At 34.9% G+C, this 72,089-nt stretch overlaps 3 protein-coding genes across 3 annotated transcripts; 1 reads left to right on the forward strand and 2 right to left on the reverse strand.

Annotated features, from left to right (window-relative positions):
• Nucleotides 1-1,622: 1,622 nt before the first annotated feature.
• On the reverse strand, nt 1,623-4,349 carry LOC150098413 (uncharacterized). The gene is made up of 2 exons (XM_090405662.1): nt 3,766-4,349; nt 1,623-2,012 (listed from the first exon to the last, which is right to left on the reverse strand). Exons 1-2 carry the CDS (start codon nt 4,000-4,002, stop codon nt 1,680-1,682), a joined length of 570 nt encoding a protein of 189 aa, XP_090261788.1. The 5' UTR covers nt 4,003-4,349; the 3' UTR covers nt 1,623-1,679.
• A 12,153-nt stretch (nt 4,350-16,502) lies between these two features.
• Nucleotides 16,503-24,092, reverse strand: LOC150098414 (uncharacterized). The gene is made up of 2 exons (XM_090405203.1): nt 23,412-24,092; nt 16,503-17,786 (listed from the first exon to the last, which is right to left on the reverse strand). Exons 1-2 carry the CDS (start codon nt 24,090-24,092, stop codon nt 17,382-17,384), a joined length of 1,086 nt encoding a protein of 361 aa, XP_090261329.1. The 3' UTR covers nt 16,503-17,381.
• A 169-nt stretch (nt 24,093-24,261) lies between these two features.
• Nucleotides 24,262-55,252, forward strand: LOC150098415 (lysozyme C-1/C-2-like). The gene is made up of 5 exons (XM_090405204.1): nt 24,262-24,322; nt 52,021-52,112; nt 52,439-52,508; nt 54,535-54,610; nt 55,021-55,252. The coding sequence occupies exons 1-5, from the start codon at nt 24,262-24,264 to the stop codon at nt 55,250-55,252; spliced, it is 531 nt and encodes a 176-aa protein (XP_090261330.1).
• The last annotated feature ends 16,837 nt before the right edge of the window (nt 55,253-72,089 follow it).

The raw sequence follows: 72,089 nt of genomic DNA on the forward strand, positions 1-72,089 counted from the left end.
CGCACAATAAAACTGTTTATAAGCTCTTCTAAATTTAAAGTATAAGCTATTCACCTCTATCAATATAGTTGCTAGACCGACCAATCTTCTTTGGGTCATTGCTGTTCGCAAATAATTTTTAATCAGTTTAAGTTTGGAAAAACTTCTTTGCGCATTTACGCCTACCGCAATATGGCTGAACGAGCGCCCTTATTAAGCAGCACCGTGAGGCAGGCTGCCCCTATGCTACACCCAGTCGACGGTACTGTGTGTGCCTGTGAATGAATTTCTCATCTTATGGCAGCAGTGAAAATCAGACCTATCAAACATCAGCCTACGTCCATCACAGCTATCAAATCAATAAACAATAACTAACGGGTGTCATCCTCAGATAAACTTAATAAAAAGCTTTGAGGATGGAAACGGAGACATTACATTTCAAAACTGTAAATATAAAAATATATATAATTTATTGTTATCGTATAAATAATGTAAAAAATGTAATCTTATTCAGCCCCAACTATAAATTACCAACTCCAGTAGTTATTATATAGAAATTTTTCATTATAAATTTCACTTGAAAAAAAAAAAAAAGAAAAAAAAAAACAGAACAATATGTTTTGTGAATACGTAATATATAATCATAATTTCAATAAAAAATTATTGAGTTTTTTTATATAAAAAATCGAACGCGTAAAATTAGCAGCACTTAGTTGCTCTACTTTGTAAAATAACATGTTAGAATATCACTTAAGACGATTATTGTATATATGTAAATATTTCTGAGATCAATAAAAAAATATTATTATTTGCTCTATACCAGCGATTTTCAACCAGTGTGCCGCGAGATTTGTGAAAACAAATTAATTAAAAGAAATAATATCGTAATTTTGCTCATTTATTGATTAGCGTCTGGTCTTCCATCCGCACCTGAAGCTCCATTATTTATATTTTACGAAACTTACGGTTGGTGAATCCGTTTAAAATTTGCGTTAATTAACTTTAATCTTTTGATAAGTGTGTTCACAAATAAATTCATTTAATTTTCTTATTTTTAAGGTAAGAATTATTTTATTTATTTATTTTTTTTTAAATAATTTTCAGTATTGCTTTTCTTACTCAAAATGTCAAAAATAAAGTTTAAAATTTTTTGAAGCAAAAAGGATAAGTAATTACTATTATTAATAATTCGTGTTTGAAAATCAATCAAAATTATGCCTATTTTTTTTTTCCAGATCGTCAAGAAAATTAAAATAATATAGTTTTAATGTGCCGTAGAATATTAATAATTAGTCTAGGTGTGCCATATTATGAAAAAGGTTGAAAATCACTGCTCTATACTGAAAGCTATACTGCAAAATAATAATCGTAACACTAAAAAGACTTTTCTTCAATATCTTATGTCTTCTCGACTTTCTAGGTGGCGCTAGAGTTGTGAAATGAACAGAAAACTCGAAAATGCTAATTAGTTTGCGACTGAAAACACTGTACTTGTATAATTCCTACATGTCAAAAACGCAGATAGAATATATTCATGCTTCACAGTGTATGAGTCATAGTTACATTTTAGTTTTGCCAATTAGCGTAATTTTATTGCAACGGTCTCTTGCGCACAGTAAAAAAACTAAACTTATACTTAAATGTTTGTTTAAGATTCTATTTATTTGATTGATACAAATTATACAGAGCTAGTCAGAGTTTCAAGAATTTATTTCTGGATCAGACCAGATGATCGGAAATGGTGGATGAATTTTTTTCCGCTCGATTTCCCGAACCTTCCACCAGATGGCAACAGTTACAGTGGATTGCACAACAGGTTTATTTTGATACCCGAAACTTCGAATAACTTCGTCAAAAGCTTCACAATCTTGTATGGAATTTGGTACGACTATCCCGGTTTCGTGCTGAGCGGGACCATATATGGGTAGCAGCTTAAACTTCAGGGCTTGTGTGTTGATGGTATGGAAAGCACAACCTCCTGCACTGTCACAGAAGAACACAAAAGTACCTGGTCTTATGATGTCGAATACTTGCTGGAAAAAAATCGTAAACTTTGCTTTAAATCAGGAATGAATTAAAATTGAAAATTATTAATTAATTAGGTAAATGTTATTTAAGTAGTAATTTATTATTATTATTATTATTATTGTTATTATTATTATTATTATTATTATTATTATTATTATTATTATTATTATTATTATTACGTAACGCCTCCAAGGATTCCAAATGTCTTTGGACTCCATGGAGGTGTTTTATTTATTTATTTTATTTATAAATAAATAAATTAATACTAATTTATTTATTTATAAATGTTATAATCTGTATTATTTTTTTCCCAAGTGTAGTGATTTCTCTTTATAAATGACGTCTGCATCCATAGTGCTAGACTGCCTGAAGAAAATCCATTTTAAGTTCGGTTCTAGTTGCCGACTAGAACAACCTTTTCTAAGCCTTTCTTCTACCTGTTTCGAATTAGCTGATCGCTGGTACCATAAAATGGAGTTTTTTTTTTTTTTACCTTAAAACTCAGATTTTAAATCACAAACTTCGAGAAAATCGACTGGAGAATTCGCTATTTCAGATAATAATATATAGTGTTAAGGTCAGGAACCAGTAGTAAGTAGAAGTTGTCTACTGTACTTTCTTCCATAGTGTCAATTGAACTTATTTATAGTCTTGAGCCAGCTATTGGTGCTTGGTTGAGGGTAAAACCTGTCCCCTGTTTGCAAAAGACAAAGTTTTATCCATTCCTTTGGGGTTTAAAAGATGTTAGCGTTTTTTTTTTTTTTTTTTTGTCCTGTTCTATTCTGAACATCCTTCGCTTCACTTCTCCTCCACAAGAACAACCACAAATTACACGAGTGTTTCTAAATAAAAATAAATAAATAAATAAATAAAAGGAAAATTCTGTTCAGCAGAAATATTAACTCACATTCGAATCTTTTTTTTTGTCATTTTTTTCGATTATAATCAAAAATGAGATCGGTTCGTAAATTTTAACATATTTCCTAAATTCCAAATATCATTTCATCCATCAATCCAAGACGATCCGAAATTAACAATGTAATACTCTCTGTTTATTTCAGAATTATTATTATTATTATTATTATTATTATTACTTGTTATTACCAAGGACTCATCAAGAATGTTTTAGTGCATTTTGCACTTGCAAATGGTCCAAGCGAAACAAAATGTGAATAGGCCAAGATAGTTGTTTAAGAATTTCACAATCTGATTTTCCATAAAATTATCAGGGTCCCCCCCCCCCCTCCTGGGAACTTGTGTTTTTCATCCAACATATAAGCAAATCTGCCCGAGTACGGATGAAAATACTATTTTTGATATGATATCAGTAGAAATGTGATTAAACTTGAGAGCGAGAGAGAGGGGGGGGGAAAGAAGCAATGGACCATTTGGGGTCTTTCTCTCTCTCCTTCCCAATTCATTCATTCCCAATTTTAATCTGAAAGAAAAAGCATCAATCGTCTGCTAATTGTAGTAGTTGTGAATTAGTTAGTCTCAGGCCTAGACGACATTATTTTCCTCCCATGAACACCACAAAACACAACTAGAACACAGCCATTATACACTGACCTTACTTGCTTTGGTTGTAATTCCAAACCTCTCAAGGAGTCTACGGGTTGCTTATGCAGTATTTTTCGTTCCACAAAGTGATAAAGATTAAAGTTAAAACTCAATATAAAAAAAAATAATAAAATGTTAAAAATTCATCAATAATAATGATAATGATAAAAGCAAATGGATTGAAAAGGTTATTGGTACCTGTAAAAGTCTGTTGACGAAGTTCTCTTGGCCTTCGAGAATAGACAGAAACTTGATTATGGAAACGACATCAGCTCTTCTTAGGGTGTGGATAACTTCCGATCCTAATGGTTTTAGGAGATCAGCTTCCACGTACCATCCACTGAATCGGTTGTCATGCCAACAGAACTGATTCATTGTATACAAAACGTTTAGGAAAGTGGTGTTCCACTCTCTGCAAATATCTACCACTGTCATCTCGACAAAACTGTTATGAGAAAGGCTCGGCCAGCAACAAAAAGCAAAGAGATCGACTCCTGGACCTCCACCTAGAGAACAGATTTGTAGTTGGTCATCGGTGACTGGTGTGTACTTCAGAATGCATTCCTTTGCACGGTTGATGTGGAACAACGTCTGAGCCACATGGCATATGCTGTATCTGTAAAGGTAGGCACATCTGTAAGCGGGTTTCGAAAAATCTACGATTGAATTCCCAGCTTTCAATGCTGCAGAGGAATATCGTTGTTTGAGATAGGCAATTGCATCTATAATGTCTTGATGGTTCAACTGATACCATTGCTGCTCTAGCTCGCAGAGTTCGCACAGCCACTTTACCAAATCCATGTAGAATAAAATCAAAGAAATCTATACAGCATATTATACAGCGATAGAAGATGATAAAGATGAGATAAATATTTTATGAGTCATCGGTTAACAGGAAATGTTACTCTACTCTAGGAGTGAGAGTAGAATATTACCTTTGGAAAGTGATTATTATTATCTCATTCTTATCTTTTCATGGTCATGTAGATTAGTCGCTTTTTTGGATAATATTCATGTCGGAATACGTAACGATTTCCGCACTTTTTTTAATGAAATTCAGATAAAGATAAAATATTTGCAACAAATGTAAACAAGGTTGTTTTTCATGTTATATAAATTATTGATAACTGTACTGAAAGTATATGCAGTTTGTTCTTCCTTTGCTCTGAAATCCCGATATATACGTGGGCTGTTCAATAAGTAATAAGACAAATTTTACTGTCGCGAAACCACTCATCACAATATTAATTTCTTTGGAATAAAGAAATGTTGCTGTCTGTATTAACAAAAGAGGTTGATAGATGGCGTATACGGGCTGATGTGCCAGAGTGTCACGTGACTAAAGCAAGCTTGTTTCGGCGACCAGATTAAGGTTCCTACGTCATGGATGAGAATCAAACCCAGGTCTTTCCAACGAATGGGCTTCGTCTATACTGACAACATTCTAAATTTTTAATGGCGCAAATCAGGAAATGAACTCCCACTCAGGGGAATAATAATAATAATATTTTTATTATTTTTTTATTGATTTCTGAAATATTTACGCAATTACAATAATCGTCTTTAGTGACATTCCAGCTTGTCATTTTTACAAAATTCAGCACTAAGTGCTGCATATGTGATTCATTTTCCACATTGCATTTCGATTAAAATTTTGAAAATAATAATTTTTTGCATCAATATTAACAATAAAGATTACATGGAATTTTTCAATAATGGATAATAATAATTATAATAATAATAATATGATAATATTATTATGATAATATGATGATAATATTATGATAATATGATAATCATTGAAAATGTCAACTGTGTTGTGAATGGAGAACCTGTGGAACAAGTAAAACATTTCAGCTATTTAGGCACGATTTTTACTGAAGATGGTAAATTAAATATAGAAATAGACAACAGAATAAGCAAAGCTGGTATGGTGGGAAGTCAATTGAATAAATTTATATGGAATAAGAGAGAAATTAGTCGGAACACTAAATTAGCTGTGTACAAGACAGTGTTCAAACCAGTTTTAACTTATGGATCTGAGAGCTGGGTCAGAAGTAAAACACTTGACCAAAGACTAGAGACCACAGATATGAGTCCTGAGAAAGATTAGAGGCGTAAACAGATGGCATCAATGGCAATATCATATTAAAAACGAGGATATTAGGAAAGAACTTGACATTGTCAGCATCCAGGAATGTGTTAGCAGAGCTAATCTCAGGTGGTATGGTCACTTAAACAGAATGGGCGAGGAAAGATTAGCAAAACAAGTGTTCTCTGCCAGGTTGGCAGCAAAACGACCCAGAGGAAGACCAAGATATAGGTGGATTGATACGGTACAAAGTGCCTTAGACGATAGAAATATAAGATCTGATAATGTTGGAGTCTTGACAAGTAACAGACTGATTTGGAGGAAAATTATAGATAGGAAGTTAGTAATGATGTAATTTTTTCATGTAGTACTGTCATATCCTGTACACCCCTTGAGGGTACATGGCAGGAATTTGATGATGATGATGATGATAATATGATAATATCTCAGATAAATTACATACATATGATTATTACAGACGTTTTTTGCATGCTTACACATTATATATAAGATAACAATTTTTCTATTGTTATCTTATATATCTTATCGTACAGAGTATTTACATATTTACAATTAATGCATATTACACTTGATGCTCTGTACATTATACTGTATGCAGTTTAAAGCACATTATTTCTTTTCAATGTTTTTTTCTTTGGATACAAATTCATATCTTTTTTTTTTAATATCTGTATCTTCATTATTACTATAATGAAGATACAAATATTAGAAAGAAGATGCCATACTGACAGTTTTATTACATAATCTGCTTCTTTGGTTATAAGGATTACGTGTGGTTGAGTGAGGCGAGTTAATCCCACCTACTTCGAAGTTTGGGTTAGCTTTTGTGAAGAGAGTGGGATTTAGGCTTCATTATTTATGTTGTTGCTACTGTTTATGTATGGGATGTTGGCATTGGATGCTGGTGATTTGTGATGTGTATATTAGTGTTAATGGTATCTTAACTTTGTTGGTATATTTTCCAGAGTTCGTGTTTTAATGTTCTGTAATTATCTATGTGTTTTAAATTTCTTGGTAGGTTGTTGAGTTCCGTGGGTATCTGACGTGATCTCACAAAAGAACCGTATGAGTTGTTGAAGGGTGTGGGGGATGTAGAGAGTTGTCGTAGGTCGTGTTATACGATATGTGTCTCTGTTGTTTCGATAGGTGATGTTGAAGTAATTCCTTGTTAATGTCATGTAGTGTTTCAGGTTTTTAACGCTCAGAATTCTGTGTATCGCCATGTGTTGGTCGGATATTGACTGTTGTGTATAAGGTGTCTAAATCACTGTTGACACAATTTTCCTATGTAGTGTTTCTAATTTTGTTAGGTGGCTGTTTGATGTGTTTGCATAGACTGTCATACCATATCTGAGTAAGGATTCGTAGATACCACGATATAGGAGTTTTTTTTTTTTATGTTAGATGGAATAATGTCTTTTATTTGGAAGAGTTTCGCTGCGATGATGCGGACTTTGGTATGTAGGTATTCTATATGTTCTGCCCATTTAATGTGAAAATCTATGTAAAGACCAAGGTATTTTGAATGTGTTACAGGTTTTATTTCTAGACATTGGCAGGTATTTTTGTTGTCAATGCAGCGGTATATGTGATAGTGTATCGACAGTGGTGCGGGGCGTATGATTCTTGGGTTGTGTATTATCAACATCTGTGTTTTGGTGCCGTTGATTACAATTGCGTTTTAGTAGAAGTATGTTCAGATTTCATTTAGGTCTTGTTGTGCTTTGGAAAGAGCCATGTTGATGTCTGTGTGGATTGCTAGTAGTGCGGTGTCATCTGCGTACTGAAATATTTGACTTTTTATTGCCATGTTATGAACATCGTTAATGTATATGTTGAATAGAGTGGGTGATAATACGATACCTTGAGGAACACCGTGTTTTATTTGTATACCCCGGCTGTGACTTGTACCTATTTTAGTTACTTGTGTTCTGTTTGAGAGATAGTTTCTGAACCAGATCTATAATAATAATAATAATAATAATAATAATAATAATAATAATAATAATAATAATAATAATAATAATACCGGGAGTTCACTCTCTACCAATAACCAGTCAGAGATAGCTGGTCCAAGATAATTACTAATTATAAACGACATCCGATGAATAGAAGCAGACGAGTGGTCCCTAACCCTAACACCCTGAATTATTTGTCTGAAATGATGTAGGTACGGTCGATTGACTTGAGTTTACTGGACAATAAACCTGTTTCCAAGAGAAAAAAAAACGCTTGCTAACTGGAAACCAATCGAAAAAAGAGTTAGAAGATTCCTCCAGTGGACCATTAGATTCGAAACCTTATTCTATAAATACATAAATAAATTTGCTTACGCCTTTTATTCCACGGATTGAGTAGTCGGGACCGTTTTAGCTCTAACTTTTGGAGATTGATTAGCAGTCAAACTTCATTCTTAGTCAATCAGAGATAGCTGACCCAAAGTATCAATGATTTTTAAATGGCAGCTTTTAACGCCTTCCATTCTCCAAAGGAAGCAGCAGAACTATTGAAGCCTAAACTAACTCTTGGAAATCGATCAACAGTCCATCTTCCCACTTGTTTGTCACGTATTTTAGTTCACAGCTACCTGTGATTTTGCGGTATATGTTTTCGGAGTTGGGTTGAGTGGCTGAAAATTCCAGTCTACAGGAGGGGGGAAACCTTCGTGCCTGTGCTAAAGATCGACTCAATTTATAATCCGATGAAAAATGCCTAGAAAGGTTCCTCTAATCAGTAACTAGAGGAAGATTTGAAGCTATAACAGTCTTTTTTCTGGTAGTCTAGCATTGTGTAATCAGAAACATTAACTTTCTCAGATGTTACCCAGGCATCTCTCAGTCGCATTTATTTATTTTACTAAAATCTCTCTCTCTCTCTCTCTCTCTCTCTCTCTGGACAGTCAAATGAAAGTGACTAATGATTAATTTTATCATCAACAATCCTATACAATTCTCTTATTTTGTATAAAAAAATAATAAAAATCTATCTTGTAGCACTTAGGAGAGCGGAGGACACTAGCAGCTCTGTGTTTACCACAGTGTCATATTGCAACGCGCGCAAGCAAATTCACGTCATAGTGAGATGCGAGCTATTAGCGTAATGGGGCACTGTCCGTCGCGCAGTTCCACTGTTGTTTATATGCAGTGTTGCGCCAGTAGTAGATGTGTTCGTAGTGCTTATCGTGTTTACTCCGTCTCTTTAAATATTTGGACATTACAATGAAAGACATATCATTTGTTATAGTTTTTATTTTAGAACATTATTGGGGTTATGATAATGGATTTTATTTTTAAGTAACTTTGAATTATACCAAACTGTATAATTTTATCGATAGTAAACACTATTTTTCATGTTTAATTTTTTTTTAATTTTTACCATAATTTTCATATTTTATCCAAACACGTATCCCCACGATTTCAAGCCACGAGCCGCCACTGTTCATAGGTTATTGAAATTCCATCTATTTTAATAATTCCACTCTGTATAAAATAGTTGTAATGATATAGGGCAGTGTTTCTCAAACTTTTTTCGACGACGGAACACTTCACAAATCCTGAATTTTTCACGGAACACCTTGGTTATTTTGTAATGTATAAATTAATAATTAATTGGTAATTTAGTTGATGTTTTATTATTAACCAATAATTGATAATTAATTATTAATTATTAATTAAACATCAATTAAACCATCATTAAATTAATTTGTGCTGACAAATTAATTTAAAAATGACAAATTCCAGAACTTCTCGTGGAACACCTCACCTTCCGCAGAACAGCAGCGTTCCAGGGAACACTAGTTAAGAACCACTGATATAGGGTATGAAGGTCAGGAATAAAAATTATCAAGTTAATTCGATTTTGGTTATCAGCTCATTTATTGACATGTTTATGCTAATCAAATACAGTCATCAGTACACAAACCAAAAACTGAAAAACTATTTTGGATTTGACTGTGATATGAATGGTGTCGCTGTCACGACGAAGTTATGCTACTGAAAGTGTTTGAATACACATAAAAAGACCAACATATTATCTTTTAATAAAGTGTAAGCATTAAGCACAACAATAAGTCTACGTGGCTTGAAAGAAATAGCTTGAAATTTTTAAGCTACTTCTCATAAGTTTCACAGGAAATTATTTTACCTCTTCAGCAGAAATGTATTGAGATTTGGGAGTGATGTGGGGTCAAGTGACGGTTAAATATATTGTCATTTCTTCCCTGAATGGAAAAGCCATCTGAGAATTCCCGATCTAAATTCGACTGAAGTCATACCAAAGCGTAGAATACTTTCTGCGTGACATGGGCATTGTCTTGCTGGAACAAGGATGGACTTTCACCATAAAATTCCATGAGTGCAGTCTTATCCAGGAGTATAGGCAAACTTCTCTAAAAACTATTGGACTTATCTGGATCTGCTCGTAATCTTCTTTAAGCTTATCTAAACCTTCCTGAAGGAGGCTAATCTTGGTTAAAATTCTCCGATCCGAAAAACAGACTATAATTAGATTCATAAAGTCCCACATCGTCGATGTACATGTTGGAAGTTTATTTGCAATACATGTGGCGTTTCCTAACGTCTTCGTTACATGAAAATTTCTAGAATGTCATCTACAACTATTGGTATTGCCATTATTTAAATTCTTTACATTAAGTGTACTTTTGTTGGAATGGTCCAAGAGTTTACGACAGCATGTACAAAAATGTTATTAGGAAAGGAACTATTATTATTATTATTATTATTATTATTATTATTATTATTATTATTATCTCCTAATTTCATTCTTTTTTAATTTCATATATCTAACTAATTATTTAATTTCAAAATTAACTATTTAATTTCAAAATTAAGTAATTAAATTAAAATTAACTAATTAAATTAACTAAATAACTAACTAATTAATTAATTAAAAGCAACTACTTAAGTTAAAAGTAACTAATTTTATTAAAATTAATTACTTAATTAATTAAATTAAAATTTACTAATTAAATTAACTTATTTAATTTCATATATCTAACTAAGAACGCGTGTTTTTTTTTTGTTTTTTTTACTGTTCATTGATTTTTTTTACAATCTAGGCAAAGAGAGAGATAAGTTTTACATTTATTTCGAAACGAATGTATGGTTTCAGTTTTGATTTCACTGTTTTGATAATTTTCCCCTTGCAAATGTGACTTTTTCCCCTCCTATCGTTTCTCTGTTTGTTTATCGCATTACGATTTCGCACAGGCTTGCCATTTAACGGTAGCATATCTTCCTATTTCATCATGTTTTTCGAAATGATAAAGCCATTTGAAATTATTCAAACAAATATCTAATGCACAAGACAATTGTTTTAATCTACAAGCTTTTTTTTTATTTTTTATTTTTAATTGTGACCTATGTTATTAGAGCAGAGATTAAATCTAGAAAAGCAATAATAAATAGCTTAAAGGAAGATTTTGAATTAATTAAATGAAAACGCTTTGCTTCATTGTAAATACAAATGAATTAATAAAGAATAAACATGTCTTCTAACGCCTTTAATTTTCTAAAAGGAGTGGACCGAATCTTTTAATACCAGCTTTTGAAAATTGTTGTAAATTTCATTTCTGTCCACTTCACGTAGACGTCTGCGTGAAGTAAGAGGAAGTTACTGCCATCTCGTGTTCATAACCATAATGTTATTATCGTGTAAAACATCGAATTTTCTGCATTTTAGTGTTAGTAATCGGACTATGTAGAAGTTAGAAATCGAACTTGGAAATTACTACGAGGCTATATATTAGAAATGTTTAATATGATATATTAGAAATGAACAGATATAGTAGAAATATTACGCTATTAAGTATAAATATGCTTCGTTGATTAAGATTCAAGGTTTAAAATATTTTGATTTTTAGTAGTTGTTTTGATGGCTTTGTGAATAGTTTTCGAAAGGTTCGGTTGGCAATTGCACCACAGTTTACATCATGCAGTTGATTTTTTTCCTGTTTGGTTGTTTAAATGGTCAAGTTTTCGTTTTTGTTTCCTAATTTAGTTGAAAGAAAAATATAGGAAAGGAAAGCTATTTTTACTTATACATATACATTTCTAAGTTTAATATTATTGATTTTACCATTTATATTTGAGAGATGGATTCAAAAAAAAAAAAAAAAAAGAGCCAAATCTCATGCGAAGTCCAATCAGTTTTAAAAATGTGGGAAACCGCTTATCACAGAGTGATCATTGCATTTATGCCAAATTCAAATTTGGAAGCATTTTAGTCCGGTTATCCCAATTTTTTTATCATATATGTCTTTAATTTAACATTTAATTTAATATTTATTGTTTTTTTTTTTTTTCGATCTCCTGTTATGGTTGTTATCAGACAATATAGCACGGGTAGCAAATATGAAATAAGAATGCATACATTTCTTCATTCAACTACATGCTATTCTTACTGTTTTAAGGGTATTTAGAGTTTAAAAAAAGTGTGTTCTCTATGATAGCTGTCCGTAGTTCAATAATCGTACTTACATGTGCCCATCAAGATTAGCACCAAGTAAAATCGACATTTCATACGTGATGTGAGTAGTGATATACAAAGACACCAGATGTCAGTGCAAATAAGATGTCGTCAGATGACACAATGTTAGATTAAATGACGTAATGTGCTATTTTCATATGTACCTCACGAACAGTTTATCCCTCTAAAAACAAATTTACTGCTGTAACCTTTATTATTATTATTATTATTATTATTATTATTATTATTATTATTATTATTATTATTATAGTTTTAAAGTGGTTCCAACTCCTGTTTTAAGTTGAAAGTGTTCCCAAGTAACCCTACTTATCACGCCGAAGACAGTGATATAAAATTCAACGAGATCGGCTAAGAAGAAACCAAATTTTGAAGTGCTGAAAAGTAAACAGAGAGGACCGTGGTCAAGCGCCTCCCTAGCGCAATTGGAAGAACGATGGTACATTGAGCCTTTCGATTGGAATAGGCCTAAGTTCGATTCTCGTCGCGACGGGAGAAATCTTTATCTGGACGATTTCAATCGAAGGTGAGTTAGCCGATCTCATACGGAGGTAGCAGGGTTTTTTCTTCCAGAAACTCGGGTTTTTCATCCCGCATACAGACAAATCGGCCCTTCAGAACACACGCAATTTACAGGCAAAAAATACTAGTTTTGGTAGTGGTGGAGGTGGGCGGTTGATGGAGATGATTCGTAGTAGAGGTTCGGTGTAGTAGTTGAGACAGTTGTAGGTGTCCTCCAGTGATGAGTCTTCGGACTCCTTGGAGGTGTCAGGAATAATAATAATAATAACAACGAGTGAAGAACAAAGGATGTCGCCATCTTTACAATTTTTACAATTCACGCCATGCCCTCACCATTTCTGCCCAAGGGAAGAAAGGTGAGTCATGAAGTATATCAAATGCCTGGAGGATTTATCGTCCGACGGAAATAATATAACTTGTACGAAATGCAGTAGGATTCTACACGTAAAATGTGCTGGCTTTTCAGAAACAACCGGGCGACATAAATATAAATCCGATGTAGCATGCGAGGAATGGAAATGCGTACTCCGTAGGAAAAATAAATAAACGCACCTAAAGCAGCCACCTACGACGCAGCCGATTATACCGGAGGCAAAATCAGACGACGAACTGAACAGACAAAAAAATGCAGGTGAGTCCTAACATTTCAACTCTTTAAATATACTAATAGGAAACGGTCTAGAGACCATAAACGCCGACTTAATAGACCTTGTGCAAGAACTCTTTAATAAACAGAACGGACAAATAACAAAAAAATCTAGCGAATATGAAGATTTGGTAAAACATAATAATTTAGCAGTTATAGAAGGGTTGCAAATGATAAAAGACATTAAAATGAGCATTAACGCACTAAATGACAGGCAACACAATTTGATGAAAGAGACATCCAAACTCCGTTAAGAACTTCATTCTCTAAAACTACAATACGAACGTTTAAATCAGCAACAACATAAAGAAGATGTTGTCATAAACGGTCTTCCTGAAACTGCACCTACAGAAAACCTCAGAGACATGGTTTTAAAATTAGGCCATGCAATTGATATCCCTCCCTACAGCTTAACGACATTCAGACCGTAAATCGGATTACTAGGAAGAGCAAAAACCAAGGCTTGCCACGACCTGCACCAGTCATAATTCGTCATACGAGCAAGTCCACAAGAAACAATCTCATAAAAGCCAGCAGGCAGAAAAAACCAGTTACCAAGGACTTGAACACACAGCAAGACAATACACCAATCTTTCTATCCGAATATTTAACACCATTCAACCAGAATCTGTTGTACCGATCAAGAAAAGCAAAAATGGAAAACAAATTACCAATTTTTGTGGACCAGAGATGCCAAGATATTCATAAGGAAGTCACAAACATCAAAGCCGATACAAATTAAAAGCTCAGAAGACATAGACAGGCTGCCACTATGAAAAAAAAAGCCTTCGAATTAGCTCAAAACAGAAGCCCACAATAAAAAAAAGGAATATGAACCATCAAGACAGATGCAATAACACAGGATATATCGGCAATTTCACTTTGATCAGACCTTTTATATCGTTCATTTGACCTCCCAAACACCTGCCTACATCCAACACAGCAACCAAATCAATAAAATATATATAAATATATAACCAGTGTCATCCTCAGATAAGCTAATTACAAAGCTTCGAGGATGCAGTTGAGTTACATCCCAGTAGTAGTATTTATCTAACATTATTTACTTGTAGGTAGGTGAGTGTATCCCTTCAACTATTGGTCTGAGCGGGACGTTTGCCTTGTGTATCTTGGGGAGATCATATAATCGAGGGATTAAAGGATGAAGTGATCTAAGTGAAAGACAGATGTTTCTTGGTAACTCCAAGGTGGTTTTTAATAAATTATTGGTCTTATTGTGTAACTCATTTGTAGGATCACTGTTAAGTTCAGAGTAGGTATCACTGTTTAAAAGTTCCGAAATTTTATTATGGCAATCAGACTTGTCTAAGATGAGTCACATTCCCTTTGTCAGCAGGTAGAATCACGATGTCATTATTATTTTTAAAGACTTAATTACTGCTCTTTCAGAGTAAGAAATGTTGTCTGGAGGTGGTCTAGCATGATTTATGGTGAAAATGGCTTCTATATGAAGGAGGTTAGCTTCTTTGGTTTGATTAAAATGCAGTGACAAAATTAAGACCTTTAGCAAGAATACTTTCTTCTGCCGAAGACAGTTGGTAGGAAGAATTATTGATAACAACTTTTTTCAAAATGAGAAGTTTGGCGGTCTTGCATATTGCCTCTCTCTTCACAAATGGTGCCCTCTCAAGCCATGTCCTGTTTTCGATTAACAATAATGAAGGCCGCCAACATGAGATAAACTGGACAACAACTTCAAACCTGCACATCTGCCACGACGAGGTAGAACGCCGCATAATCGAGTCTAAAGAGATTGTCATGGACCCTCTTCATATAAACAGTAACCTCAGCTATAATTTCCCTGACTCTTTTAGCTCTGCTGTCAGATATTGGCGCACTCGTGAAATCACACGAGCACAGGTTTCTAGCAATAGAACTTTAACACGGACTGTAGCTCCAGTTCAAAATAACTGTAGTTTATAGTCGATTTTATAATTTATGGTTTTATAGTTTTATTTTTATTTTTTTATTTTTTTTTGTCTTTCTATGTTCTATCATGCCTGAAGAAGTCGGCCACGCCGATGAAACATGTTGCGTATTTTAATAAATTTCATTATTTATTCTAATTCTCGGATCTCAGTCAGTATATAAGAAGCATGAATATATATAATAAAAATAAAGAATTTTAAATAAATTTAGGAAATTTAACCTTAGCTACTTAGGCGGCGCTTTGTGAACATAACAGTTATTGTTTAATTAGCCTTTGTACCTATATTGATGATGGCTGTGATATTCAGGAGAAAATTCTACGAATAAAGAATATTTTACGTGATTTAATTCCGTTATTATAATAGTAAGTATTATTATTATTATTATTATTATTATTATTATTATTATTATTATTATTATTATTATTATTATTATAGGAATGAAAACCCTAGTTTTTGAAGGTTTTTGAATGAAGTTCTTCACGTCCTAGACGGGATTTAAAGACTGGTTTTAAAGACGTTGCCTAATGGTCAACCATTAGGCATCGTCAAAACCGACTGAGCTATGGAGACTGCAATTCTTGGATACACGTTGTTAATTCACAGTAGGATTGATGTAGCAGCTGAGTTTTATTCTATTCTTTTGTGGTGTATTTCTTTATGTCCTTTACTTATTATATGAAAATGCTTGTGGTACAGGATTCAGTCTGGTATTGACATTATTTCTGACTTGGAATGGTCTCAGGAAGGCGATATTGAGCATATAGCCAATGGACGCCATGTATGTCACATTATGGTTTTCTAGACCTAACCAAAAACTTTCCTAAAATTGGCAGTTTTGAATAGCTGTTCATATTTCACCATTTAAATATAAAATAGCCCAGTGAGCATAATAAAGTGTAGTGAATAACATATCAATCTCTTTTGTTAAATCTACGCTGTTTTAATTTTTATGCAAATGAGTCAGTTATATATATATAGTAAGAAAAATTATAACTTCTAGTCAATATAAATATTATTTTCAAAGAAAAACTGTACAATGGTTTATCCAATTTATTTTCAATAATACAAAGAATTGGATACATATTGGAAACACACATTGACTGGTATTTAAATTATATGTATATCAACAGATTTAGTCTATGCATTACTAATATGCAACACAGGAATCCTGGTGTCACAAATATTAAGCAAAAAAAAAAAAATTAAACTTAATTGAATAAATAAATGATAAATAATTAAAAATCACTTTGAAAAAAATTAAACTTAAATAAATAAATGATAAATAATGTATAAGATTTAATAAGTGAAAATTAAAACACGGAAGTGAGCTATATTTCACTGATAAATAAATGTAAGCAGTGACTTCTTAATATTTTTATGATTTTTTGTTATAGTTTTCTTTCTTTTGATTCTCTGTTATATTAATTATATATTAAAATGTGTTATCAATATATGTTTCACTTCATAAAACAGCTCTATTTGTTTCTGTTTTACTTTTAAAAAATGTTTTCAGCTGAACTATTTTGAAATATTTGCCACCAGGGTGCTCAGGGTGCTAGAATTGAGTAAATAACGTAAAGTACCGTTTTTTATTTCTAAGCAAACGACATTTAATGTGCGTTATGCAGATATGCAGATAAATAAATAAGGAAAAACGTGATCTTAAAAATATTCTTAGAAGTTATAAATGAAATATTCTTTAAAATTTCGATATTATAATGCTGAATTCAAATTTCCAAATAAGTTTTGAAAGAAAAAGATTATTGATCTTTGAAAATTTTAACACAAAATTAGCCTCATCAATGCTGTCCGTGAAATTTTTCATAGCTTTGAAGTTTGACTTTCACCGCTTCAGGCGCTAGTGATAACCAAATATATCTCATCAGCTTCTAGTGATTGGTGTATAGCAGAAATAAAATTAATTAAAAAAAAAAAATTTTTCTTTTCTCGTCATCGTCTCAATTTTTTTGAAAATCTGTAATGCCATTTTTTTAAATTTTCTAACGAAATTAAAAAAAATAATAATTTTGTTTAACATCAAACATGTTATTATTTCGAACAACTTGAATCGGATAAATTATGGAATGAATAATATGCTATTCGGAGGCAAAAACATGCCTGCAATATCATACAGGTATCTGTCAAAAGCACAATTTTGTTGCCTTGGAAGTCCCAAAGAACGCAACCAAATTCCATTTGTTAAGCTGATATTTATCTCATGTCTTGGTTTAATCCAGATAGCTACAAATACTTTACTGGTAAATATAGGTACATTACGAACACACAGAATTTGTGTAATTCGATTTAATGTCTCAGAAACATTGAGAGAATTTGGAATTAAGTACGTGGATGTTTGCTCAGGACGATATATGAGCACCATTCCATATCTTCTGGCTTCTTCTTCAATGCAAGGGAATGAGGAACCAGCTGCACTATCGCAGAAGAAGACGAAAGTTCCTGGTCTTATAATATGGAATACATTCTGAAAAAAAAAAAAAAATCTTGTAAAGTTTTGTTTGCAAAAAGTGACATAAATCATAATGTACAGTTCTTTATTACTTCGGTGATTGCTATATCTTCATAACTAACTTTGTTGTTGTTCTTAATTAATTAATAAAAATAAATTATTATTATTAATAATACAGTATTTATGCATATTTATATAATATTATTAAATGAATAGCAGTGACTTCATGGATGGTTGTTTTACTTTTAAAATATGTTTCAGTTGAACGATTTTGAAATATTTGCCACCAGGGTGCTAGAATATAGTTGAGTGAATAACGTAAAGTACCGCATTTTTTATCTAAGCAAACGACATTTAATGTGTATTTCATTATGCAGATAAATAAATAAGGAAAAAAGTAATCTCAAAAATATTCTTAGAAGTTATAAATTAAATATTCTTTCAAATTTCGATATAATAATATTTTTTTATATATAACAATCATAATAATAATTTACAATTATATTGTTCAGAGTTACATGAGTTGTATAATAGTAAACTACAATATTACATGTTGTAGTTTACTATTTTTTTTTTATTTTCAAATTTGAAAAGGTGTGATTATACAACAGTATTTACACATATGCAATCTAAATATTATATTTCCTTATTCTCACAAACATACAATGTAAACTCATGATTTACATTTAAAATATTTTTTTTTTTTTTTTTTTTTTTTTGATGAATGAGATTTTCTGTGGAGTAGCCTATGTAGCTCAGTGGATGTGGCGTTTGCACACCACGGCGCTAGGCCGCAAGAAGGAAGACTTGGTTTCGAGTCTAGTCGGCGACTAGAGGAAATTTTTCTAAGCCTTTTTTCGACCGGTTCCCGAGTTAGTCGATCTTTGGCACAGGCAAGCGGGTTTTTCCTCCCGGAAACTCGGGTTTTTCGTCCCGTAAACTCAAGAAAATCGACTGTAGAACCCACATTATTTCAGACATTAAATATATTGTTTTATGGTTAGGGACCACGAGATGGCGGCACATTTTAGCCGTCTCTCTTCACTGTGTACCACTTAATTAGTGATAGCCTTGGGCCATCAATCTCTGATTGGTACCAGTGGAAATTGAACTGCCCACTCAGTCTCCAAAAGTTAGATAGGGCTAAATGGCCTCGCCTACTCCCGTATACGGGAATAAAAAGGCGTTAGCTAATTTTTTTAGATTTTCTGTGGATTCAGTTTCTGGAAGACCGTTTATGACAAGGTCTTCTTTATGTTGTTGTTGGTTTAAAACTTCGTATTGTAGTTTCAGGGAATTAAATTCTTGACGGAGTTCCGATGTGTCTTTTATCAATTTGTGCTGCCTGTCAGTTAGTGTGTTAATGCTGGTTTTAATGTCTTTTACCGACTTTTGAATTATTAAATTTAACAGACTCTTCATATTCGCTAATTTTTTTTTATTTGTTATTTCTTTATTCTGTTTATTAAATAGTTCTTGGACAAGATCTACCAAGCTGGCTTTTATATTTTCTAAACCTTTTTCTAGTAATAAATTTACAGACTTCCATTCTTCTCGTTTGGCATTGGATTTGCGTTGCCAGGTTGTTTCTGAAAGTCCGGAACATGTAAAGTGAAGATTCCTATGGCATTTCCTGCAGATTATATAACATCCGTCGGACGATAATTCCTTCTGGCACTTGTTGCACTTCATGACTCACCTTTCTTCCTTTGGACAGCAGCAAAGATGGCGACGTCCTTTGTTCTATACCCGTTAGCAACCGCGGTGTACGCTTCAATTTTTAACACACTCAGATTTTGGATTCCAGTTGGCCGATTTGGATGAATTATATGTCACTGTCTTCACCGTGACAAGTAGAGTTACTTTATGACACTTTTAAATTAAAAACAGGAGTTAGAACCACATTAAAACTATAAAAATGGGACCAGCGATACAACCATGCGACCGTTCGTATGCCTACACAGCGCCCTCTCAACAATAATAATAATAATAATAATAATAATAATAATAATAAAATAATTAACATGATAAAATGACCTTATTAATAAAACGATTCTCAGAAACTCAAAAAGACGAAAAACTAATTTAAACATGCATGGATAGACTACAAGAAAGCATTCGATTCCCTCCCACACTCCTGGATCCTAAAATCACTACAAATATTTGGAATTAACAAAAACATATGTTCATGTCTGGCTACTGCTATGAAATCATGAACGATTTGGAGATATCAGCATTAAACGTGGAATTTTCCAAGGTGATTCCTTGTCACCATTGCTCTTCAACATTTCTTTGATACCTTTGTCTATGGTTCTGAAGAAAACAAAACTTGGATATGAAATTCCTAAATGTAATATTAAAATTTCCCATCTGTTGTATATGGATGACTTGAAGCTATATGGAAAATCGGCCCAGCAAATAGATTCTTTATTGAACACATTTCGTATTTTCAGTCAGGACATCAAAATGGAATTTGGTTTAGATAAATGCGCAATTTTATCTATTAAAGGAGGAAAAATTAATGGCAATTAAAGCAATTTTAATTTTGATCAAGAGAAATATATAAAAGCAATTTCAGCTGACGAACACTATAAATACTTAGGAATATTAGAAGCCAATGTTATTCTCCACTCGAAAGTTAAACAATAGGCAGCATCAGAATACATCAAAAGAGTTAGAAATATTCTGAAAACAAAACTAAATGGATTAAACACAACTAGAACAATGAAATCTTGGGCTATACCAGTGATTCGATACATAACTGGCATAATAAATTGGACAAAAGAAGACCTGGACAAACTAGACCGCAAAACTAGAAAAACTAATAACTATGCATCATGCATTACATCCACGAAGTGATGTTCACCGGTTGTACCTACCGAGGAGAATAGGTAGACGGGGTCTGCTGCAAGTGAGACAGACTGTGGAGGAAGAAGAAATTGGTTTAAGAAATTACATCGACAATAGCTCTGAGCCAATGCTTCAAGCAATTACACAAGAGGGCCTTCTAAAAGCAACAGGAAACAAATCCGATTACAAAAAAGAACAACAAAATATCCGATATGTGCGCTGGAAAAATAAACCCTTGCATCGCCAATTTCTTCGAAATACTGAGGACAAAATTGACGTGAACAAAACGTGGCAATGGCTTCAACACGGATACATTAAAAAAGAAAAACAGAAGGATTTATTCTAGCAGCTCAAGAACAGGCGTTACAAATTACTGCAATCAAAACAAAAATTTTTAACATCAATAATAACAGCAAATGCAGATTATGCGATCAGAAAGATGAGACTGTAGAACATCCAATCAGCGCCTACAGCAAAATAGCTCAAACTGACTATAAATACCGCCATGATCAAGTGGCCAAAATAATTCATTGGCATGTATGCAAAAAATATGGCTTTCCTACTTCTGATAACTGGTGGCAGAATAAAATAGAGACTGTATTGGAAAGCGAAACAGCAAAAATTCTCTGGGACTTTAGAATACAAACTGATCAGCATTTTGAACACCATTGACCTGACATCACAATTATCGAACATCGACAAGTTTGGATTATCGGTATCGCAGCACCCAGTGATAACAACGTTAACAACAAAGAACTGGAAAAAAATTGCTAAATATCGAGATCTGGCAATCGAAGTTGGCCGACTGTTGCTTAAACACACCAAAATCATTCCAATAGTTATCGGTGCACTTGGTGCAACTTCAAAGAAGCTGTCCAACTATTTACAGCAATTAAAAATCAATGAAGTGACCTCATATGACCTACAAAAAACAGCATTACTTGGAACAGTCCATATTTTACGACGCTACCTGACGGATTATTCTTAGATTCTTGGGTAGAATCTGAATTGTTCTGTATCACCAGTGATATTATTATTTATATGATATCTTGTTTTGACTGTGTATCAATTATGTGAATATAATAATAATAATAATAATTATTATTATTATTATTATTTATTTATTTATTTAATATTGTGTACTGAATATTTGTAGTGAACAAAAATGCGATGGTAATACTCCAGTTGTATATTTGTAAATATCATGAATATGTAAGGAGGATAATAAGCTTTGTCACTGTCAAAAAATTATCACGAACCCATCGTTAAACTTCGTTAAAACTGCAGAGCATTAATAATGGAGTTAAATCAAGTTAGATAATCCAATTACTTCAAGTTACTTCTGCCTCCTATAACTAAGAAGTAATGGTCTCAACACCGAGAGAGAAAAATCATCTTCTGTGTAAAGGTTATCAGAAATATCCATGTGTTACTTCTTCAAGTAGACCCGTGTAGCTCTTTGGAAGTGACCTTTGCATCCTCGCGTCAGGATAAACTTTGTCTATTTGAGATAGACTTAAGTTCAGTTCTACTCGTCAACTAGAGGAACTTTTTATAAGCCTTTCTTCTACTGTTTCCAGAGTTAGATCTCTGGCACGGGCAAGCGAGATTTTTCTCCTGTTGGTATAAATAATCCAGATATATTTTTGCGCATTTATTTCTGTTAAAGACTACCTTAAATCCTTTCCTGGATTCACGTGATTCCTAAAATTAGCACCATATACTATTGCTTCGTTAACAGAACACTTTTTGACCCGTAAATATTGCACCACATTCGCGTTAATAGCTAGGGTGTGCGTTGACAAGTACGGGCACCTTTGAGCCCTTTGAACAGACGCACAGATGACGTCGCGGATCAAATTATTAGCGTTCCAGTGGTTTTAAACCACCCATAAGGCGAGGCAAGGTGTGCGCTGAGACAATATCAACCAGAAATCAGTGACTGTGATTGGTTATTGTGTCAATTAATCCAACTGGATGTTGTCATGCCAACATGTCATTTCTCTTGCTGTTTTTGCTTTCTGAGTTTCATCTGTTTTGCGATGGGTGATGTGTGAACTGACATGTTTAGGACACCGATACAGACAAGATTTTAATGTATAATTTTCCATAAATAATAAGGAAACACGTAAAAAACCACAGTGATATTTTTAATTAGTAAAAGGACAAATATTTCGTACTAAAATTAATGGTACCTCTTCAGTGTCTGTTACAGTAATAGGAATGGAATACAAGCAAAACGTTTGTTGAATCACCTATTAAAATACAAAAAAAAAAAAAATTAAAAATATCACTGCGGTTTTTTACGTGTTTCCATATTATTTATTCTACTATGCCACAGGTTCCTCTAAAAATTATAAATAATTTATAACTTTTTGCCCATATTTTCAATGGGAAACAGTGTTGACGATCAGCTGAATGTGCGTGCGTGCGTGCGTGCGTGTGTGTGTGTGTGTGCGCGCGCGCGCGTGCGTGCGTGCGCGTGTGTGTGTAGTACACACACACGCACGCACGCACACGAGAAGGGGGGGGGGGTCTCTAAAGTTCTGATAAATACCTAGAACATAAATGATATTAATGCAATTAATATATAACCACAAGAAAGAACATTCTAGGATATAAGAACATGAATTAGTAACATCAACACGCGTTACCACCATAAGCCACGTCTTTGGGAGGGAATATTGCATCAGATATTCGAATGTTATATTGCCTATTATCATAATTATTTTTATTCATTAGTGTAAAGTTTCTTAATCATGAAAAAGAATTGACTAAATGCACCAGTACCTGTAACAAATTACTAACGGATTCTTGTTTTCCTTCAAGGACTGACAGAAATTTGACAATAGAGACAATATCTGCACTTCTTAGGAAACTCCTCACTTGCATTGTCAAAGGTTGTAGAAGATCAGCTCCTACGTAAGATCCGTCGCAGGTTTGATACACGTCGCACTGGTTCAATGTACGCAATACATTTTGAAACGTAACGTTCCATTCTCTGCAGATATCCACCATCATCAATTCTATCGAAGTCACACGACAGTGGCTGGGCCACTTTTTAAAGGCAAAGAGATCGACACCTGGACCTCCACCAAGAGAACAAATGTTTAGCTGATATTTGTCTATTGGTGTGTTGTTCAAGATGCATGGTATGGCACGCTGGATATGGACCGATAGATGGGAAACATGACACTGGCTATATCTGTATAGGTAGGCACATCTGTTAGCTGGTTGGGAGAAATCCACTAATGAATTACCTGCGTTTATGGCATTTCTGGAATACTGTTGTTTGAGATGCACAATCGCATTGGCGATATCATGAGGGTTCAGTTGATAGTATCGTTGTTCTGATTCGCTTAATTCACACAGCCAAGTAAACAAATCCATGTATAAAAAAGGAAGGACGGACAGGCTTGCACAGCTTTTATATAGCGTCAGAAGATAAATGCGAGATAAAGTCACCTCCATCATTGCCTGATTCACAACGTTCTGACGTCATATTATGTTCTTTTTTCTGCGAAACCCGCTAAATCAAAAATCACACCAGCTCTCTCTCAATTATTGTGATTATCATTGTTTACTTAACTTTTATCTAATCACTTTTATGTAAACTTTTCTGTTTACAATGTCATAAGCAATGGCGGCTCGTGACTTGAAATCGTGTGGGTACTGCAACTTTCGAATTATACATGCACAGTGTAAGTACAGTGTATACTTGTTTGGATAAAATATCAAAATTATGGTAAAAATTAAAAATAAATAAATAAACATGAAAAAAAATATTGTTTATTATCGATAAAATTATACAGTTTGGTATAATTCAAAATGACTGAAAAATAAAATCCATTCTTTAATTGTAATTAAAGGAATGGATTTACAATTTTTGAACACTACAATTAAATCCTTTAATTTTAATGTCCAAATATTTAAAGAGACGGAGTAAACACGACCAGCAATACGAACACTCTACTACTGACGCAAACTGCATATAAACAACAGTGGAAATGCGCAACGGACAGTGCCGCATTACGCTAATAGCTCGCATCTCACTATGACGTGCATATGGTTGCGCGCTTAGCAAATACTAGCAATATGGCACTGTGGTAAACACAGTGCTGCTAGCGTCCTTCGCCCTCCTAAGTGCTACACGATGGATTTTTATTATTTTTTATACAAAATTAGAGAATTGTATGGGATTGTTGATGATAAAATTAAATATTACAAGCAAATATAAATAAATTAATAAATATATTTATATATCGAGAAAAATTAGGGGTGCTGCAGTTCCGTAGTGCCTATGCATGAGCCACCCTGGTCATAAGACGTTTTCTAAATGCGTTTCATAAAATCTATGCCCATGATGAACTTCAGAGTTCTGTTTGTAGGCCTATCAGCCTACAGTTCACTCTGCCAGGATATACTTTGATAAAATTTATAATATATTATTTAAATTAAGGGGATATTAAATCCCACACTGTTTTAAAACCGAAACTCGAAGATCGGAATCAAAGAGTTTCATGCCGAATATAATAACTATAAAAGTATTGGCGACTACTAGAGTAAGCTAGGGCACGTACTACAAACTAGGGCAACTCGTAGCAAAGGTGGAAAAAGTTCTGATCGCTATTCTTAGTATTTTCCATAATGTAAAGCCCATCTCCTAGGAGATGTATCATGTTATAGATTATGGTGGGAGGTCACTACCCAGCTCGGTTTCGATCTTTATTGAGATCTCATCAGTGAGTAGCTAGACTCACTGATGAATAAGACTCACAGACCGAATAAGAAACTCGTCTTATTCGGTTTTAAAACAATGTGGGATTTAATATCCCTTTAATTTAAATAATGTCTTACATCGCCGAAACGAAGCCTATTGGCTCTTTATTTTAAATAATTTATAATATTGATTAAAAAAAAATTTCATCTGTTTCCATTTTGGTTTACATCAGCCCACTTGCAAACAGAATGCAGGGTGAGTGAAATAAACACAACAGCGTTTGAAGCAAAAATGTCAGAAAAACCAGAGGTTTTTATTATTTTTTATGCTTGTTCTCATAGCCCATTTATTATACTGAAATGTGTGGTGTTGCTTTTTTGTCAAAGTTGTGACCTTTAGTTCTATATACTCCCTAGTGAGATGCATCGATGTCCCAGACACAATTTGGCACAGTAGCAGCATCCGTACTTATAACGTAAATAAATAAATCACATAAAAGAGTAAATGTACAGCACATTGGGCGTTTTTTTTTCTTTCTAGATCACGCGTCAACACTCATTTACTCATATACTTTTGTATTACTTAATACGTAATCAAAGAAATTGATTGCAGTTAGACGCAAATAAAATAAATGGCAAGGCTTGTACATATACCCGAAAAGAGAAAACAGACCAGTGCAAATTCCATTATACAAATAAATAAATAAATAAAATAATCATATTAATAATTAAATAAAAAAAATAATAATAAAATTCACTTCATTTAGTTCAGTGTTATATTTTTTTTAATATAAATTCATTTCCTTATACATACTATTGTATATAATATTAATATCATCCTTAATATTAATATCCCGAGATGAATCGTTATGTGGGTTTTTTCATAGGAAGTTTGCAGGGTTTTTATATCGCGTACAAACAAATTGACCTTCAGAAGAAAGACACGCAATTTACAGATAAAAAAATATTGTTGATGGTAGTGATGGGCAGTAGATGGCGTTGATGTAGTAGGATAATTAAATAGTATGAGAGACAAATGCGTGTGTAGTGGAGTGAAGTAGAGTGTCCTCTTGCGGTGAGTCCTTAGTGGTGACACGTAATAAAAAAAAAAATAATAATATACAATCGCGCTAAAAGTTTCATTAATAGCCATATAGGCAAAAATTAACGTCTGCATTTTGGTACAAAAATTATATAAACTAAAATCATTCTTTGTAATACTTGAACTGCAGCTTATTTCTCTGAACTTTTTTTTTCAAAAAATAAATAAATAAAATAATAATAATTAACGTTTAGTAACTCCCTGATCGTAAACTTGAAACCAGCAATAAAGATGAATTTGAAACCGCTGTATACACACACACACACACATACATATATATATATATATATTATTTACAATTAATTATTATTTGACACCTCCAGGGAGTCCAAAGACTCATCGAGGGAGAGTGTGCCAACAGCATCGAACGATTGGGCCCTATCCAACTACTAACCGCGCTCAAACTTACTTAACTGAGCCATTAGTAGCAGAGGCTCTACCAATCGACCAACCTTTGCCAGGAAGCTTGGAATTTACAAACTTTTAGGAAAAAGAAAAAAAATAAGTTGTCATAAATGCTACATGAGAGGCCTTAACTTTTTCTATTCGGTGGCTTCCAAGGGTTCGAACCTCGATAGGGCGGATCCGAAGAAACAGATGTAAAAATTCACTACTTATACCTATAGTAAAATAATATTTTTTAAATTAATTTTCATAGTGACAAAGACTTTTATTATGACAATTGTTAGGTGTTGGCCATTCGGTTTACATGCTCAATCCATTTTTGTTTATAATTGTTTAGTTTTTCTTCTATTGATTTTGTTTTTAGTTCTTTCAAAATGTCTTCGTTCCTTTTTTGATCTAATAATATGTATTTTGCAGTTCTTCTCATCAATCTCATTTCACTTGTTTTTATTCTTTGTTTATCTTGTTTGTTTATTGCTCAAATTTCACTGCCATATAATAATGTGGGCACTGCTAAAGTATTGTATATTTTCAACCGTGTTTCTTTTTGTACTATATTTGGGTTGAGTGTTCTATTTATCAGGCCTATAATATGTAAAAATTTTGAAGTTTTTAATTTTATATCTTTTTCTCCTTCATATGATATTTCACACCCAAGATAACTGAAAGTATTTATCTGTTCTATTATTTTATTATTAATAACTATTTTGCTTCTAACTGGAGTTTGTCCACAAAATGCCATTGTTTTAGTTTCATCTATTGAAATTTTCATTCCAAACTGTTCGACTATAATGTTTAAATTATATATTGCTCTTTGTAAATTATCTTTCTTATCTGATATTATTACCTGATCATCTGCAAATAATAGTGTATTTATTTTGTTATTTCGGGAGATTTCTATACCTTGATTTTTAACTTTAGAAATCTTAAACGATAATGAACAAACGAGTATGGAAATGCTCGATAGAAAAAAACAGGTATTAGAAATCTTAGCTTCTTCTTAGCTTCTTCACACAGAAATCTATCTCTGAAAGAACGGTGTTCTTTCAGAGACGAAGAGGGATGCATTTAGCAGTTTGGCCGTAGTATGGCTTTCCACAATCACATAAAATATTGTCGACTCCTGGAAACTGAATGGGAAAATGTTTCTCTTTAGGTTTACTAAGTATGGAGCGAAGTTTTGGGAGCTTAGTGAAGCAGGTTCTGAAGTTAAATTTCTCGAGAATTGAGTTAGTTTTGGTGAAAGAGAGCTGATGTAAAGCAAAGAAGTAAACGCTCTGGGGGGAAGAGGGATCTTCAGAAGCAGTTGAGTGACGGAGGGAAAGAAATTTTCAATCTTATTAGGAGAGAAACCATTATTGATAAAAGTCTTTTCAAGAAAATGGAGTTCATTTTCAATTTCTGTTTCTTCTATTAGTAAAGATTTGGCCCGGTGTGCTAAGGAGGAAATAATACCACTTTTTTGCGGAGGGTAATGATGGGACGAAGCATGAAAATAAATAATAAGTTTATTTATTTAATTATAAAACATCTTCCTCCTCTGAATGAATCTATTCTCTCCAATTATGTGTCTGGGACAATTCTTCACACAGAAATCTATCTCTGAACTTAATTTAGGATCCACTTGTTTCCATGACAACCAGTGACGTAATCTCTATCTCTCCTGACACACTCTACCATCACTGCTGTGAAATAATATACTCAAAACCTGTTTGGAAAAAAAGCTGTTATTCCTTGCAGGCTGCCGGTGCTCAGAAACCCAGACAAACTGGGGAAGGGAAGTGACCCCGAACCACAGGTAACGTCTCCACGGGTATTCTCTCCCCCCCCCCTCCCTTCTCCTTACTCGCCTCACCACATTATGGTATAAGAAACCCACAACTTCTTCCATTACACCAATTGCATTACCATTGAGCTGACGGAAGCGATTGGTTTTTATAGCAGTTTATAGCAATGTGGTTTAGCCCAAGGCGTTCGTCTAGGTTAAGGTCAGCTCCCTTATCTCGAATATAAGCCACAGTTGAACGGAAGACAACTCACATGCCTCATGTAAACGCGAGTGGATTGCACCAAAGAAAACGTGCTTCCGCTAGGGTAATTGGACTCGTTGGTCAGACACCCATTTGAAGTAAGTGAATTCGAATTTGAAAAACTGTCTGTTTTTTTTTTTTAAATTATTGATAAATGTTAAAAGGGGTGATCTTATTGTAGGCACGTTGTAATTTAGTAGCTTAAAAGGCATTTTAAAAAAAGTGTGGGGAAATTGATATTTATCGAAGTTATTACCCCCAAAGTTTTTCTATCTTTCAGGAAATAAATCTGTCATTCATTTTTTCCTATTGATATCTTCAGCAATTTTATATTATCCTTATATATTCCATAATGCAACGAATATTATTTATTCCTTATGTTATCTAGTTGATCTATTATCATTATATCGATTTCAATTGCTATATTTAATTATAGAATTAATTGGCTTTAATAATTTTAATATTAATTTCATCGCAGCGTGATTTTGTATTTAAACATTTCGAAATCTGCGTACATTTTTGTTTGTACGGTATTTATTTTTGATTTTACATCTGTTCATAAATCATAAACGAAGGTTGGTCCCTACAATTATCAATTTTTGTTTTTGTTTAGAATTAAAAGAACTAACATACTGCATGTCAGAGTACGAACTTATGCATCAAAAACACGTGCAGGAACTACAAAAAATAAAAAATAAAATAAAAAATAAAGGAATCAATGAGATGAAAACATGAAGAAAAATTGAAGGTGTAACGTTAGAAGCTCACAAATCAGAAAAAAAAAAAAAATGTAAAATACAGCCAGTGAATCACTGGATTGAAAAACGAAAAGAAGAATGAAAAAATGATATGGAAAGAATGCAGGATAAAGTTGCTCGTGGTAGTGTTATCTGGTTTTTGAGGTGAAAAACCATGCCACCTCCGTACGAGACCGGCCAATGAGTATTTCCTGACAACACAGAAAACAATGTCTGGATTATTATAATTTAAATGGATTTCTTAGTGTGAAAATTTAGTTCAAGAGGAACAACGGAAAGAAAGAGTTTAATTGCATAAAAATTTCAAGAAATCTTAAACGATAATGAACAAACGAGTATGGAAATGCTCGATAGAAAAAAACAGGTATGGAAATTGACAATGGAAACAAACAAGTATGAAAAAGATGAGATTGGCAACAACATCCTTGTATAGTGATGTCATTTGTTATTGCAACAATGGAATCTGGATCCGTTGTCTATACATTATAGACAATTTATTAATTCTTTGACATTTCAAATTTGTCGCGACAACTTCTGGTAATGGAAATTTGCCGAAAATATCACGCAACTGTTGCGTAGAATCCTCTCCTGTGAATAGTACTCTGTTATTGTTTTGTTGTTGTTTATCAGAATAATAATAATAATCTGTTTATTTACTCTGTGGTTTATCCGTGGAAATTTCTGCAACTGGAGCGTGGAATTCTCCCCCTACCCCCCGAAACACAGATCATGCGAGCTTTGCCCAGGAGTATGGCATTCAACATGAAAACTGCCATCTTCGAATTACTCGTATGTGTTCAACATTCACCACAATACTTTAAGTCCCTATTATTGTTTACTACAGTATCAGACGGCATAGGCGTTTTCCTAATTTTGTACAGGATACTCCAATAACAGTTGATCCCATCTTCATCGAAACATTGTACAGCATATCAATATAATCGAACAAAAAAGTTAACATCTCAGATCAGATGAAAGTCTCATAGTAAATTGAATAATTAGCGAAATAATCAATCTACATCTACAAATCCATGTTAGCATTAGTATGTTTATTATTTCTCAAATTTCCTGCATATCTATCGTATCATATTTATATACACTAAATTAAATCGGTATCATTGATACACATTACAACGCACAAATTAATTTAGAATCATTCGTAAGAGCACTTATTTTGTACACGTTGCAGTTTGAAGATTAGTGTTGGGAGTATGGCTCCAGGCTGGAGATGGGTAAGTGACTATGGAACGAATCGTCAGCTGGTATAAAAGCAGTTTGATTCTGATGTTTAGGTTGCTGTTCCTATTGATTAGGGGTTAGATCTGGGCAATGGCTTTAGATGCCTTCGCACACGTAGTCTTGATGTGCTGGTTAAAAGTTAATTTTTTTTCGAGCACGACACCAAAGTATTTTGTTTCTGTCTGCCAAGGGATTTTAGTATTGAATAGTAAGACGTCTCCTGCAGGAGATATCGATCTTTTCGTGAAGAGAATGGCTGAGCTCTTTTGGGGATTTACTTGTAGTCTCCATTTGGAGAACTATTTCTCTAACTTTAGAAGGTTTTCTTGAAGCTTTTTAGTAACAAGGTGTTGCCGAGGAGATCTGGCTAATAATGCTGTATCATCCGCATATAGGGCCATGATGAATGAGCGGAATGTCTGACATATATATAGAGAACAGTAATGGAGTCAGTAGGGATGCCTGCGGTACACCGGCCAAAATACAGCGTTGGGATGAAGTAGTACCATTAATCTTGACTTGCATGCTTCTATTCTGATATGATCTAACTAGATCATTTTCAGTGAGATACCGGCTAAGATAAGTTTATGTAGCAATCCGAAGTGCCATATTTTATCAAATGCTTTGGATAAATCAAGAAAAATAGCTCCAGTGCATTGATGCTAGTTGTAGCTGGTGGTAATATATTCAACTCTTCTGAGGATTTGTTGGGTAGTACTACGGTGTTGCCGAAAACCAAATTATTCTTTAGGAAGGATGTTTAGTTCATTTACTGAAGCTCGAAGTCGTGAGTGGAGGACCTTCTCTGCAACCTTACCCAGGTTGGAGATGAGACTGATTGCACGGTAATTTTGAGGCCAGTTTCCAAGTGGTAGGAAAATAGTGAAACCTCAAGATTGCATTTATGATTATGGTCAGGTGCACTACAGCTTTTCGGGGCAGCTGCTTGATCACTTTATTTGTTATGGCATCTGTAACAGGTGCTTTTTTGTTCTTTAAATTTTTAATAATATCATATATTTCATCAGGGGATGGTACAATATAGTCAGCACCGGTATCGGGGTGTTTAAATGAGTGTCTGACCTGTCTGTGAATTTTATACAAGTGATTGTAGTCCAAATTTTTATTATGAAGGTTTGCACTGCTCTTCTAAATTTTTTGCTATGGCTTCTGCCTTTTCCACGTTTGTGCGAACAAGGCCCTGGTTAGAAAGAATAGGGGGAATGGATCGGCCATTGTTTTTGATATTCCTCAGTAGTCCCCAGATAGAGTGATCAGACGGTGAGATAGAAGCTTACTTTTCTCCCCCTACTTGATCTCTGTAAGCTTTGAATGTATCTCTCACTGTCCCATTTAGTCTGTTAAGAACTGTTTTGTCTTGTGGTTCGCGGGTATTGTGAAATCTTTTCCTTGCTCTATTTTTTTCCCTGATCAAGTTCATAATGTCTTCAGGCAGACGACCAGGCTTGGGGGCAGGTTTGTAGGAGGTGGCAGCCATTATAGCGGAGTTAATTTTGTTAGGTGAGGCTTGTGGCTGCAGTTTCAACATCTTCCTTTGAACTTATATGAGGAACAGGTCCAATGTAATAGGTCCCGGAGTACTTTTGAAGTACTTTAGGCTGTACTGAAGTTTAATATCTTACAGGATAGCTATATCCAGGATGTCAGCAGTGCCAAACGTACTAAGATGAGTTGGTTCGGTGGGGCCTACCAAAACAGCATAGTTTGATCCTATGTAGTTGGAAAGGGTGCAGGCATTATTGATGGTGGTTCTTAAATTCCAAGCAGGGTGCTTGGAGTTTAAATCTTCAGCAAAAATGATGGACTCTCTAACGCCTAAGATGACATATAGATCAGAGTGCAGCAGAGTTTTTAAGGGTGGTTTGTAAGCTGAGTAGATTTTCAGTCTGGCAGCCGAGCTGGTGAATACTTCCACTCTTGTGACCTCAAGGTCAGCGGTTGGAGGGTATTTTACAGATGGTGTTTGATATAATTTTTAATGAAGATGGCAGTGCCACAGCCTCTAGACTTTAGCCTGTCGGTTCTGTATCACCTTATTTTGAAGCTGTCCGAGGTTCTTAGATGTGTCTCGCTTATTAGAATAACATCTGGCTGATATCTATGAGTAAGGTCTTGGAGCTCTAAAATGGTTTCTGAGGCCATTTGCATTCCACGCAACGATCTGAATAGAGGCTGGAATTAGTTTGTTTCTGTTCATCTATAAGTGCTGTGAGAATGGCCTGTGTTTCTCTTAGTAATCTTTTAATGGAGGTTGCTGAAGGGTTTCACATGCTGAAGTCTTGTAGCATGTTTGCTAGAGGGGCAGTAATATCAGCGGTCAGGTTTCTAGATGCTGTTTGCTGATTCTGTTCTGGTGTTGACATGTTTGAACGGGCCACATACATAACTTCCTGTTTGCCTTTGGTATACTCTATTCTTGAAGGCCTCTGAGCCTCCGGCTGTGGTGCAGGGAGCTTTGGTATTCGTGTTCTAGAGGAGGAAGACTGTTTAGCTGTTTCCAACCGTCTGTTCTTCGGGTGTTGAGTACATCCCTTATAATTGGCTGGACGAGGGCCACCGCAGTTGGAACATTTAGTCGGGGTGGTTTTCGGCTTTGTACAGATATTGGTTGGTTGGCTATCCCCACATTTCAGACATTTAAACTCAGCTTTACACAGTTTTTGGGAGTGTGGAAAATTTTGACACCTGTGGCATTGCCCAGAAGTTGCCCTTTTCCGGAATGGTTCTGGTGTGACGATGAGTCTGCAGATGAGTTTTAAATTGTAAATATTTTTGTATATGTTATGGATCTCTACGAGGACTAACGGCATGGGAGTCTTGTCAGATCTATATATTCTGCTGACCTTAATAGGAGGCAGATCCTGTAAGTTAAGATCAGCAGCTATCTCTTCTGGGTCAATGTCTTCACAGACGCCACGGAGGACCACTTTTAAAATTTTTTTTCGACGGAGTGACAATGTATGGTACTGAATAACTCTGACGTCCATTTCCTTTGTTAATTTTCTGTAATCTCTCACAGTGGCGGGTTGTATCTTTATACCCTGATCCACATTTTTAGCCTTTGTGTAATCAATTTGTAAACTGGACATTGTAGATCTTAGAGCTGACCATCGGTGTTTTTCTCTTAGTATGATCGGAGGCACCTTTTCTTTGGGAGAAGCAGTGGAGTCCGAAACTGGACCGTCTTGTTCCATTTCTTTATCTTTGGGTGGTTCTACGGTTGTTTTGCGCTTCATCTTTCCTGGCCAGTTGTTATTAAGTAGCTCTCCTAGTCTGATGAATTCACGATATACTTCCTCAAATATCGTCTCATCTATTTGTTTTTCCATGTCTATCAATGTGAAGTGTCAGAAGCTTTAAAAATAATAATAATAAATAAATAAACGTTTACCGTGCTGTTGTAGTTTGACCGGTATTTTCGTAAAACTCTGAATTTTTAGGATAAAAGCACTAACATAAAATAGCGAGGAGGTTCGAAACTCATCTGGAACAAGTATCACGTGCAAAACTAAAATATCTCTACTCTAACTCACAATTCGCCAAATTCTCCTCCCTATTATATTATAACAATGACTCTGTTTTGGATTCATTTCTGAAGAGTTATATCCAAAAATAAAAGGTGTCCGAGCAAATTACATTTTACTACTCTTAAATATTAGATAAAACCATTGATTTAAAAAAAAGAAGCCAATTTCTTTTTAATACACAGTTTTAAATAAATATTTTAGCTGTTGATGTAATGTTTATTATATAATATTGTTTAATTTAACCACAGTATGTAGTCCAATCAGATAAATTCATTCGACGATATTGCTAATGGGAAAATAAATGAAATATATAACTTAATCATGACAATTTCACTGTCTGGGGGAGGGGGGGGGGAATTCGCACTGATGTAGAGATATAATAGATTTCGATAGAAAAATAAAATTGATGAAAACTTATTTAAAAAATAATAAATAAATAAAATAAAAATCGTATTCAGATGAAGTTTCGTTTTATAAATAATATGAATATAAGAAGGCTTTTTTTTTTCTTTCTGGGAATTAGTAAAAAATCCATTATTAGGGAACCATCTCTCGTGCTATAGAATTAATGGTTATTTCTTAGTTATATTGTTTTTTTTTGTATTAGGCTTTGCCTTGACAATTTTGAAAGACACTCAGTTACCCATTTGTGAAGAAATAGAACTAGCATGTGCAATAGGAAGTGGTCGCTGATTAGGAATTGATAAATATTAGACAAACGTTATCTTTTAAGTTAAGGGATATTACCTTAACTTAAATAAGTTTATATGTCGCCGAATTGAAGCCTTTGGCTCTTCATATATTAATACGTTATCTTTTTTTTGTTTCCTTACACGTAACGGAAGGGTGATGGCTTCCCTGTTGGCGCTCTCCACACCTTCATTATTTAACTAGACAGCGCACCCACTCCAAGTGCCAAATAGTTTACGGCAGTGCTTCCCAAACTTCTAGATATCAGGGCCCCCTTTGCAAAAATTAAAATATTTCACAGCCCCCCCTCGAAAAAAAATCGTAATAGAGAGATATATTATTATTATATTTATTGTATTTATTATATTCAATACAAGACATACACAGCGAATATCGCAAAAATCAAATGCATATATTACATTTTTTGCTCTTACCGTTTGGTTCTGAAGACGATGCGGGCTGTTCTGGTAAAGTTCCGTTTGATTCTTACCGTTTGGTTCTGAAGACGATGCGGGCTGTTCTGGTAAAATATGAAATACTGTCCTTTTTTTTTTTTTTTTTTTTTTGAGTCTGTTTCTGCTTCTTCTGATTGTTCGCGGGAATTTTTTTTTATTTTTTATCAGCCACTTATCCATCTCAGGGTTAAATTTTAAACGTAGAATAGATCAAATAATATCACCACTTACCGATACTGGCACACCACAGACTGATAACATGAAATTAGTGAATATTGCCTGAATAAGGGAATCCCCGGACCAGGAACATTTTTCTCTTTTGTGACTTTTCTCCCTTTACGGTAATTAAGCCTAACTCGAAACAGACAGCAAAGGCAGGTTATTAAAACGTGCATATGACTGGTGCGGTATTAACAAAAGATCGCGCAACCGAAAGATAAAAGCATAGCTGACAATTGAGTTGAAATGCTAACTCTCTTCAACCGAATTCCATATGTGAAACTGCCATAACATTCATTATATATATATATTACTTAGTTTTAACACTTTTACGAATTTTAACACGTTCGGTTGAATTTTATTGCTGCCTTGGGAAATTGAACTCACACACACACACATCTAATTAATAACAATAGTTTTTAGTTAGATGCTGTATTTGCCCATGCAACATATGGTTTTGTTTCAGTCTATACAGCATAGTTTCTGTATGAGGGGACATGTGATTCATTAATTAGTGTGTTTTTATCCCAGTTGTCTCTAATTGCACTATTTGTTGAGAAATATAGTACACAGACTCCTCATACCTTATTCACTGGCGTAATAAAAGTACTTGTTTTTATTGCCTCTACGGGAGGGCGTGTTGTTTACCACTGCAAGCGCTTTACTATCTCTCCACATGAACTTGTTTAAGATTTTTTTTTCATGTGTGAAGTATATGCGAAACTTTTATTAGTAACAGAAAACTAGCTCGGATGACAGTGATAATATAAAACGAGTTTTGATATGTATATAAAGTAAATACAATTAACCACTGCTTTGAAATTAAACATATGAATAAGCAATATTTACTAATATTCATTAAGTGCCGAAATACGCTGGAAGCAAAGTTTGTAAACCAACACCAATGTGTGCATTTTTCCATTAAAATATAAAAAAGAAAAAAGAAATAATAAAAGTTAAATACGTTTCTTTTAAAATAAAAAAATCTACTTAGTCTTAAAACATTTTAAATTTGTTTTCATTATTTCACGGCCCCCCCCTCAACAAAACCTACGGCCCCCAAGGGGGCCGGGGCTCACAGTTTGGGAAGCGCTGGTTTACGGGACCGAAAATCGGTATTTTCTGAACGCTTCTCAATCAAGTGATAAGTGATTCTGCTGCCTACTCTCGTAGGTTGGGCCCAGTGGGAGTCTAAGTGCAGGCTGCAGGAAGCACTGTCGGAGACCACCATGCTCGCATTGGAGTCTAGGCTTCCTGTGTGGAAGTGACCACCACGAGTCCTTTCTCCCTGCTGCATGTCGCGCTCTATAAATTTTCTGAATTCGCCACCATGAAAGACAACATAAAATTGTAGTCACTGCAGTTAAAAATAAATATCCTACAAAGTCACCAAAATTCTTAAAAAATACCAAACATATATTTAAAAAACTGTAAAAAAAAACAACACAATATACCTCCAAATTCAAGAAAATAAAAACTTCCATTTAATAAACCCTTCCACATTTACCTTACCGGCATCAGGGAACTCAACTGTAACATCAAACCAAACCCTATCTGTCATTCACCACTGAATCTCGAATGGCATTCAATGCAACTACATTCTATCTGAACTTTCCATACTACACCATACATGATCCATTTTGCAAACATGACGAGACTTGTGTATTTCTCAGTATTGATATCACATGTTAAAGTACTTCATCATCATGCATATCAAGGATTGAGGCCTAGCGTGGCCTGTTCCGACCTTAGAAGTCATCGTTGAATCTTTTAAGAGGATGTCCTGTTTTTCTTTTTCCTAATGGTTTGTACTTTAAGGCTTGTTTTGGTAATCTTTCTATTTTCATTCTTTGAACGTGTTCCATCCATTTATGTTTATATTTTTTAATTTTTTCTATTACTGATTCCTGGTTTAATTCTTTCATAATTTCTTCGTTTCTTTGGTGATCAAATAGGGTATACTTTGCAGTTTTTCTCATAAACTTGATTTCTGCTGTTGTCAATCTTTGTCTTTTTGTTTTATTGTCCAGATTTCGCTTCCATATACAATAGGACTGGTAGGACTAATGTATTGTATACTTTTAGTCTGGTTTGTTTTTGAACTAGGTTTGGTTTAAATATATAAAGTTAATTACACCTGTTATTTTTAAATATTTTACAATTTTTCAATGAATTCACCTGTTCTAAGATCTTGTTATTTATTACTCTCTTAGTTCTTGCTGGATCTTGTCCTATAAAGGCCATAGTTTTTGATTTTTCTGTTGATATTATCATACCATAATCTTTGGTTATTTCATTTAGATCTAAAATAGCTTTCTGTAAGTTATCTTCAGAATTTGTAATTATTGTTTGGTCGTCGGAAAAAAGGAGAGTGTTTAAATTCACAGTAGGAGAAAGTTTAATACCTTGATGTAAATTTTTATTCCATTTTATTATTATGCTAAAGTACTTCCTCCTGTTAATAGGCTTGTATCACCCCTTATATATGATCCGCTTGGCTCAAGATTTCTTTGCTTCATTTTGTTGTTTTCATCTCTTGCCTCTGCCGCTCTCCTAATTGTGTCACTGTTTATCTCTGAAAGTCGATCACATATAATCTAATTATCATAACAGCGGTGTAATCGTCCTTAGAGAACTCAACTTCAATAATTCAGATTGACTTCCCTTCTCCAACTTTCACAAACAAAGCTAGAAGAGAAACTAAACTGTTTGCTCCGTAAATACTAACCAAAATTGTTTACCAACTCATCAGAATCCCAAAGATTATCCTCATTATTCTCCCAACAACGGATATATTTTCTTAATCAGCTACACCTCCAAATACACCGCTAGTACTTACCCTCCTCTTGACAAGTCTGTCCATAATCTTCTCTATGTTTCCTTTCCTTTTCTTAGCCTAGTATCCTGTGGCACTGCAATGATGCCAAATGGAATGATCTTCGGGATCTCTATGTCTCGTTTCGATATCTGATTATTACTTCCGCTCTGATCTGGGCACTTCCTCAAGTGAAATTATTATTTCTGGATGAGTGCCTTTATTTTTTTATTCCACTCAAAAACCCTATCTGAGCCCTGGCTAAAGAAGTCCTCTTGCCAAGGCTGTGGCAAGAGGACCTCTGCCTTTCCATGTTTCTGCCTCTCTTGCATCCAGTTCCGGCCAAGACGTCTATAGACGTCAAGGTTATCATTGTTGCGAAGTGCATATTAAAGTTGTAATACCATTGATATTACATTGAACTATATGATGGATACGCGTATCAGGATGCATATTTAGTCCATAACGGCCGGAAAGGTGGTTAAACGATTAAGTCAACTCACCTACCACTATTCCATGAACTACCCACAGTATGCCCCTCTGATCTTTCGTCAGAAGGAGACATTAGAAAAATACTCAGTAGTGTTGATAGTAAGAAGTTTCCTGGCACCGATCTATTCCTCTAGTTGTAGTAATAGTAAAAGCTTGTATGCTAGAACTAACACCCATCTTGTATCACTTCTACAAGCTGTTATACTCACAGGAATCTAGTCAGCAGTTTGGAACCAAGATTTTATCCAGCCTGCTCCTCCCCCGCCCCCCAAAGAGGGAGATAAAATTCAACCATCAAACTGTTGATGTTTTGCTTTGATTTCAGTACTTTCAAAAATAATGGAAAAGATAAATCTTAAACAGCTATTTCATTAACTGAAGACATTAGTTACTTAATGATCACCTATATGGATTTGCCATTATTGCTCCACGGTAGATCGCCTATCTGACCTTGCCTGACACAAGCCATGAAAAACGTTTGGAGGAACTCAAGCAGTCACGCTTAATATCTCCAAGACGTTTGATTGAATCTGGCAGTGTGACGTCTTATCCAGCGACCATTTTATAATCTTCCTCCTGCTACACTGTTCCCTCTATAATCAATTCTCTTTTCTCTCTCTCTCTCTCTCTCTCTCTCTCTCTCTCTCTCTTTCTCTACATCAAATTCTATTCGCTATTTTGCAGATAACAATAATTGTTATTCCTCTTCATTTATAGTGCCTTAAATCTCCTGATCATTTCGCTCACCAACGAAAATCGATTTCTTCTCTTGGATTGATATTCACCTCTAGCTTATCCTGGCACGAAAACAAATCATATCCATAACCACTTCAGCCTCTCAAAAAAAACTTGATATTCTTTTTTTTTTATTCTAGACAATACTTCTCTTTTGCTACATCTGACACTGCACTCGTAAATCTCAAATCCACTCAACCTTAGAATATTATTATTATTACCTGACACCTCCAGGGAGTCCAAAGACTCATTGAGGGAGAGCACCTACTCCACAACTTTCCGTCTCCACCAATCCACCAACCGCAACTACTTTCATCATCTACACCAACACCATCTACCGCCGATCATCACCACTAATATTTTCACAGACAATTACAAAACATGGATACCCACGGCGGGATTCGAACCCGCAGCCTTTTGGCTGCAGAGAGGATACGCTAACCACTCAGCCAACCAGGACTGCGTAATGTGAGAATATTATTCTCGCATTTGGGATAATGCCCCTAAAACCTTCGGAATGCTTGATTGTATTCATAATAGAGCTGCTCCACAGTAGTAATAAATGATCCCTTAATAAATAATCCCTTTATCACTGGCTTCCTCCAGTCACTTTTCCATAGATGCCCAATTGCTGCATGATGTCTTTTCCATAAAGATCATGGACGCTGCTCCACTTAACAGCCTACTGCGATCCTTTGTTTTCTATGACCGCTTGGTATATAGATGACTCTGGGAGTTGTTCATAGCGATATGTATTCTTTTATTATAATGATAATTGTAAGAGTTTGATGTGCAATAAGGGAAATTACGATGATAACAAATGAATGATTTTGCTCTAAGCGAGTGTCCATTTATTCATAAATACGCAGCAAAAGTAGGATCACTGTAAACGCCGAGACCGCATGTCATGTCTGACAGTTGGGTTTCCTGTGCAGATCTATAAAAGCCATGAATTTTGGATCTAGTGCTGGGTCCATAAGAACCCAGCATGTACATGGCTGGAACAGGATTCCCACCAGTTTCTTGCAGAACGTCCTTGGTTTCCTGCAAGGTCATTGTCCTGTATATGGTGTGGATCAAGCTTGTACATTCTGTGAGCTTTTATGATTCTTGCAATCAGGTTAGCGCTTCATATTCAAGAATATGACGGGTCGGAGAATAGATGGGTGGAGCAGACATCATGGACCTAATCAGAACTAAAAACAAAGCTAGGAAGATATAATACATCACAAGATCCCTGCAAGACAAAAAAAAATTCCAAACAACTTGAACAGTTAAGTCAGAGATGCTCTTCAAAAACACAGAAATCAAGAATGGGGAAATAAACTAGCAGCACTCAACCCAGAGGACCATACAATCTGGAAATTCATGAGAATCCTTCATACCAAAACTCAGTCCCCTACCCACATGCAGGCTAAGCACGGAATGGCACACATCAATAAGGAAAAAATCGAAGCTCTAGTGGATGGCCTGGAGGAGCAGTGTAGACCTTCGTACGAAAACTTGAATATTAACCTATTTTAAAAAGCTCATCGACAGGTTAAGTGCACAGACAAGCAAAGAGAAACTCAGACCACATCAGCTCTGCTACTCCTGAAAAAATAATCAACATCATAAAGCATTTAAATATCAAAAAAGCTCCAGGTCCAGATGGTATCACCAACAAAATTATAGAGATGCTCCCTCGAAAGGCCATAGCACATCTAGTCAAAATAATTAACGCAATAATCAGAATTCAGCACTTTTCCACAGCCTGGAAAACTTTTATTTCATACCAATCAAAAAGCCAGGAAAGAATCCCCAATTCGGTCTGTAACAGCCAAAAGTTACAGACCGAATAGTCCACTGTAGAACCTAGTAAAATTCACTGAAAAAGTCATCCTCTAAAGACTACAAGGAACAACAGGAAAATAGAATCATTCCAAATGAACAATTTGGCTTCCGGAGAGAACACACACACAGTACAACAAATCTGTCTATTAATGGAACATATCACAAATGGATTTAACTGGCACCTGCACACCACCGCGGTATTTGTAGACGTTGCTAAGGCTTTTGACAAGATCTAGCAACAAGGGCTTCTCTGCAAACTCACGAAAGCAAACATACCAACAAACCTCATAAGGCTAATAAATGCATATCTCAACGAAAGAACCATACAGGTGAAAGTCAATGGAATGTCTCGTCCAGATACAAAATCCTAGCAGGAGTTCCACAGGGCTCTTTGCTGACCTCCCTATGTTCTCAATCTATGTAGCGGACATGCCACAAAAACCCAAGGTCAACCATCACAGCCCTATGTGCAGATGACACGGCAATGCTAGCAAGATCTCTTAGCCCCCCCCCCCCATCTGGCAATCCGATGACTCAAGGACAGTATCTCTACACTGGAGAAATGGCTCTCGGATTGGAGAATTCAAGTACCCATTGGCTTTAAGGCCTCCAAGGCCATAGCTCACCTTTATCCCATGATCAACTGCAGCAGTAAACTAGACATACAAAACAAGTTATTAATATATCTGATGGTGATATGCCCTGTAATTACCTACACTATTTTGAGGTATGGCTCGTGGAGCCATACCTCAAAATCAAATATTCTGAAACAGCAGCGAATTCAAAATAAGTGCCTGCAGATGATTCTGGGCTCCCCATGGTTTATTACAAACGCCAGATCCATCGAGAGACCAGAATTCCATACATCTCCTCCCTTCTTCATGATCACGCTGAAAAGTTCTTCACCGAGGCAAGCATGCACCCAAACCCACTAATCTAACAAGCCTCCAACTGCAATGAAGCCGTCTACTGCAAACACAAACCACCCAAGTCAATTCTACTCACTGCCCACAACGTGCGAGCGTAAAGCTCAATACCATCCCATCCCCAAATTCCTTATTCAGACAAAGGGGAATATGAAAAGCATGTTTGCTCCATCCATCTAGTCAACAACGATGTTGTTGTTTCGTGTATGGCAGTAGTTTCAATAATGTCACTTCCATTATGTAATTTCGATCATTGAAAAAAATATATATTAACATGATTTCACCGGGGATCGGTCTTCATAAACGCACTTTTTGATCCACATGAAATCACCTTTAAATGAGTAAGCATGCTTTGTAGTATCCGTTCTTGCATAAAACTTCTATTTAATGATGCAAACAGTTAATTATTTTAACGGCTTCCATTCTCAGATGAATGGAAGAACGAAAGAATGCATTTGATACATTCTTTCCACTCCCTTCTCAGTAATAATACATCGATATTTTCGATGTGTGTGTGTGTGTGTGTGTGTGTGTGTGTGTGTGTGTGTGTGTGTGTGTGTGTGTGTGTGTGTGTGTGTGTGTGTGTGTGTGTGTGTGTGTGTGTGTGTGTGTGTGTGTACGAAAGCTCACTGGCTGGATTATGTGATGATATTAGAAGGTCAAAGGTCAATGGTTTATCCTCTGATGACTGCATCCATGCTTAGTAAACAAAATATAAACATCCGGCCCTCGAATGCAAAAACAACAATTTTCTCTTCTCTTTTCTTTCCTAATAGCACAAATATTTATTACACATTACTTCCTGCTTCCGGTTTGTTGATCCCACAATGTGGTTTTAAAAAATTCCATACAAAACCCGTTTACACATAAGCCTTTAGGCTATAATAATTTCTCCAGGTCACAAGCGTGTGTTTGGGAATATATAACATCTCAAATGCTTTGTTTACTTGGATGATTCAAGCAAAATTTATTTTTGCGATAAGGTCAGTGTGTCATTGTTACCATAATGACGTCCTGGTATGTACCAGGTGGCACGCAGTGTTTTTTAGTATCCAATGACGTTCAGGTTATAGATTACTGTCGGCTAGATAAAAATTAACTGCATAATAACGTGGTTAAGATGATTGCTGAGACCTCAGCTGATAATTATAATTTACAGTCTCTAATACATACATATAATACGTTACTGAATCGAATCTAATACAAGAAAAACATTTTTTTTTTTACTTTGCTAGCAAGCTAAGATGGCATACGAACGTTAACATCCATGTGTACTTTATACATAATTCGCGTGTTGGAATATTTATAAAAAATAGTGCAGAGTGTATGTGGCTTATATCTCAATGTTATTATACTCATCCCTTTAGTTGTTGGAATATCTTGCATAAACTTTCTTAACAACGGTAGTAACTGGGATAGTCGTTATAATTAATTTTTCGTGAAAAGTTGGTTATATCTTTAAATATTTTTATTTTATTTTATTTATTTATTTTTTGATGGGGCAAAACAATCCCTCATGAGCAAAGCTAATGTGTGGGCAATGGGAATACAAGAAATACAAAAATACATTAGTATTTTTATGCTTTTTTTGTCTCCTTCTCCTACATTCATGGTTTGATCAACGGCATCTTGGAAAAGTAAATTTTGACTATGGGCGCGCCTTTAGATTTCTCCATTCTGCCTTAGTGGTAAATTAGATCCCGAATATCTTTTCTGTCACAATAAGATGTTCACAAATATTTTTGTGGAGAAATATAATTGTGTTTGAACAGAAATACATTTGCATTTCTGCTAATAAACAAGTTTTTAACACTATAACGTATTATAGAGTGCTTTGTGTTGCATATTCTTTTCAATTTTGATGCCATCCATCTTTGATCTAGTAATCCAGTAACAGAAAAGATTTAAGTGATTTTTGCTCCCCTTCTCTAGGTCACTTACCTTTACGTCTATCGTGGAAAATGCTCTTTGAATTACAAATTGGCTTCGATTTTCTTCGCAATGAGTCTTAAACTATTTTCTTCATTAGCTGCCTTGAGCCGTTCGATACAATTGATTACTGAAACATCCAAGCGAACTGGAACTTTACGAGTCATTACAGTGCCCCTTAACCCAAGCACTATAGCAAGACCATTCTTATTACAGGAATCATTAAGACTTCGATCTATTATAATTCCTTTTCTAAGTTCAATATTTTTAGTCAGTCACTTTGATTTGGCACAGACCTTCAAGAGGACGCTGCGCTCCATATTTGATGCACAGACCTCTAAATAATAATAATAATAATAAAATGTAATAGTGAAAACGCATCCCAAAGAAGCCCCATTGTCTGTTCTTCTCTCCTTCTTCCGCAGAAATCTTTACAGGTTGCATCGTTCAACTGATTTGTACCAGCTATTTTACGAGGATTTAATCTATGCTATCTAAAAATTATACAGAGGAAGACCAATCTTTTTCTATATCATTAGTTGGCCTATTGAGCACGTAAATGTCTAAGTTGGTATCCCAACCATCTCAGCTGACTTTTCTGAATTGTTTCTATTAGGGGGTCTTTGCTAGCTTTCTTCAAGGTTAACAGTATTAGAAACATAATCTTGAAATGCATATCCTAATACCGATCTGAGGCATGTTCCAAAGCTAACTACTTGTTGATGAATCAAGGTCTTGGAATCATATGGCTTAACTTGCGGTTTTGTACTAAAGAATTCTGGTATTTGTGGTGATAATATTGTATTTCCAGATATTTTAGACATTTATCGCATTGAAGAGCTGTATGCTTTCTTTTCACCATGTGTCTTAGAGTATTAATGTAAGAACCCAGATACTGAAAATCATTTACTTCTTCACGAATGAGGTCATTTAGCCTAATATTTCTTCTATTCTGTTCTGTAGAACTTTAGATTTATTGTTGTTGATTGCCAATCCAATCAGTGCTACATTTTTACGTAAATCTTCTAAACGATTTTGGGCAGCACGAATATTAGAATCAATTAGTACATCATCTGCAAAACAGAGACTACTTATGTGAGTTTGTCTTCCTGAATCTTCGAGAATTATTCGGTATTCCATTTCCCGTGAGTCTGGATACATAACCAAGGGTAATGATAAAAAGATAGAGTGGTAAAGAGTCTTCCTGAAGAACTCCAGTGGAAATAGGAAAGCTCTCAGTGATCTCTCCAGTAACCATAACTCTGGCATGAGAATTCCGGTACCGTTTTGCCATTGCTTTGATTATTTTCAAAAGTATGCCATAATAATCAAGAATTTTGAACATCCTTGGTCTATTGATTGAATAGAAGACTTTTGAGAAATCTATGACGTTTAAGGGGAGGTTTGTCTCTTTCTCCTTCTAGCAACCTTCTAACGAAGTGAGTTATTCAACAGTGATTCCGTTTTTCAAAAAACCTGCATGATTTTTGAGTAGAAGAGGTGTTATGTATGATTCATTTCAGTTAAGCATCCTGTTATAGATTTTCAGTGTGGTACAGAATGTAATTCCTCTGTAATTTTCTAGGTTGCTGAGATTATTTATTATTAGTATTATGCAGTATCTTCATTGTGATGGGATGTTGTATGTAGCTACAGATGTTTAACATTATCAGTTTAGAAGATTGGATTCTGAATTACAAGCAGCCTACTTATATACGAATACATTTTAAGAATGGCAAAACTAGGGGAGTCTTCAGTTGGAATTAAAATTGGTGGAAGAAATATTAGTAATTTGAGGTATGCAGATGATACCACCTTGCTAGCAGAATGTAAAGAAGATTTTGTGGAACTTATTATGAATGTTAAAGAAGAAAGTGTTAAATATGGCCTTAAACTTAACTTCAAAAAGGCAAAAGTTATGGCAACATGTGAACTAAATGATTTTGAAGTAGATGGGGAGAAAATGGAAGTAGTTAACAATTTTGTGCTCCTAGGATCCTGAATTGATAAAGATGGGTATTGCACTGAAGAAGTTAGAAGAAGATTATTACTCGGAAAGAAAGCAATGGCAAATTTAAGCAAGATCTTTAAAGATAAAGATATTAGCCTCACAACAGAAATCAGAATCATGAAAGCAATGGTGTTCCCTGTGGTGCTGTATGGATGTGAAAGTTGGACCCTGAGAAAGAGTGAATGAAGGAAGATAGATGCATTCGAATTATGGGTTTCGAGACGCTTACTAAGAATACCATGGACTGCAAAACAAACCAATAAATCAGCGATAGAATAAAGCCAGATTGATCCCTCGAAGCTATGATCATCAAGCAAAAATTATCATCTTTCGGACATATTATGCGAGCAAATGACAGTCTGGAGAAGAAGATGATGCTTGATAAAGTTGATGGAAGCAGGAGAAGAGGAAGACCAAGAATCAGGTGGGTGGATGGAGTTAAAGAAGCAACTGGAATGCGCCTGGAAATTCTGAAAGATATGGCCAGGGATAGATCTGAATGGAGAGTGTATGTTCACCAGGAGTCGAAAACAATTCGATGGAACATAACAAATGACTTATATTTCAGAATAAAAAAATAATAGATATCAATTCTAAGCGATATCGCAAACCATTGATTTCATTATAAATTAAAATATCGGTATGCAAAGTAAATTATTTTATTTTTGACATTAAAATATTTTTTAAAAAAAATATTTTAAATGATTTAAAACAGTTTGTATATGAAAGACAAATTCGGATCTTCCCCAACATAAAGGTAGTTCCCTCAAGGTACGGCTAATACAGACTTGACTTTGGTGCACTGACCAAGCTGTACAGAACTAGTCCATACTATCTTTCTCTTCAGGTCATTCTAGTTCACTGGGCAGGTTGCAATCATAGTAGAGTGAGTAAACTTAAACGTGTGGAGGTAAAAATAATAATAAAAATAAATAGCACAAGCAGGTTCAAGACATTTTAAAGGTCACATTTCTTTATATGATAATATGCAAAGAACAGATTTCATTACCTGTTCTGTCACATTATAACTTCAAAAAGAATCTGCCGAATATAAGCCATCAAGATTGATCTTAATTTCAGTGCAATATTTACACAGTAGAACTGTGTAAATATTGCACTGCAATTCGTTTCCTCAATTATCATCCATTTTTGTCCTTTCCTTCCGGCTGGTAATTAGCCTCCAGAGGGCAGTCCGACATGTTTGTGATAAAGCGGAAATAATCACAACGACTGTATGAAAACAATTTATCTTGAATCGTCTGCGTATAATTCAAGTTCAAAGTACACTAACATAAGAACAGGCAGTTTTCAATTATAACATTTTATTATGTGTGTGAAAAAAATCCAGTTCATAGTAATAAGGAAATAATCAAGATAGTAGCCAGATGAATAACCCAGTTAACTAAAAACAAAAAAAGAAAAGTTGAATGATTTCTGTGACACAACATACAGGAAATCGATGTTTGAGTTCAGTTTAATTATTATTTACATAAGCGTGGTTAAGACTTGAACATTAAAGTTGAAAGAACTGTAAATAACCTTGCTCATTAAGTCATAATATAATAAATGCTCCATTACAATTATGGATTTGCATTACAGGAGATTTGAAAGATTACGACGTCACCTATATTCGGATTAAATACACGTTTGATGGTAATGACATTAACAAAAATGTACTAAAAATTAATAATTAAAATCGATGATATAATAAATGTAATTTAACTATTTAATGAATAATTATATCAGTTGAATAGCAAAGTAAAGTACAATAAATTACAGATTAAAGCGATTTTAAAAAAGATAATTCTTTAATAATTTATTATAGTGTCATCCACAAAATGATGTAAACCTGATATAATAGCGTATTAGTATGGGAAGAGTTTGATCATCGGAAAATCCTGTTTAGGAGACTACTGGAACTTTTTCAAGCAATTTCAAATAACTTAATAATAATAATAATAATAATAATTATTATTATCTAATTATTGTTTGTGAATCAAATCGAAATTCTGCCCACTTTACGTTATTACAATTTCTTCTCTTTTTAGTAACGACATGAGAATTTTTGGAACATCACTTATTCTACTATTAGCTTGCATCGCTAGAGGTCTCTGCAAGATCTACGATCGATGCGAACTTGGACGAGAGTTGTTTGAAAGGTTTAAGTTTCCTAAGCAAGAGTTGTCAAGGTGTAAGTTACCTTTTGTTTATTTTCTTTATTGCTTTTGTTTGTGTTTACTGCGTTGTTTTCTTTTTTTAAGTTGTGCAGCACCTGAAAGAGGCCATTTGATAAATGATAATGAAAATAATAAAATATTAACTTTTTGATTTTTACTAAAGTTATAAAAATACGTCAATAGCTTCAGGTCAATTTTGCCAATAAATATTACATGATTTACTAAACTAATAGAAATTAATTCATTTATTATAGAAAAAAGGTAAAACTAATATATATATATACGTATAAATAAAATAAATTTACGTAGCGCTTTGCTTTCCTTCATTTTTCTCTGTATTCTCTAAGAGCACAAGCTGACTTATTCGCCAGGAACTTTTGATACGCTTTCTTCTTTTCCTTCACTGCCTGTTTAACTTCCTGTGTCCACCATGGAGTTCTGATTTTTCTATCCTTGCAGACTACCTTACCACATGCCTCTCTGGCTGAATCAATCAATGTTTTTTTTTTCAGGTCTTGCCATTGAATCTCCAAGGTTTGGTTCCTATTCTCAAACTCTCTTTTTTTTTCTTCAATAAAATATATGTACAGTATATGTTGAGTCTGCAGTTCACTTCTGATGGCTTCTGTACTTTGATTCATCTCAAAACTTTCTTGTACACTTTTCTTTTCAGTGCGATATCCAATCTCATTCTGCTCAAAACTAAATGGTGATTACTTCCAGTTTCAAATCCTCTGTATATTCTTCTGTCGTGAACCAGCATGAAGATATATCTATCAACAATAACATCGTGAATAAGCCTTTTCTTATTTCTTGAGACTTCTCTCCATGTCAATATGTGCACAAATACTAATACAGTATTAGTATTTATTACTAATACATGTTGAGAACTGTATTGATTCTATTCGACCATGAATAGAAATTTAGTAAGTACTGTACTTACCATTATTGTTAGCTTTTCTATTTTTCTCCAATTTCTTTCGAATATTTCTAAATGTCCGTCAGTTGTCTTCCCTAATGACTCAAAAACTCTCCCAACTCCTTCCTTAATAGAGCTTTCATATGCACAAATAGATCTTATTGTCCATTTTCCCATTCTGATATTTGCCCACATCACTCTAGTTGAAAATGCCTGCCACTCAAGATTATCCTCGTATTTAGCGTTGAATCGTATGTCTATCCCTTTTTAATAATTGGTATTATCTGAGCAAAATATCCTGTACTTGAAGCTTAGAAAGATCACACCTTATTTTCTCTTCTTTGTTGCAGTAACACCTACATTGCACGGAAAGAGGTCAACAGCCACCATAGTGTGAGGAACACACAACCACGGCACCCCACCTTAATAAGATGTGGGACCTTTCACTGCGATGACTGCAGCAATCCTACAGGGTATACTTTCCACAAGCCTACGATAGCGATCGATGGAAATTTTGGACCATTCTTTCTGCAGGCATGAAATGTGGTTCTGGGCTGTTCCGAGGCAGACGTTTTTTGACCTCACCCAACTGTCCGATTCATTCCACGGATGTTTATTAGGTTCGAGATTAGGGCTCAATGGAGACCACTGAAATGTAGCAAGTTTCATGTCTACAAACCACGCAGTTACAGCAGCAGACTTGCTGAAAGAGACGATGGGGATCAGTTCCGTAGAATTCCACAAAGTAGGAAGCATTGTGCTGACCAAAATGTTCCGATACCCCTCGAAGTTCGGTCTTCGTGGCACCACAAACTGAAGTCCGAGACCAAACCAAGAAAAACAAGTCCATCCATTCGCACCGCCACTTCCAAATTTCATAGTTGTGGTTATGCACTCCGGTAAGAGACGTTCACCAGGCATACGCCACATCCACACCATCTATATGCTTCAATGAGGGTGTAGCGTGATTCGTCGCTCCAAGCTTCCATGTCCCACTGTACACGCTCTTTGCATCACTGAAGATGATGCTGAGTATTGGTTCGGGTAATTTGGGATTCACATATTGCGGTTCATCCATGGAAATCCATGTTGTGAGCCTCGGTTCGGATTGTTTTGTGCATATTCGTGTTCTAGTTGAAGCCTGGAAATCTGCATTCAATTCATCGGCCGACAAATGGAGGTTTTTAGATATTTTCCTTCGTAGTACCGTAGGTCACTTTCGGTGAGTGTGGTGACTCGTTCACTGCAGATAGCGCTTGCAGTTCACTTTCTGTACTTCTATTTTTTAGTGTGGTATCAACTGATTGTTGACCTGGAATAGCCGATTTGTCAAAAATTTACCGAACAGATAGGCGTGCAACAATGGCATCCTATCACAAGGCCTCTTCCAAACTCCGTTACTTCCCTTCTCACAGCCATTTCACTCGGACACGGTTGCAGTGACTTGGGAGCATCATATTCCTCCAATTGATAGGCTACAAACACGTGCCTCGTTACATGGCACGCTGCACCTTGTCCTTTGGGTTGTCCATTGCCTTCTCTCCAAGGTGCGTATTATGGTAATTTTGTACTCACCCAGTTCTCCTTCTAGCTCTATTTCTTTTGCAGCGATGCTTATTATGCCGATGGTGCTGATGCTGAACTCTACAGATGATGATTTGAGATTTGGTCCAGTAGCTGACTTGTCACTGCTCAACTTTGTTTCCTGTCGAAAACAACGTGTTTTATTTAACGGGGCGACTCACTAGCTGTCACGAAATTCTGTCACGTTGTACTATCATTTTGCATTATGGTTTAAGCCAATAATGACATAATTTGCCTTACTAAATCTCAAACTGCCAGTCCATTTTCGTTCGCGGTATCTCGGTAGACATGCAACAGCGTGCACCACGAGAAGGTGAAGTTTGGACGCGAAGTCAGAATCCTTGGGCGATTCTACGCATTCCTTAAAAGCTACGTTGAGGTCTTCTCCCAGTTTTCTATATTTGAACCTTAAAAAAATTTTTTTTTAAATAAAAACGTATGATTTAGAACATATGGACGATTCTGCTAGAGACTACAGTTTCTATAGAAACTAGATTAGATTACCTTTAGAATTCATGCGAATTTCATACTTATAAAAACTGCAATGTGTGTGTTTCAGTGAGTGATCAGGAAAGAACGCTGACGTTTCTTTTTGAAAGAATACAACAGGTTATTCGCATCTTGTGTTCGGTTGCCCCGTGTCTTTATTTAGAAACTAGTTACAGTAGCCTACTGCCTAAGCGATGTGAGTCCTAAGGACATCCGGCATGTTGTGTGACTCTGCCCTTATTACCGTTATCAAAGTTAGAGTGACCTATTGATGAAAACAATTTTTGATACTTTTTTTTTTCAAGATTTTTTTTTTCTTTGCAGGGCTTTGTATATTGCGTTGGGAAAGTGCTTATAATACTGAAGCGATGCATGCTGGCTTTGTGCCTAACAGTCTGGAACATGGAATCTTTCAGGTAAGTGCCTATCATGCACCTTCATATACGCAGAAAGACTTCTTATCTCCAATATAACATAGAGAACACAAATACATTTTTATGTTAAATAATAATTTTTAATTTTAATTTAATTTAATAATAACATATTAGAAATATTATTGTAACAAATTAAAAATGTGAAACATTTTAATGCATAATCAATTTAAAAAAAACGAAACAAAAAATATAAAACAGGTAATAAATTATTATCTATTTCATATTTCTGACTTCCCAAACGAATATTTGCATTTCCTAATGAATTTTGTGCATGTTTCTTAATTTTTTTTTTTTAATTAACCCTATAGGTAAATGACAGGCTTTGGTGTCAAGACACACAGTATCCTAGTATGAACGGTTGCAACCTCCCCTGTGAGCGTAAGTATTTTAATTTCCTGACGAACAAATTATGCATTTACGTCAATATGTTTGTAGAGGGCGCAAGTGTTCATGCAATTGAAAATGGACAACGTATGTGCATGAAGAACAAAATTCATTATATTAATTAATATATAATAGTATTATGTAAGTAAGTGTCAGTATTTTTACCCTACATTTCATCAAAATTGGAAAGCACTTCATCGACGTATTTTAATATTCTAATTAGAATTACGCACATTAGATGACAGCAACGTTCACTCGTATTCTTATCACAGTCGTCTATCAGCCTGCTAGAGGTCGTGCTAATCGACTGGCGATAAGAGAGGCAAATACTGGTCGTTTGCTCCCAAAAAGGCATAGTGGTTTGTTTTGATTAATATATAAAGTCGAAAATAGTAATTTTATCAATGTTTACCATTTAGAGAAAAGGAAAATCAGAAGTAGAAAAAGATAATTTTTATCAGACCTTACAAAATACAGTTGATAAAATTAAACAAATAGAATTTTTTTGTTTGTTTAATTTTATCAACTGTGGATATCATACTGCTGTTCTAAATGCCGAAACTGGTCGCCACATGGCAAATCACTTTGGTGACAAGTCAGCAATAATGAAACCGTTGCCAAATCAGAATGGATTAAAATTATTGCGAGTTAATGAAATCAGAAGCACTTAAGCACATAATAACTGATAAGAAAATGCTACAAGAAGAAATGATAGATATAAAAACTTAAACATTAGGTCAACATAGGTGCAGAATCATAACTTTCCTTACTGGTAAAATTAGGTTGTTCAAGAAGATAATAGGTAAGAATCATAAAAATATCATTTAATTAAGAGAGAGAGAGAGAGAGAGAGAGAGAGAGAGAGCAAATAAAATAAAAACTTGTTCAAGTTTAGAGAATTATATTTTATGTAAAAAAGATTATCTGAAAAATACTTGATTAACATCTTGAATGAAATTATGAAAAATAAAAGATATCAGCCAGAATATATAATATACAGGAATTGTTAAAATATGGAAATAAATAACTGTTATTAAAGTTGACAATTCTATCAACTGTGTTAAGAATAACATGCTTAAAAAAATAATAAAATAATAAAAACATAGCTAGTGCTTATTTCAGAACACATTTTTGGGAGACTTACTTGCACGAAAGTTTCTATAATGACCACAAGATGGCATCACATGTAAAGATATATGAGAGCAGATAGTTGATCAATCGGATAAAAGAAAAAGGGTAAATAATTGATAATAATCTGTAAATTTTCTGTCCAATGAACATTAAGCAAAACTTTTTTTTTTTTTTTTTGACGTTTGTCAATTCTGTGCCTTCTGTAGCAATAAACGATATGATAATTGAAGTTAATGAATCAAAGGTACTTAGAATATTGCAGAATTTAAATGCAAATACTGCTGTAGATGGGAAATCAGTTTGAATATTACGTGAATGTGCAAAGGAATTGTCAACGCTTCTTACTTTGCTATTTAACTTAAGTTGAATAGGGAACCTTGGGGACAGTACTTGGGGACCTCTGGTAAGGTCCCCAAGTACTGGAAGGAAGGTAAAATAGTTAATATAGGAAATATTTTCAGCAGTGGGACAGTGGTGGAAGAACAAGAGGTCATTCCTGGAAATTAAGTAAGTGTGTGGTTAACAAGTATGTGAAGATTAGATTTTTCGTTTGGAGAGTGGTGAATGAATGGAATGCGTTGCCTGACTCAGTTGCGAGTGCGTCGTCTGTCAATGAGTTCAAGAAGAGGTATAAGAGCTATTGTGTGGATAGTTTGGATCTCCCGTAATGTCTTAATCATCGCGGGAGTCAATAATAATAATAATAATAATAATAATAATAATAATAATAATAAACTACATTGTTCTTGTTATTTTTCTCTGTTTTGCATTGGGGAAAAGAATCCTACATAAAACTAAGTAATTTGTAATAATTAAAATGAATAATTTAAATCAATAACCGATTTCATTCATAAATTTTATTTGGTTCTTTCTCTTTATCTCATTCTAGGACTCAGAGATGCTGACTTGACAGACGATGTATACTGCGTTCGGAAGATTCTGCAGTCACATGGATTGAGTAACTGGTAAGGAATTATGCTCCTTTTTTGTGAAAGAAAAAAAAAACAACAACTATTTTTAAAGTAGATTAACCTTCAGCATTAAAAAAATATCGACGCAGTGTGATTTTTGCTGCTGAAGACAAGCAAACCGTTTTTGTAAGCAAACTATTGTTTTCGTTTGGCATTGACAAAATGCCAAACGAAAATCGACTTGTAATTATTCTCTGTTATGATTGCTTAAAGCTAAGGCAGAAGATAGTATAATAAATGACTGTTACATTCCCATACAACTTATTTATTTATCCATGCAACAAAATAGTAAATCGATGCCTTGACAACAAAAAAAGCGAGTCTAAACTCTGCTTATAATGTGTAAAAACAATAAATAAATCCAAAATGAACTCAGTAATCGTGACAAATGTTTTATCTTGCAGGTTATCCAGTCAATCTCAATGCAACGGTGATACTTCCGCCTATTTAAATGGTTGCGACTTAGTATCTCGATCTTTTGCGGTGAGTGGATTTGGAGGGGATCACGGCCCGCCAAAAGGAATTCATCTGGACTTGTCTCTCCCACCTGCTCTTATTAAATTTGGAAACAAGTTGTTTGCTGGAAAAATTAGGATTCGACCTTTCTTCTATGTCACTAAATATGTATCTCGTTAGCGGATTAAAATATGATGTGTTTGTGTGTATGTGTGCGTGCATGTGTGATCATACTAATTTATTACTTATTTATTTTAATTAATAAGTACCATCTAATATCAGTATCAGTATACTTTATGCTAGTCATAGTTTCGAGAAATTGTGCGAATATTCTCTTGCACACCAGATGTCGCTGTCGTCTAATGACTAGTGATATGGCCAATAAGTGTAACCTCTTGAGTTTGTCTTCATAATAAATTTGTTTATAGATCTTTCTCTTTATTTACCACGAAATATGATGTCTCGGATTTTAAAGTAATCCTTCTTCTTCAGTCACAACGATGTCTCAAAATAAGGAAAGAAAATGTCAAGAAATAAACATTTTCCTTTAAAATTTCCACATAAGTTAATTTCTGTTTTTATAACTTCAGCAATTACTTCGATGAATGATAACGATCAGATGTAACTATAAAATTCTTCAGAATAGTCTAAGATATTATTTTTGAAGCTTTTTGTTGCGACTGAAATGGCTTTTCTTTTTAGCATTGTGATGGCTGGACAAATTTTAGTAAACAGCAGTTGTATGCGTACGGACAGACGAGAGATACACAAAATCTAATGCGTGGGTGGTCTGAAAAGTTCTCGACCTCGACCATAGATGGCAACACTATCGGCAAGATTTTTTTCTAAGTTGGTAAGTCTGTCATAAGCATCCATGTGAAATTGCAAGACATTCTATCAAGTAGTTTGTTTATACAGCTGTTTGAAGCAAAAGTGTTCTCTGTATCCCTTGAAATGGTTAAAATTGAGTGTGGTACTGTTATAAAGTTCTTTGTAAAAGACAATTTAACGCCAAAAGAAATTCATGCGAAGTTCACAAAGGTTTATGGGCACTCTTCTCCTTCGTTTTCGACAATTAAGAAATGGGCTGCCGAGTTTAAACGTGGACGTACCGGCCTTGAAGATGATTCACGTGAAGGACGTCCAAAAAGTGTAACAACAGCAGAAATCATTGATCAAGTGCACGATAGGGTATTGGATGACCGGCGAGTCAAAGTGAGTGAAATTGCTGTGACTGTAGGCATTTCAAAGGAACATGTAGCATATATTTTGCATGAGGAATTGCATATGAAAAAGCTTTGCAGAAGATGGGTGCAGCGCTTGCTCACAGTGCAAGTTTTTATGCGAGTGCGTTTTTGAGATCAAAAACGCACTCGCATAAAAATCTCTGAACAGCGCTTAGAGCGTTTTAACGAGAATAAAGCTGATTTTGTGCGTCGATTTATTACTATGGATGAGACTTGGATTCACTATTACCCACCAGAATCCAAGCAGCAATCAAAACAGTGGACAAGCCGGTTGTTCAGCACCAAAGTAAACCAAGTTCGGTTCCATCAGCAGGAAATATCATTGCATGGGTGTTTTGGGATGCTAAAAGCATTTATTTATTAATTACCTTGAAAAGGGTAAAACAATAACCGGGGAATAATATTTCGAACTTTTATCCAGACTAGACAAAAACATTCGTGAGAAAAGACCCGGTGCAGAAGAAAAAAATCATCTTTCATTAGGACAATGCACCTACCAACAAAAGTGTTTTGGTAATGGAAAAATTAAGAGATCTGCACTATGAATTGTTGGAACATCCACCCTATTCCCCAGATTTGGCTCCCTCTGACTTCTATCTCTTCCCAAAACTAAAACTCTTCCTCGTTGGTCAGTGTTTTTCTTCGAATCAAGAGGTGATTGTAGCTATGGAGGGTATTTTGCAGATCTTACCGAGAACCACTACAGGGACTGGATAATGGCGCTGGAGCATCGCTGGAATAAATGTATTAGTTTTAAGGGAGATTATGTTGAAAAATAAAAATAATTTTGAAATTATATATTCGTTTTTTCCATTGTTAGGCCAAGAACCTTTCAGACCCTCCTCGTAAGTGGCTACGCATCTGCGAAGCCATTGTACTTACATAATAACACTCTACTCCCCATCTTTGCCGTATTTTGAAAGCAATAATCTGTTTACATACTTCAACATCATCAGAGAGTTTTACATTTTGCCAAACGTTCCTTGAATAATGGACACGTTGGCCGTAGTAATAACATGCCAACCAATAGCATTACTAAATGCTTGGCATCAATGAGATGGATCGCAACTCCAGATATCTGTTTAGTGTCTCTTGAATTTTTTTTAGAAAATCGGAAACTATTATTGGTAAGCTTCTCAAAATAGCCATTGAGAAACTATATTAAAAAAAAAAGTCATTAAGATCGCAAAATTTCCGTAATTTTCCGTAAGATTACTCAGACATTCTTAATTAAATTTATTTCAAAATTTAACTTGTATTATAATTTAAAAAATAAAAATCCATAATTTTTTCGGTACGTATATATAGGTTTCATCAACTGAAAATTTTCTATATTTTCCCGAGTTATTTAGGATATTCGGTATCCGATATTGGAACGATATGTCTATTCTGTGATTTTCGTGTTTTGATGACAAGAATCAAATCCTGGTCTTTTCTTATTGAAACACTGATGTCCTATTTATATACATTTTGGGAATAAATAGTAACCAGAAGGACCTGATAATAATAGGAAGCTATTTATATTCCTTACAATTTCACAACATGTATTTCGATACTTCGAAAGAAGTGACAATGTTTGATTTTTTTTTTTTTAAAGGACAAATCTCCTAAGGACAAATTCTCACCCTTGATGTTACCTGGTGTTTATGATTCCATGCTCATGCAAATTATCTTACTTTGGACAGACGGGTAGGTCTGTTCAGAAACGCATCTCGGAACATCAAGACCACATTCGTCTTCTTAAACCGCAGAAATCTGGCCTCTCTCAACACGGAATGAATTGAAAATCCAAACCATAGGATCCATTGGGAAAAGGCTAAACTTTTACATAGATCTTTATTTAAACATGAACGTTTATACAAAGAAAGTTCTGAAGCCCTACTACACAGACCAAACCTAAACCGCAACGACGTTCTTACTATTCCTAAAGTATGGGAAATTATCATACAAAGCTGTGTTAAATAATTAACGTTTTTTTTTTTTTTTTTTTGTACTACTTTAGCACGTTATGCACGTTTTCATGAGATTCTATTGTAATCATGCGCCCTAACTGTATGTTATTCCTAATTTTGTTTAAATACTGTACTGATGATGTCCTAAGATACTTAGGATGAAATAGAGAGAGAGAGAGAGAGAGAGAGAGAGAGAGAAAAAGAGAGAGAGAGAGAGAGAGAGAGAGACCAAAATAAAATCAAATAGCAAATATAAAACTAATAATATAATTAACGGCTATTTTAGCCTGTTTTTGTTTAGGAGTGTCCCTTATATTTAATACATTGGCTAACATAACTCAAAAAGGGTATAAATATATTTTAGGGCATTATGGGCGAGTAGAGAAGGCAATTATGCCAGAATAAAAAATGTGGAAAAATTTTTGTACATACCTTGTTTTTGGTTTAAAGATGCCTTCTAAATCCAAGCTCTTGCTGAAAGGTTGTATGTAAACGGGGGGGAAAGAACGGGGGGGGGAATTGTATTTTTCAAGTTGTTCCAACTGGCGTTGGAACAACTTGAAAAATAACGTTAAAATAACTTGAAAAATACAACGTTTTTATGTATCGATTACGTGAGGCAATTTGTACCTGTAATTTCCAGTTTGTTTAATTAATTCAATGTTTATTAGTATTCCTTTCCTTTATAAATACCTGAAGAAGGCTGCTATATGCCGAAACTAGTAGTATTTATCATTAAAATCATTTATGTTATCTCGGTCTTGGAGTCATTAAATCTATTTTTTGAAATATATATATATATATATATATATATATTATTTTGTTGTAGGGAGAGGGGGGAAACGAAGGGGAAGGGTATCCTTATGTGGAAACTGGAGCAATATATAAAATATATAAAACTAATAAAATAAAGTAATAAAATTTTTAACTTTTTAAGTAATAAGAATTTAGTAAAATAAAATGTAATAAAAAGTAATAAAAATTACTAATAAAATAAATTGGCTTCATCACTTAGCGGGCGCTAGTAATGTAGCTAGTAAGAAAGTAACATTATGATATGAGCAGACGACGTTGCTCTTGCTTTAAATATGCTTGTGGTGTGATAATTATCTCTTTTTGAAAAAAGTTTGTAAAAGTTATAAGTTCTATCAATATGGCGTTTAATCCAGTTTCTAGATAGTGTTAGGTTCGTTTAAATTAGATCCCTATTTGAAAGAGAGAGAAAGAACGTAAGTCAGAATCAAACAGCAATAAATAAAAGTAACAGTTGGCCGCATCATTTGAATGGCGCTAATAACACACGCTATCATTATTTGATATGAAAGAATGACGCAGCTTCTAAATATACTTTTTGATAAATGTTAAAATTTATAAGTTACTTTATGTTAGTATGGTTAGTTCAGTTTCTAGACAGCTTTAGGTTCCAGTATCGAAAACATTCCGGTAAGTGAATTATTATAAAAAATAATAATAATAAATAATTAAAAACAATATGTAGTACCGAGGCTTGCATGTATTTCTGAGTCATTAGTACGAATGGAAATTATAGGAACTATTTGAAACGTTTCTAGATATAGAGATGTTATAAATTAGTTGGTTTAACAACCGGGGCAGTGGAGACTAGAAGGTGAGGTACCAATCAGTCCTTCACGGCCACTATAGACCAATTTATATATACACATAGCCACGAGTGGTTATAATAGGTAGTATAGCGCTGGGTGACACATGGCTATAAATAATCGATTATTTCTCCCCCCCCCCCTGTGTTTTCTTTGTTGTGATCGCGTTCGATCTTGTGCAACGGTTCAGTGTTCATGAATAATCGACTAATTTTTTAAACAACTGTATTAGCGCAGAATTAAAATTTGTAAGGTTGACGGACAACTGTGAAAAGCGCCGATAATTTTCTCTGAAATCCTTGATATCAGTGACTATGGTGAGTTATTGCGTGATAACGTATGCAGTTATTAAACACATTAGGTATCAGAAAAGCGGCTTATTCCTCGAATAAATAACCCTCAACCAAACGATTGCTATAAATAGCAATGCTGCTTAAGTCGCTTTTCCTGATAGAGAATTCAAGGCAAAGAAAATGATAACATACTAATAAACATAGGCTATAATTATTGTGACAGAAGCACGCTTTCTTTATTAATTTGAATAGAGTTATGGGTGTACTCGATTTGCTAGAAAAGTAACGTCATTGATGACGTCAAACACTTCGTTGGCAACTTCTCGTATAGCCTTTGTTTTTTTTAAAACCTTTTTTATGTTTCTGTAGGATATTCAATAAACAGAAAATCAGTGCAGGACGAGCGATAATACTACAAATATAGTAGTATTATAAATACTACTACTACTACTACTAATAATAATAATAATTATTATTATTATTAAATGAATAAATGACTTATTTTGTTATTTCACACTTTAGTTTTTCTAACTGTATTTTTTTAAAATATCCCTAAATAAAAATTTAAAAAAAATTTTTTTTAAAAATCTTTATTTGAGGAAGGCACATAATTAGTATTTCGGCTAAAAACGGGAAAACTTAGTCACATTGAAGTGTAGTTACAGTGCAGAGTGGGTGGAATTAGCGCCTTAATTTTCTTCTTCTTTTTTATTATATGAGAATTCTACTGACGATGATTTAATTATCATCTTACATCTATTATACATTAATGCCATGGATGGGACAAAAATTAGATACTCTGTAAATGCAGTCAGGAAACCAAACATGGTAGTTTTTTGAAGGTACCTGAGGCCTATGAACTGGGCGATGGTGTCGCACTGAGCAGATAAATTTGTCTACCGTCCCAAAACATTCACACACTTTTGCTTTGGGATTCTAATCCACGGCCTATTGGCTGCAGAGACAAAACGTTATCCACTCGCCAACCAGGCCTGCTCAAATAGCCAGTAGGCAACTGCCTACGACGGCTAGCTATGAAAAGCACCAAATATTTTCTTTTTTAAAATAGTATAGCTCCATCATGATGGAAATGTATAAGCCATTGCGTCAATAAAGAAACATTCCCCACTTCCCTCCTCCCTAAAGGCCAGGAAACTCATTATAAAAATATTCCCCACTGAGATGATCGTTGAATGTGGTCTGATTAATCACTTCCAATCAGTCCACCCCATACATTTATAGAAGCCACCGAGTCTGGAGTAAATCAAGTGTACCATCATACATCAGATTGTTGAGCATCCAACGACAAAAATTACTTGTAGCTTATAATCTTCTTCTTTGTGATGCTGTAGTTCTTGCAAACGCTTTACTTGACTCCCGTCTTGTAACTCCAAGATTTGTAAAATATTCGCCGAGTACTTGGTTGGTGTCGAATTGTTCGAGGCACGTTAATATGAACACGATGATTAACTCAACGTTCCGATCCTTAATAAAACCTTGTTGATTGGGTAAATCAAGGTTGATAAATCATCGCAGGATTTTTCAACCACAGTTCTCGCATCGCCGATACAAAAAACGATAAATGGGTGTCGGTGGAATTCTTGAATGCGTTTGGCCAGCATCTTTTCACTAAAAGCACACATTTAAACACAACTGATCCCCCCCCCACACACACACACAATGGTACATCCATGTTATAGGTTTAATGGAATGTGAAACAGCACTGAGAAATGATTTAAAGCAGCGTTTCTCAACCTTTCTAAGCCCAAGCACCAGTAAAATACCTAAAACAATTCTACGGACCACTTAGCTACAGAGGCGTAGCTGCGGGGGGGGGGGAATTCCGTCCCTGGCGGCACTTTTTTGGCGTTTAAGAAATCTTGCCATACTGTCTATAAAACAGCAACTGAGTGATGAAATAGACTTCGACAACGTCATCGACGATTTTGCGAACAGAAAAGAGCAAGAAAAGTAACATTTTAGGATGTTGGAATTAAAGTTTTACTTCAAAAATAAACGTAGTGATTTTAATTTATTTCCCTATACCGCGCTTTGACTTTTTGTAATTTTTTTAAAAACCTATGTAGGAATTACCAACACTTCGGAAAACTGTGCCATTTATAGCATAATAAATCTAAAAGCATGTTTTGAATACACATGGAAACAATTTTGGAGGTAAACGATTAAAAATGTATCATCATTGAACAAAGTTTTGATTTTTATTAAACAAATAAATAAGATGATATAATTATGTTACTACTTACTTTTAATGAGATGGTTGAGCTCGGCCCTTGCAGAGTTGCTGGATATCTGGCTCAATATTGAACATTCATCTTAGTGTGTATTTTGTTTTTATTTGAAGGAGCGATGAAAGTCCTTTCTCACAAAGATAGGTTATAGAAAACTGCAGGACGATTTTCAACGCTTCTTCAGATAATTCGGGAAATTCACTTCTCACTGAAGACGAGATCCAAAATCGAGCAAAACCAAGATCACGGAATTGCATTTCAAGCCCACTGTCACTTGAAAGCTCAATTAACTGTTCTTTTTTCGATAATGAAAGGTCGTTCTCGTGACTGCAAGCCTGAAATGGATCGCGAACCCACAGAAATTTCTTATAAAAGTTATTCGGAAAATATGTTTCAAAATTCCGTTTCAGATTTTGGAGGTGGTCACAAACCCTTTCCACAAACTCAGACTGAACAAAAATATCATTTTCCACTAAAAAGGATTCCAATGTTGGAAAGGGTGAAAATTGTCTGTTTTCTACATAATTAATCCATGAAACCAGTTTTTTCTCAAATGCCTTTATTTTGTCGTAGGCATCAAGTACAGTTAAAAAATTTCCCTGAAGGGAGAGATTTAGTTCATTTAATTTCGAAAAAATGTCTGAAAGATAGGATAGTATTAACCATGCTTCGTCAAAGAAGTGATGCAAAATCAGAATTACGTTCATTTACAAATAATAAAACTTCGTGCCTTAATTGAAATAGCCTTGTTAGTACTTTGCCCCTGGAAAGCCAGCGAATTTCAGAATGAAGCAAAAGTTGATTATGCATATCTTACGTAGCATATTAACTGCGCATCATTTGTAAGATCAGTAGTCTCGTCTATTTGTCACGCATAATAAGGGCTCTTCTTAACTCTTTCGATTAACTGAGATTCTACATCACCTGCCATATCATTAATTCTGCGACCGACAGTGTCATTTGAAAAAGGAATCAAATCAACATCTTTTAGTAACTTGTTGACAAACATCGTTTTTACCACATCTTTTATAGCAGGAAGTAGTAAATTTTTCCTGATAGAATGATATTTCCCTGTTTTCGCTATGCACAAACTTAAGAGATAGGATGCTTTACAGCGTCACTGAAAAAATTCACTTGGCTTATTTTTTACATCACAATGTTTAGTTTCTAAATGTTGTCGGAGTTTCGCAGGTTTCATGCACTCATTCGACAACACTTCATAACTCAAAACACATTGAGGTTTCTGTTCACTTTCATCTCCACACCAAGTAAACCCGAATTCCAAATATGAACTGTTATATTTCCTACTGTATTTTTTCTTTGAACTGCTTGTTTCTTCTACTTGAATAGTATCAAATTTACTCGCCGTTACAACACGTGCATCACAATTAGGGTTAGCACCAGGTTTCATCACCTGTTTCGTTTGCTCTTCTTTTCAAAGTCCTAGTTCTAAGCCACTTTTCCATTATTAAAAAACGTTTCCGAAAAATATATAAATACTCGGGTTAACTCACGACACACTTTGTCCAAGTATCACTTAGCACTTCTGAAGATATACTGAGCCTTGGTTGAAGGAGGAAAAACCTTCAATAATAAAAAAAAAATCAATAAAAAAATTGGTTGAAATGTGGATAGCACATGTTCACTTCAAATCTGACAAAACAGCAAGGGAAGGCGGAAGGAATAAAACTGTATTGTTTGTCACTTTACCCCTCTTTTATTATTCGTCATTCTGCTGCTACAAATTCAGCAGCAGAATGACGAATAATAAAAGAGGGGTGAAGTGAAAAACAATATTGTTTTATTGCTTCCGCCTTTGAACATTCTGGCGATATTTGTTGGTTTTTTAAGTCTCCATTTGATTTCAATAATTTTTACTTACTTATTCAATTTTAATTTGTTTTGTTTGGATAATTAAATAAAATATATATTTATTATATATATTTATTATATTTATTTAATTAATTTAAGTTTGCCTGCGGACCACAGGTTGAGAAACACTGATTTAAAATAATATTTAATTGTTGCGATAATTCGTCTTAGTGACTGAGACATCCTAACGGAGTGCAAATGAGACGTAACACACACACACACACAAACATAACGCAAAACTAAGTGAAACACGTGATGAAAGACGAGAGTCCTAACTAGGTGGGGAGCCCTATGTCATCATATATTGGGAAGTTTAATGCAATCCTATTTATTCGAATTAGGCTGACTTTTAAGAGCAGCTACAGATTCTATAAACACACGAATAACGGTACACCATTTGCATGCATCACGGATTTGCGAAAACTGAGCTGAACTGCATAACCAGACACCATTAAGTGTACAGTCAGAACACTACACTTATTCTCAGTCGATTCGTGAAATAGCCAAATACCCATAAGGAATTTGATCCACGTTAAATGTTACCTTTTTTTTTCTTTCAAAATCACCAAAAAAATTAACCTTTGAAGTTTGTCATATTCGCCCGAGGACATCTTGATTACTTTTAATTTAATATTTTAAATTCAGTGTAATTTAAATAACTTAGCTTTATAAGTATATATAAATATATAAAGAAATGCCGTTACAGGCTCGTTTGTAGTGGCGAACTGGAGGAGCTTTTTCTAATTTTATTTTACAGTAGATAGTCCCCCCTTTTTATCCGTGGGTTCGCTTTCTGCGGTTTCAGTTACCCACTGTCAATCCTGGTCTGAAAATATTAAATGGAAAATTCCAGAAATAAACAATTCATAAGTTTCAAACTGCATAAGGCTCTAAATAGAAGGTACGCCCACTTGCCGCCATATTGGATCGAGAGTCGCATTCGTTCGAGCTCTTGATTTTCTTGATTTATAGCGAAATGGGGGGCGGGGTTGTTCTGCTCCAAATTGTACAAACAACATTCTAAAGGATTCAGTGTCTATCGATTTCCGAGATATCAGGATAGCAGGGCAATATGACTACAGAATTGTCGTCGTGCTGGATGAATAAAAGCCAACAGATTGTTCTAGACTTTGTGAAGTGAGTATTGAATTGAGCATATAACGAGAATTATAAACCTAGTAATGAAATGAAATAGTTTAATAATTATCCAATCGATTAAATAATTCTAAAAAAAAAATCAAGAGCTCGAACAAATGCGACTGTGGGCAACTCTGGATCCAAGATTGGGTCCTTTTTTTCAGCGGATCCTTTTTTTCATTTATCCTTTTGTTCAGCGCATCCACGCTGTACTGTACCGTACACACCACCCGCCCAATTTCAAAATTTCTCATGCAATTCTTGCCTTTTAATTATAACAGCGCTAACAAAGAAAATTGGGGCTCATCGGTACATTTTGGATTATTCCATTTCGAAAGTCGGACTCTATCCCTTACGGGAGACCGCAGCGAACGCATCGCTGCGTGACTTTTATTATGGTATATTGATATACAATAATACAATAATTGTTCGATTTTATTCTTCATTATTTTTGTTAATATCTTGCTATGCCTAATTTATAAATTAAAGTTTATCGTAGATATGTATGTATAGGAAAAAACAGAATGGTTCGGTACTATCTGCGGTTTCACGCATCCACTGAGGGTCTTCGAACGTACCACCCGAGGATAAGAGGGGGATCTATTGTTTTTTTTGTTTTTTTTTCAGAAATTCGAATTTTTAATTCCGCATCTCAAAAAAATAGACCGTGCAACTTACGCGATTTCGTACAACAACAAGTATTATTATTACTGTTATTACAAGAGACCTCCAGGAAATCAGGGACTCACGTATCACTGACACCACAGGTGTCAGTGATACGTCACCTTGCCTTGAATTCATTCACAGACAATCAAACCTCCGAAGACAATCCATTCCAATCACGCGCCGCTGCTGAAGTTTTCTCTCAGAAAACTCCAGCTCTTATCCCTTCACTGCATTAATTTGCAACGTCCTTTTCCCTCCCTTAATAAAATGACAATTTTAATCTATTGAAATCCTGTATGACCTCTTCAGAAGATTGTAAGTCATAATCATATCACTCCGATTTTCTGCCGTCTGCAGCCCACAAATTCTCAATCTCTTCTAATCCATTCCATAATCTTCATGTAATCTTTTAACACTCTCCTTTTCACCCTCTCCATTGTATAAGAACATCACAGAAACCAGGAGACCATATCTGCGCACAGCATTCCAGATAAGGTAGTCTGCTAAAGAAGCAAAATGACTTCCTTATCTTTACCTGTCAAGGCTATATGGCCCTTGGGAGGTCTGCTAAAACAAGATCCCTAACCTGGTCAGTTTCTTCTATGATAATCCCTCCAGTATAATACGACATTGGATATCTAACTTAACATTGGCTAACATTGAACTGATGGCAATTTTCACGTGTCCACAGTTCCAGCCTATTTAAATTATTTTGTATCGGTCAGATTCCTGAGTACCCTGCCTATTTTTACATCATCAACAAACATCCGTGCATGAACACGAACCCTTTCGCATATTGCGTTACCATAGAAAATGGTCTTTGTGGTGTTCTGCATAATCATCGACACATTGAACAGCTTTTGTTGAGAACTACTGAGTCTCGGCGTAGTTGCATGAGCTACGAAACAAGGCTCACTTCGATTTGAAAAGATCTGAATCAGATTCTCGTCATGATGAGAGGAATCTTTATGCGGTTTTTTCAACTGAAAATAAGTTGAAAAACCCACATAAAGATTCCTCTCATACGGAGATGGAAGGATCCTTCCCCACCCCCACGAAACATTTTTTCTTCCACTGAAAAGGTAAATTAGCCATACAAAATACGAAATTAACACAAAATACTGTACAGGTTGGTGTGATTTGGTTGATGGATTGTGTAGTGAAGGTTGTGTAGAGTGAACTCAGGCGATGAGTTCTTGGATTGCTTGGAGGTGTCATGTAATTCTAATTATAATATTTGTCGGAAGTTTAATACTCTTAATATGGCATAGGCATGAAGTACTGAGAAATTTCTTGGTTTTTATTATTTTATTTTTATTTTAAATATATTTTTTAATTTATTTATATATATATATATATATTTATTTATTTTATTTTATTTTATTTATTATTTTTTTTATCGCAGATTTGATATTTTGCCTTTTGAGATTCAAAAGCTAATTCTCCGTGCTTAAATGTTTCATTGGCTGACGTACTCCATGTGGCCTCTATTGCTCATAAAGCAATACTCACACACAAAAAAGTGATTAAATATGTGAAGGGAAGTGAAGAACTGAAAAATGATTCGAAATGCAAAATTGCGTGGCAAATTTTAACAAAATCGTGGATTTGCGTTAAGCTCGAACATGCAAGCTGTGACGTCCTGAATCTTACAAAGCAGTGCTGAAAAGCAAGAACGAAAGCCTCTTCCACTGAGTCACTCACGTGGGGGAAATACGTATTTTTTTTTGGGGGGGGGGGGGGGGAGATGAATCGAAATTCTTTCCTCGCTGAAAAAAAAATGTAATTTGTTAAAAAAAAATCTGCTGTAATTCTTTTTCACGATAACCTTAAAATGCCAATGGTATCGTTTCAGGCTATTTATAATACTTCATGTTTCATCAAGCAGTGAAAGAAACAGGACAGCCTAATAATATCGACACTTGCCTGCTTCGAATACCGAACCAATGAAGAATTGTAGTCTATTCTTACCGAGCATTTTTTCGAACCGCTCTAATAGTTTTTAAGATTTTTAAACGTGATGACGTAAGGCATTTCTTTTCGGAAAAATTAAAATTTTTTTGCATTAAAATATTATATCGTACTAGATATGTCCTCTCTCTCTTTAGCACTACCGCTCTTTTAAAAGTGCATACCCCAGGACACACACACACACAAAATCCTATGTCGGTATTTGTCCGTCAATTACTATAATAGCATTATTTAAGTCGACATGGAATCAATACTCAGTGCGGAATAATACCTATTTGTAATCCTGAGCCTCCATAGCTCAGCTGGTTTCAACGGAACCTTTTAGAAGGACCTGGATTCGAGTCCCATCAATGACTCGACGGGACTCGAACCTCGTCCCTCCACAAAGGCAAACCGACTCTCTGAACACATATCTACAGAGGAACAGCGAGGGGGCTGCATTAACTGCCTAATACAGGACTCCATCCCGTTTTGGACAGACCAGAATTCGATGGATTTATAACGTTTTAATTTCTTCATTAATATTGGCCATGATTTTTCGGTAATTTATGTTATGATTGCGTCAGATGCTTCTCGAAAGTGTCGTCATCTGAGGAAGTGGGTGACCTTATCGTGCTCATTGACTCATTGGTCTCAAACGTTTGCTCTATTTTGGTGATTTGTAAACAAGTAAGGAATAAATCAATTCTTGTATTTTTGTGTCCTTACTCCTCCTTTGCCTCTTTGTCCCCAAAAATGATGATAAATTTATAATCCTCGAACCGCAGCCACTCTTTGCAAAACTTATACTATTGCTCACACAGCTTTTGCAATTTCTATTTGAAGAAAGTGGATTTATGAATTGACTAACGACTGCTTAACCTCGCATTTCTTATTCCCTGCTTTTTTTTTTTTTTGTTTTGTACCTGGACATAAAAGTGACGATTCAACCCCAATTTAAAGTTTACTTGAAATGCAGATCATGTTCAAGAACTCAAGTAACATGTGGCCATTTCAGATTTCCGTTGAAGTACTTGATGCAAAGAAGCAGAATTTTTATTTTCCAGCTAAGAGTATCTCACTGTCCTTCAGCATTATCATCGTCATCATTGGCTCGTCGTGGACCGTGGACCGTGGTCCGAAAAGTTTAGGATATCTAAAATTATAATGTATAGTTAATTGAAATTCAATGTTAGTCTCTCTCTCTCTCTCTCTCTCAATCTTTTCAAAACGACATTTATCTTGCTCACTACAGTATCCAATTACGTAATCTTAGCTATGAATAGTATGAAAACTAAATCTAGAGAAAACTGCGATTTCCTTCACATTTTTATCTCTTTCATCTGTGCAGGAAGCCGTGAAGTGTAACTTGTCAGATCACACGAGCTTACACCAATGTACATGCGAACAAGTATTTTGATTCCGCAGTAGATACCTTTATCTGACGTTTTCTGGCTTTCCTGGTAGTCTGTAATCCTTATAAACTTCAAGGTTCTTATCAAAATGTTGACACTAATGATTTGTGGAATTCCTGGATTGAATTCTTTGTTGTCTTTCCTTTGGACAGTTATTCTTTGTTGAATATCTTTTAAGGAAAATTATATTTTTAGATCGCTTCTTGCTTTCTTGTGGCCATATTTAATTAACGAAAAAACCTTGAACCAGTAGGCTCTGACAACTATCCTTGCCACACACTTACTAGATGGGCACGTCGATACTGTTCCTACTGCATGAAGTTACAGACTCTCCCGATATGTCACTTGACTACATAAAATCGCTTGATGAGCTAAATTAGTGCTATTTGGGAGCATCCATCTGTGCATAAGTGTCATTGTTTTTATGCTTGAAGAATCGACTCAGTAAAAATATTTAATACAAAAACCATGAAATCTCGTATAATACTCCAATCAATATTCGTACATTTTCCATCAAGAGAACATCATATAAAAACAAGAAATAATCAAACACATCTATTTAATGCTTTCATATAACAGTCAATATCATTTCGTTTCAACAACCAGTATGTGTCTAGAATAGAATGAATCGCTTGCCAACTACGTGGAATCCAAAGTCCGTCAGTCTCCCAAAATATCAGTTGGAATTTTAATTTTAATTCAACATATTATAAAACATTAAAATCTGTACTTGTTTTCGTATGATGTTTCCCGATAAAAATATTGTCCAAATGCAGAGAACACATTTTAATCACAGGGTGTTTTTCCAGTAAAATGCAGCATTTTTCCAAAGACTCGGTCAGTTTCCACGTTGTTAGCAAACATGTTTCAAGTTTGGTCGAAATCCACCCATCCACTTGTGATGCATTGTCCGAGGTGAAGTTGTTGACCTATCGGATCGATTTGCACTTATGCATAGCACCTTCCTGGAGCGTCATAACACATCTGAAGCTCTCGTAGAAACTGTTGACATTTGATAAGGAGGCCTCATTCTGTATTTTAAGACTAAACACACATATATACACTACTTGGAAAGAATTTAACAGACACCTCCCCCATGGACAAGGTGTATCGTGCTATGTGACGAGTCATGTGTTTGTAGCCGATATAAACTGGAGGAAGAATATGATGCTTCCAAATCAGTGCAACTGTGTCCGGGTGAAATCGCTGGGAGAAAGGAACTAACGGAGTTCGAATGAGGCGTTGTGATTAGTGATACAATACATGGAAGCTCAGGAGTCAACTGCAAGTGCTACCATCTCCATTTATCGGTCAACAAGTTGAATGCAGAATTCGGGGCATCCACTGAAAAACAAATCTGCACAAAAACATTCAGAACCGAGGCTCTCCAAATGGGTTTCCGTGGTGGGACAGCAAAATATGTAAGCTCCACATTACCCGAACCAACATGCAGCGTCATCTTCAATGGTGCAAAAAGAGAATGTACAGTGGGACGCGGAACGCACCGTACTTGACATGCCTCCACATCTGTGGGAGAAACTGGAGTGTCGAGTAAATTCAAGGGACGTCCCCCCTTCAATAGTCCAAAACCTCATTACATGCCTGCAGGAAGAATGGTCTAAAATTCCCACTGATCGCTCTCGTACGCTTGTGGAAAGTGTGCCCCGTGGGATTCCTGCAGTTATCCCAGCGAAAGAAGGTCCTGCATCTTATTAAGGGGGAACCATGGCTGTTTGTTCCTCACACTATGGTTGGTTGGTGTCCGTTGACTTTTTTCAATTAGTGTATTTAGAAAACTATTGTATTAGCATGGTGAAGTATGCTAAGGTATGAAGGAATCTGCATAAACATCGAAAAAAATGTTTTTTCAAATCGGAGTATTAAACCTTTTAGATGGTATCGCTACTAACTGCAATTGTAGCCGTTAAAAACAGGTACTGCTGTCATTAAACTAAAATTAACACGCCATCAGGAGTACTGTGCACTGTTTCATCTGTTAATTTTAAATATGCAGTTAGTCCTGCTCTCCACAATTAAAATACTGTACATGAGCAGTATTGTTATATAGTTTACAACTTCAAGAAGTTTAATCGTAATTTGAATAGCAAATTGCGATTTAGCCTGTTTTCTTTTGAATTCTTACATCAAATCTAGTTTTGTCAATGGATTTTATTTAGAAAATAACAACACCGATATTCCACTGATGTTCCTGTTTGCATTCTTCGAGACACCGTAGTTCACTGAATATATCTGGCCTGGGTTCGGTCCTCGTCTAGGAGCGTAGAACTTTAGAACAGCTTTTATTATTATTATTTGAATGAGAGCTAGCCAGTGTCGTACGAATGTGACAGATTTTTTCCTCCTGAAAACTGGTTTGACATCCGACATCATACAGGCAAACCAGCAGAACACACATAATTAACAGACAGACATAATACATTGTCCTCATTAACCCTAATTGCTTCGGTCATAATTAGAGAACAACAAAGTCGAGCTGTCTCAGTTTTCAACCAGCTGTACAACAAATATATCTAATCACATGGACTTAGTTGACTTTATCACAACTATAACCAACCTGCCTTGCAAATAAAACTTCCAAGCTTGTCAGTTTGGAACT

The sequence above is a fragment of the Typopeltis vanoorti genome, chromosome 15 (assembly GCF_054136105.1).
Source record: "Typopeltis vanoorti isolate ZY-2024b chromosome 15, IOZ_Tvanoo_1.0, whole genome shotgun sequence".
NCBI lineage: Eukaryota > Metazoa > Arthropoda > Arachnida > Uropygi > Thelyphonidae > Typopeltis > Typopeltis vanoorti.

What these genes read in the sequence shown, in the direction of transcription:
- LOC150098413 (XM_090405662.1), bottom strand. Translation starts at nt 4,002, where the DNA reads ATGACAGTGGTAGATATTTGCAGAGAGTGGAACACCACTTTCCTAAAC. An exon ending in TCGTCAACAGACTTTTACAG is followed by an intron (nt 2,013 to 3,765) that starts GTACCAATAACC and finishes ATTTTTTTCCAG; the next exon opens with CAAGTATTCGACATCATAAG.
- LOC150098414 (XM_090405203.1), bottom strand. Translation starts at nt 24,092, where the DNA reads ATGGAGGTGACTTTATCTCGCATTTATCTTCTGACGCTATATAAAAGC. An exon ending in CCGTTAGTAATTTGTTACAG is followed by an intron (nt 17,787 to 23,411) that starts GTACTGGTGCAT and finishes TTTTTTTTTCAG; the next exon opens with AATGTATTCCATATTATAAG.
- LOC150098415 (XM_090405204.1), top strand. Translation starts at nt 24,262, where the DNA reads ATGGCGGCTCGTGACTTGAAATCGTGTGGGTACTGCAACTTTCGAATT. An exon ending in TCGAATTATACATGCACAGT is followed by an intron (nt 24,323 to 52,020) that starts GTAAGTACAGTG and finishes TTTTCTTTGCAG; the next exon opens with GGCTTTGTATATTGCGTTGG. An exon ending in TCACATGGATTGAGTAACTG is followed by an intron (nt 54,611 to 55,020) that starts GTAAGGAATTAT and finishes TTTATCTTGCAG; the next exon opens with GTTATCCAGTCAATCTCAAT.